Source organism: Castanea sativa, chromosome 3 (assembly GCF_040712315.1).
Source record: "Castanea sativa cultivar Marrone di Chiusa Pesio chromosome 3, ASM4071231v1".
In the NCBI taxonomy this organism is placed as follows: Eukaryota; Viridiplantae; Streptophyta; class Magnoliopsida; order Fagales; family Fagaceae; genus Castanea; species Castanea sativa.
Window position 1 is genome coordinate 21,277,686 of NC_134015.1, and position 72,089 is coordinate 21,349,774.

At 36.4% G+C, this 72,089-nt stretch overlaps 2 protein-coding genes and 1 non-coding gene across 4 annotated transcripts in view; all 3 read left to right on the forward strand.

Moving 5' to 3' along the window:
* The first annotated feature begins 21,824 nt into the window (after positions 1-21,824).
* Positions 21,825-37,370, forward strand: LOC142627579 (putative UDP-N-acetylglucosamine--peptide N-acetylglucosaminyltransferase SEC). 2 transcript variants are annotated; one of them, XM_075801452.1, is made up of 28 exons: positions 21,825-22,134; positions 22,938-23,086; positions 23,181-23,279; positions 23,392-23,442; positions 27,074-27,190; positions 27,369-27,425; positions 28,061-28,180; positions 28,553-28,615; positions 28,717-28,795; positions 29,186-29,295; positions 29,399-29,452; positions 29,565-29,632; positions 29,784-29,886; positions 30,733-30,935; positions 31,922-32,018; positions 33,299-33,370; positions 33,476-33,552; positions 33,647-33,763; positions 33,854-33,938; positions 34,027-34,194; positions 35,086-35,196; positions 35,285-35,371; positions 35,498-35,625; positions 35,721-35,803; positions 36,005-36,110; positions 36,216-36,362; positions 36,920-37,040; positions 37,127-37,370. In XM_075801452.1, exons 1-28 carry the CDS (start codon positions 22,035-22,037, stop codon positions 37,238-37,240), a joined length of 2,886 nt encoding a protein of 961 aa, XP_075657567.1. In that variant the 5' UTR covers positions 21,825-22,034; the 3' UTR covers positions 37,241-37,370. The 2 variants fall into 2 exon arrangements, with proteins under 2 accessions (XP_075657567.1, XP_075657568.1); XM_075801453.1 differs by lacking the exons at positions 21,825-22,134; positions 22,938-23,086; positions 23,181-23,279; positions 23,392-23,442; positions 27,074-27,190 and adding an exon at positions 27,948-27,996 and having other exon boundaries at positions 27,394-27,425.
* A 25,722-nt stretch (positions 37,371-63,092) lies between these two features.
* Positions 63,093-63,166, forward strand: TRNAI-AAU (transfer RNA isoleucine (anticodon AAU)). The gene has a single exon. It is a non-coding gene; the product is annotated as a tRNA-Ile (tRNA).
* A 2,944-nt stretch (positions 63,167-66,110) lies between these two features.
* LOC142627035 (uncharacterized) overlaps positions 66,111-72,089 on the forward strand; it is a 9,217-nt gene continuing 3,238 nt past the window's right edge. The window contains exons 1-5 of the mRNA XM_075800814.1: positions 66,111-66,684; positions 70,583-70,824; positions 70,930-71,052; positions 71,323-71,439; positions 71,539-71,721. Of these exons, the coding sequence (XP_075656929.1) occupies positions 66,321-66,684; positions 70,583-70,824; positions 70,930-71,052; positions 71,323-71,439; positions 71,539-71,721 (1,029 nt within the window). The 5' untranslated portion in view covers positions 66,111-66,320. The remainder of the gene's footprint in view (positions 66,685-70,582; positions 70,825-70,929; positions 71,053-71,322; positions 71,440-71,538; positions 71,722-72,089) is intronic.

The following is a 72,089-nucleotide window of genomic DNA, read 5'->3' on the forward strand; positions in this document are numbered from 1 at the left end:
CATCCATTAATTGTGTAACTCCATCCCATCAGATTTATGTCCAGCAATTAATCTTGTAACACCCACTACATCAAAATTATGGACGTAATTAATCAGATTAATTTAGCTAATAAATTTGTGAGACCCAATGAGCCTAAAACCCACTACATCAAATTTATGGACCTAATTAATCAGATTAATTTAGGTAATATATTTGTGAGACCCACTGAGCCTATAAATAGACTCATTCAAACCCAATCCAAGTTACTACAATATAACAACATTAAACACCAAAAAAATCCAGCAATTGCAAGCATTCTTATACACTAAAAAATAGAGAGGTTCTTGACAAAGAAGAGTGTTCTTTCTGGTGGAACTTTGGACTTGTACACTTTATGCAAAGGTTGTTCTAGCCATACAACATTTGTTGGGATGTTATATCCTGGGGAAGACAAGTTAGAGAAGATTTGCACCGGTTACAAAGTTTAGCTAATCAAGGATTTGAATCTCCTTAAAAAGAGAGAGTGTCGCGTCTCAATACAAATACTGTTGTGTATTTTTTATCTTCAAATTAATAATATTCAAAAGTATTATTCAATTTCTCTTTATGTTATCTTCATTATTATTGTGTTTGCACCAACATTTTTAAAATATTTTTTAAAAAATAAGTGTTGTTTTAGAATTATGACATTTTAGAATTATGACATTTTAGAAGTATGAGCATTTTAAGAACTAGTTTTCAGGAAAGTTTCACAATAATTTCTATCTCAACATGTAATTTGTCACAAAAGTTAGGTATACTCATAACAATACAATTACTTACAAAGAAACACGCGATAAGCTATGGTCCAATATTAATGGTATGACATTTTACTAAACATAGATTATTTAGATAGAGAGCTATTTAAAATAATACATTTTGAAATAGAAAGATTTATTTTAAGTGTTGTCCATGTCCATTTGTTAGGGTCTCGTGCTTACAATAGAGTTTATTATAATCTTTATAAGTTACTTACAATATAAATAAATAAATAAAACATCAAAACTCGTAAGAGTTCACATTGAATTTATACCAATACATAAAGAGTTGTGATTCATAATTACCAATGTCACGCCCCAAACCCAACTATAAAGATAGACACGTGATAACCGCCACACGCTTATAAAGTAAGCACCCTACAAGTGTGCAAGGCCTTCTTAGCAACTAAAATTTATCCTCAAAAATTATATTAATAAATAAATAATACCTCAACAATTTCTTTATGAATAGATCTCCAATAATTCAAAAGGATCAAAATTCAAACCTCATGTACATAATGCCAATTGACCAAAAGATATAAGACCATTACAAGACCATTTAATCCCAAACTTACTAAGCTTCTTTCATGCTCACAACACAACAACAAAACTCCCAAAACTTGTTATTCTTCACAATATGAAACTGGATGGGAAAAAGGGGGGTGAGTTGACAACTCAATAAGTAACCAAAGTCCTGATAAGGTCTATCAAGCAATAAATCCGTAAAGTATGAGATGTAATATGTGTTTTCAAAAGTTATAATATGCTATGTGTTTTAAAGATAACCGAAGAAGTTTCATAGTTTTAAAATAATAAGTTGCACATAGATCATATACTTTAATCTTACAAATATATCATAGATGGTTTAGAAAATAGTTAGTTTTCCATTTATCAAAAGCTATAATTTACAATAAGTTCCAAAAATACATAATCAATTTTAGTGACTCAAAATAGTTCAAATACTTAAACATTTCCAAAATCACATATGTAGTTTTAAGGACTCAAAATAGTCAAATATACAAACATAATTCATATTCTCAACAATCTTATGACTATGGTCACGCTATATCCCCGTGACTGGGCATCAGAGTACCAATGAATAACGTCCATTGGCTGGGTATCAGAGTACCAATGAATAACGTCCATTGACTAGGTATTAGAGTACCAATGAATATCCCACATTGGCTGAGTATCCGAGTACTAATGAATAACCCACATTGGCCTAGGTATCATAATCAATTCATAGTCATATTGTCCATAATCATTTATATAAAATCATAGTTCTAACAAAAATATATCTTATTCAAATACATATAGATAATCATATACTCAATATTCAAATATATTTGTAATATTTCTATATTCTTTACTTTAATCGATATAGCTAAAAGAACAATTAAATAAAATAAATCTTATATTCAATGCTCATATGTATTTGTGAAAATTCTTTATTCTTCACTTTGAATCAGTATAGCTAAAAACAATTAAGTAAAATACATAATATATTCAGTAATAAGATATATTTGTGATAATTCTTTACTTGAAATCAGTAATACAATAGAAATAAAATTGTAACAACTATATACAATTCTCAGGAGTTAAAATACTCAAAATAAAACCAATTAGGATAAGGTTGCTTACATTCCACGCTTACAATAACTGAGAACTTCCCTCTAAAATTTTATCTCCAATTGTACAATATTTCCACCCACACCTTAAAGTGGTAAAGCTTGACCAATCCGGTTTCTTCTTCTTAAACAAATAGAAAATCAAGCTTTTTTTTTTTTTCCAATAAACCCACGCATCCTTCTACCTAGCCTTTTCTAATCTATATGACTTCCACGTCTAATCTATAAGACCACAATGTGCTTTTGTTGTTGTTTTACGGTGGCTAGGGTTTTTTTTTTTTTACATAACTTCAATATCAAAATTACTAAGCTGCCCCTAAAAAAAAAAAAAACTCCTCTTCTTTTCTTTTTTTTTTTCTTTTTTTCGGGGTATTACAACCAAATACCCTATTTAGCATATATTCCATACTTCACATCATTGTTATGAATATCGTTACTTTTTTTTTTATTATGGGAATGGACAGAAAATCTCATATTGAAATGCTAACTAGAACAATAACTACCCATGTTCCACCTCAGATAAAATTTGAGCCCATTTCGGGCCATTTTAGTCAGTAATGGCAAAAGTTAATGATCTAGTCAGTGTGAACTTTGTATTGACATATATGAGGTTATGAACAGAGCAAGTGAAAAACAAAAACAAAAAAGAAGAAGGAGGTTGTTGGATTATAGACCCCCAGTATTTAATTTAGTTACCCAAGTTAATTAATTTGTCAAATTACATGCAAATTAGAGCCATCGTTTGGGAGGAGGGAATGGAATTAAAAGAATAATTTTAGAATATTCTTTTATTTCCTTATTTGAGAGTTTTAATGGAGGGTATAGAAAGCTCATTTCCTTGTTTGGGAGTTTAAGTGGGAGGGGATGGAATGGATATGAGGGAACGCTTATTCTTTTCTATTCCCTTAAAACCTCAAATTTTTATTCCCCCCAAAGTTGGGAGGAATTGGAGAGAATGAAATTAGATTTAATGAATTTTTTTAATAAAAGCTCAAAATACCACTATATATCCAGTCCTTTATTTTAAAATAGGAGTCTAATAGTAATATTGTGATAAAATGATTTCATTCATTTCCCTCTATGTTACTTTCAAATAAGGTTTTCAAATAAGGTTACTTACATTCCATTTATTTGCATTCCTTTCCACTCCATTCATTTCCCTCACTTAAATACATTCCACTACTTTATAATCATTTCATTCCATTCTCTTATAATTACCAAAATAAATTAAGTGCCACAGAAAATAAGGTTGACATGACAATTTGATTGTGATGAGGAGAACCCTCATAGGTAAAAACCCCCATCGGGTAAATGTCAAGTCACCACTCTCGAAGAATCCATTAACATGAAAAAGTGACTACAAGTACAAAGAATCTTACCCTACAACCATATCCCAAAGTATCTATCTACAAAAGAACCTACTGTGCTATACCAGTCTCTGCTCCAATCCTCAATTGGACGTGATCTTGTAGAAGACTTCTCATTTGCACAAATCTCCTTATCCATGACTGGCTCCACATCAACCTTTTTTATTGTTCTAACTTTGTAGAGTCCTCAATCCACGCTTGGATGAATTAGAAGTAGCTTGGAACAAAACCCTAGGCGCACAAACATCGCAGGAACTCTTGTTATGTGTGTGTCTCTCTGTTTATGTGATGACGACTATAAAATATGTTTTTTATATGCTTTGGAACCACCCTAGAACAAAAATCCCTAGGAAGCGAAGTCATCATGGATTGAAAACTAAACTTTAAATTCAATTTACCCAAGGCTTGATCCATCAAGAGGTATCAAGATTTATTAACTCTTGATAGATCGAGAGGAGTCGAGTAGATATTAGGATCTGCAATTTCAACTTTTTTTGGAAATCTTGTGTCATCAATAATACCACTTGTTAACCCTTTTTGTATTTCTTAAACACACTAGAAACTAATACTCAATTATATATAAAGTGTGTTTCGTCTATAAGATATGTCAATCACATAAATTATGACCCTTATAAAGGAGAAGAACAAGATGAAGTGAGCACATAAAATGACCCAAAAAAATGAAGAATTGGCCAATGAAGTAGAGGTAAACTGTCTAAGAGAAAAACAAATAAGAGGAATAAGAGATAGAAGAGAGCACCGACACAATGAGAAAGAAAAAATAATGAGAGGTAGGTTAGAATGAGATGACAAAAGTAAATAAATTGACTAGGGTGAAGTGAAATCACATTGGTGGGCTTAGGAAATGGGAAAATTTTACTAAGCGTTTCCAAGAAGGTTTACAAGGACCTTTGCTAGTTTTATTACCAAAAAAACATTAATGAATTTTAGTTAATAACAACATTCTCAATTTATTTGAATTTTTTTTATTTTTGAAATTATATTAAATTCATTATTATATATAAGACTTAAAGCCTTAAGTTACTCATGAAGAAGTGTCATAGGATCATTTGCTTTTGGCATATACACTTTCATAAGTTTCTTGCTTGCTAGCATGTAACTTGAAACAATTTTGGCAAGTACGCCCAACAACAACATTGTAGACACCTCATTTTGTACCCCTTATGAGTCGAGCCCCCATTCCCCAATGACAACATCACTCGAAGGCCCAGAGTTGATTTAGGGCCCAATCTTGTGAATTTTTAGCTTGAAGGATATTTTGGTGAAGAAAAACCTGCAGAAAAACCCTGTGTATGCATATGCATGTTTCATTCATGCGCACTCATGTTTGAATATGTGGACATCACAGCCAAAAAAAAACATAAAACAAAAACCAAAATACATAAAAGTTTTCAATTTCTTTCTACGATGTTTCATATTTCGAAATTGTTGCATGATATCTTCTTTACCAATCCTACGAGCTACATTTTTTTAATGTACACAACCAAGCAATCATTCATCCATTTATCTCTCATTTGATTAATTTATTTCAAATTTGTTATGATCTAAATGGGAATTTCTAAGAGCAATCACACTAGCACGTGTATAATACAAAAAGTGGTCAAATTTACACATTCCTCCCCCCCCCCCCCCAAAACTACCCACATCAATGGGATTATAAGTTTGTAAATATGCACATCTACTACAGTAACCATGTAAATATACACGATTACTGTAGCTCTATGTAAATATTTTTTTTCTCTCATCTCCTCATCATATCTCTCCTTTTCTCTCTTCCCCAAACTCTATTCTTTCTTCATCTTCATCTCCATCTCCATCTCTATCTTCATCTCCACCTCCATCTCCATCTTACTCACTCACTCACTCACTCTTCCCCTAAACAAGGCAAAGCCGGTCAACCACCCACCACTATCCAGCCACCATACCAAAGCCAAAAATCCCACCTTTCTCAAACCCAAGCCTAAATAAAAACACAAATCAAACTACACCCACAACTCTAAACACCAAAAACTAAACAAAATCACCAAGTCCCCAAACCCAAGAGAGAACCCAAAGTTAAAAGCCTTTTGTTTGCGGTGGTCAAATGGCAAAACCCATGGTGTTCAGCCATGTTGTTCTAGGCTAGGTGGAATTTGGGTTTAGAGAGCTAGAAAGATAATGAGTTTGATTTATGTGGTTTTCAACCTTTGTGGTGGTTATGTGAGGTCTAGCCATGGCCATGGAGCTCTGGCCATGGAGGTTTGGCTTTGTGATGGTGAAAAGAGGAGAGAGCTAAGAGATGAGAGAGAACTTGTTTTCTTTTTGGACGAAAAGATGAGAAGAACGTGAGGAGATAAGAGAATCAGTCATAATATAAAGTAAAAATAATAATAATAATAATAATAATAATAATTATTATTATTATTATTATTATTATTATTATTATTATTATTATTATTATTATCAAATGGAGTGTATAATATATAATCTGATGTGTGTGTTTTATAAAAGTGGCTCTTTAAGATTGAAAATGTGGGTTTTTATGCTAAAATAGACAGCATATTTTACAAAGACTGATGCAAATGCTCTAAGGTTTAAAATCAACAAATTTCTACTTTTCTAAATTTTAGATCGAATTGGTTTGTTATTGAGCTTTTTTTGTGTTTAAAAATGTCAAGATATTGTTAAGAATATCATATTCAAACTTATTTCAACTGGGCTTCAAAAAAATCTAGAGTGAGGTGTTCAAAATTTTATTTTAAGGGGTTAAAACAAAAAACAAAAAAATTAATAAATGCTATTTTTTTGGGGCCAATTCAAGGGGTTCATTTGAACCCCTTGGGCTCCAAGTGGAGCCGCCCTTGCTTGACCTTCGAGTTTTGAGTTTACTAACCTTCTTGGTTTTGTCTTGATTAGATTGACTAAGGGGAATGGTTAAATCAAAAGCTCAAAGGAGTTCTAGTATTTGAGGTAATGGTCTAATTTTGTCTCTTCCATTCTTGTTTTTTTTTTTTTGGTTGTTTTTCTTCGTGTTTTATTGCATTAATATATTTGTTCTTAGTTTAGGTTGTTTGGTTTTGTATTAGAAACATGATAGGGCTTGTTAATTTGCTGTTTTGATTGCTATTCTAGGACTAAGTTATGGGCGTTTATGCATGCGTACGCATACTTGAAGCATGCATATGCATACTTCATGTATGTGCACGCATGTTCGTGCCCAAAAACCTAGATTTAGGGTTCTTGCATGTTTTGACTGTTTTACTTGCTTCGCTTTTCTTTGCTTTTAATCACATGTTTACCCCCTTTTAGCTTGGTTTCATGTGTTTAGGTCATAGGATCAGTAAGATAACATTTATTATTTACTTTAATTATTAGATGAATGATTAAGGTTTATGTGCTTTGAAGAATAACATGAACATACATATGAACATGAATGTACATTGATGTATAAAGGTTGTGATGTAGTGAGGTAAGTTATGCATAAGCATATGGACATGCATTTGGTTGTTTGAATATGATGAATATACTAGATGAATGCCATGATACTTGGATGATTGAATATCAGCATGTGATGATTCTTGATGCTACTGTCTTGTGACTGTTATTGCATGTATAGCTTGCTGCCCTTGGATAAAAGCATGGATTTTTGAATGAATGTTAGGATATGTCATGATTGGGTGTTGGATGCATGATTAGTGTGTGTGTGTGTGTGTGTGTGTGTGTGCGCGCGCGCGCACGCGCATGCGGTGTGTGTGTGTGTAGAATAAACATGTTAGAGGACCTTTCGATGAGATTAGGATTTGGATTACAATGAGGCTAACCTACGATTTGGGTGGGGTTGGTTGCCTAACACCTACCTATCCCTATACCAAAACTCTAGATACGTGTTCAGGTAAAGATCAATCTTTCTACAAGGACACTATATATATGATTCCTAGACCTAATCTAGGTGGTCACTCCATTAACACCTTTCGTCTGGTCCACCCTAGATCGAAGCATACTTCCTACAAGGAAACCACTTCTGCCGCATCAGTGGTGGGGGGCGCTTGTGCACATAACCACAAAAGTGATAGAACCAAGGAGTACAAGGTTGATCTTGTTTCTTCAAAAGCAGATTAAGAGTAAGCTTAGGCTTAGATTCATTCAAAATCGTTTTACCTTTTTTATTTTCATATTTATCTTGATTAAGGATTAATTTTTCAGATTGAACAACAAAACCTACCTGAGGTCTAGTGGTCTTGACTGGAGATGTCTTAAAAGATGAAGAAACTCCCTCCTAATATGTCATTAAGCCTATGGCTAGAAGACCTTTTAAGTTGATCGCTGGCAAAGCTCAACTTAGACTCAAGGTCCTTGACATGTTCAAACTCATTAAATGTGTTCAAATAGATAAATTGATTAACTTGATCCATTAAGCCTAAACCCTAACCCATTAACTTCATGTCATATTAATGAATCATGTCAAATATTGCAATCCCTAAGGTGGAGGATTAGAAGTTCTCCTAATGGAAAAACCAAGTAATGCAAATTCAAATCCTCTAAAGATCCTAGGGTATTCTACTTTCTACCATATAGAGTTCTTTTAGTCTCAATGTTTTATTTTAAAATAAATGGTTCACATCATTCCATGTCTTTAATCCATTAACAAAGACCATAAAATGGAAACCTCATATTTTGAATTTATTTTAGTTTAAAAAAATTGAAAGGCTCATAGTTGAACCCAAATTTCATTTTGGTGTTAACACCCTTATAGCACCAATATCATTTGCTTAGTTCCATTTCCATATATATTCCAAAATTTGTAAAATTAGCAATAAAACATGAACCATGACTAAATTTACAAACAAAATAAGGGGCTCTCTTTTGGATACCCCTTTGAAAAAGCAGCACCACTGAGAGTCAACATTCTACCAATAAATCTTGATGTAACACTAAAATGGAGCAAATGCACTCTGATAAGAAGCATGACAAATGAATAGATAATAGTTTGAATTATATTTCGACTTAATGCTGCTACAAAGGCAAGCTTGGTGCCCTGGAGGAGTTTTGCAAATTTCCTTCAATAATTTTTTTTTTTTTTTTTTTTGAGAAAGAAATAGATGCTGCTTGTTATTCATGAAACTGAAAATCAAACAAAAAAAAATATAGAACGTCCTGTGGAACAGACTCCATCTAGATGGCTAAAGGAAAAGAATGTTTTGCTCTCTGAACTAAGGCATGTGCAATTGCATTACCTTGTTGAACAACATGTAAAAAGGAAATGCTCTGAAAAGAGTTTACAAAGGAAAAAATGTCTTTGATGAGATGACCACCCTGAGCTTTTTCCCAGCCACCATACTTTAAGGACTTGATCACGGACTAAGCATCCCTTTAAAAACAGATTTTGTAAAACCGTTTCGAGGGAGAAGCACATAGCTTGCTTGGCAGCAAGCAGATCCAGAATATCTACAATAGGAGGCTGTGTATATGAACATAAAAATCAATAGATAATTTAATTTTCCATTTCAGTTTTAAGCAATAGATATTATACAAGCTTTCAGTGGACAAACTTTTGTATCACTTGCACTTGTCTTACATTTTCTACTTCTGCGTCCCGAGAGAGGAATTTATATAGCGTTTAGTACGGGGTAATATTTTAGAATTCTCATGTTTGGTTGCAAATCATGCTAGAGAATCAGATGCCAGGGGAATCTGGATTCCCCCTTTAAGCCTCTCTCAGTAGGAATGTGGATTCCCTTTAAAACAGATGGGTATCCAGATTTCCAAACTTAAAGGGAATTATATTTTTTTTATAAATTGATAATTTTAACCATTTTTCCTTATCATTTAAGCAATTAAGATAAAAAAAATCATCAATATCTTTTCTCTTATCTTTATCTTTTCTTGCCAAAACAACATAAATAGGATAGACAACTCTATTAATATATTCTTTAACAAAGTTTTATTTAGGTTTCACGTGTGTAAAAAAAAAGTTTGAAGGGGACCTTCCATTATTTCCAAGTATGGATTCAGCTCTTTTAAAAATTATTATTAAGAATAAAGCATTTGAGAATTTAAATAGTTATTTTTGTATTGTACTTATCATTGTGAAATGTTAGATTACAGTTTTAATTAATTTGTCATAATTTATAGTTTATATTTTGTTTTTCATTATTTATTTAAAGGAAGATTTTTTTTAAGGACTTGGTAGTTCACTTTCAAATCTAATGCTCTGTTTGTTTTAAAGATGATATTTTCTAACAAATGAGTCATTCTTCAAAAAGCATTTTCTATAAAACTATCTCATTTTTCTTATATTTGGTAGCAACCTTAAATGAGTTGAAAAATAATCTCCTAACTTCTATTATTTAGCTTGCTCTGAGATTAAGTTGTTTTCCAAAAAAAAAATTACGCTCTGTTTGTTTCAATGAAAAACCTTGTGTAAAAATAATTTTTCGTGTTTTTCATTGTTTGATAGTATAAAAAAAGATGAGTCAAAAGAAAATTATTTTTGATCAATATAAAAAGTATGATTTATTTTTAGAGATTTTTTTTTCATTAAATTTTCTTGGAAAACAATTCTATCTCACAGCAAGCTAAATAAGGAAAGTTAGGAGATTGTTTTTCAACTCATTTAAAATTGCTACCAAACATTGGAAAATAAGATAGTTTTATAGAAAATGCTTTTTGAAAAATGACTCATTTTCTAGAAATCATTTTTTAGAAAATATCATTGCTGAAATAAACAGAGCGTTAGTGGAAAACAATCTCTAAAAATAAGTCATAATTTTTATATTGACCAAATATAGTTTTCCTTTTACTTTTTTTTTTTTTTTTTTTTGGCTACCAAATACTGAAAAGCTATCTTTACACAAGATTTTTCATTAAAACAAACGGAGCGTAAGGATAGAATGGGAAAAATAATTAATTCATTTAAGATTCCTGGAAATAAACCAAACATTATCATCTCACATTCCTAGTAATCTTAAAAGATTCTCAATGAAACCACACATAGGAATATCTACATTCCTAGGCATCCAAATTGCAAGGAATCACATTTCCAAAAATCTGGATGTCAAGAGTAATGTGGATTCTCCTGTACCAAATGCCACATTAATTTCTATTTATAACGCTAATAATTTTTTTAAAAAAACCAAAAAATTAATAGGCTGATTGGTAAGAGGATTTTTGTTTTTGTTTTCAAAATAGTATAAAAACTATTTTTAAAAATTTAAACTAGAAACTAGTTTTCAAATAATAATTTTTATATTTTATGTGTTTGGCTCCCACTTTTAAGAACAATTTTCAAAATACTAAAAACAAGAAATAATTGTTTAGGAGATCATTTCTATTTATGAGATTTTAAAAAAATATATTTACAAAAAGTAACGTGTAGAATATGTAGATTACCTTTTTTTGTGGATACTGATAAGGGAATAGAGCTCATCATTTTTGTTAGAATATATGTAATTCATGTTAGGAACTTATATCAACATTTTATGTACTCGCTAATCCTTTGATAAAACGCACTTTACTTGTATTTGGGTAGATATAGAATGTGTTTAATGCTTCAAAAAACAAGGTTTCAAATTCAAGTATTAAAGCCATGCAAATTTGTCCAAGATTCAAGTGAAGAAGTACAGTTCATTAAAACTCAACAGCTAGTATCTATCGAGGTTTAAAAGAGTTGTTTCAGCCCGAGGCTCGATAGCTACTTGATAGATAAGGTATCTATCGAGATTTATGAAGTTCAATTTTTTAAAGCTGATTTTCATCCAATCCGTGAATGTATGTTTGGGCTTTTTTTTCTCACAACCCTAAACATATATAAGGATTATTTTAAGGGCCATCACAGGTAGCACAGTTGCACAAAAGCACAATTCCACGAGTGTGAAGAAAAGTGTGACCGGAAACCTAGTTTGCCCTAGTTCATCTTGAAGAAGTTGCTATGTTTGTACACTGTAGGGTTTTGTGACCAAGCAACTTCATGATCTTTATCGTGTGATGAACAGAAGAACTTTGCAGCCAACATCCTTCTCAAGTTGGTGATCAAGTCGCGTACTGAGATCCGCGCATCTATTGGTCAGTCACGTACTAGGAGCCGTGTATTAAAAGGATAGATTGTCACTACAAAACAAGTCCAATTATGTATTGGGGTAAGAGTTCAACTGTAGGTTGGTATAAAGTACTGAGATTCCTTTACTTGTAACTCTTTGTTTTGATAATAGTGAATTCTCGGGAGTGGTGACCTTAAAATCACCTCGTGGGATTTTTGCCTTGAAGGTTTTCCCCATTTGTAAACAAATCACCGTGTCAATTTATTTTCCACTGCATATTTATTTAGTTGGTGATTTGTTTGTGTTGCCACATACATTGTATGTTAAATTGATTAATTAATTAAATTTGGTTAATTAATCAATTAATCCATCACAATGGATCAATATGTTTTTGGCCTATCAAGTGGTATCAGAGCAGACACACTTTGATTAGAGTTTAAGCTTTAATGTATGATCCATTGACCCCTGTTTGTCATAGATAGAGGATAGTCACTCATTATACCTCTTTTATTTGATGGTACTAACTATGCATACTAGAAAGTATGCATGAGAGCTTTCTTGCAGTCATTAGATAAGAAAGTGTGGCAAGTTATGAAGATAGGCTAGACCAAGCCGAAGGAAGCGCCAGCCGACTTGGATGATGCAAAGATCAAGGCGGTGTTGTGAAATTTTAAAGTACTCGTAAGTATACGAACCGTACCGAAGTATAGTTTGACAAGAACGAGGTCGAACCCACAGGGACTTGTATGAATGTAGGAAAACTAATCAAATCTTAACCAAATTAATCCTAATCTAGTTTAATAAAAATTGGTTGTTTTGAAATTAAATAAACTAAGCAAATGGTAAAATTAAGCAAATAGTTAAACTAAGTAAAAGATATAAAGTAATAAAAAGATGTAAACAATCAAGGGAAATGAATTAAGGTTTTGGAATCTACCTTATTAATTCATATTAGCACATATTTATGATCATTGATTTTTCCCAATCACTGCATGATAATCTAGAAATTAATATTGCTATCATGGAAAATATTCTCATTAAAATCCTTATTTTAAAAATCAAAATCATGTTCTTCTTCGCTTCTTAAGTATAAAATCAAATCATTAATTGTATCTGTAGCCAAACAAATCATAAGATATCTCCAATTCTAAAAATCAAATCATAAATTGTATCCATTAACAGACAAATCACAAGCGATATTCAATTTAATTATCAAAAATTAATAAACCAAGCATTCAACTAATTAAGATAAATCCTAAATCATGAGAAAAACATGATTGAACTCATATCTAGAATCTCATCTTAGTCAATTGATATGAAGCAAGAACAATTTAAATCATGAAAGAACAACTATTGTGGGAAAAATCAAATCACATAAATATTACTAATAATCCTTATCAAGGTTTCATCCTCAATCCTAATTATAAATTTAACTACTCATAGTAATTAAAATAAAACACAAGAATAAAATACTAAATATTAAACTAGACAAATAAAATAGAGAAAGAAATAGTCACAGTGCTAGAGAAAAGTCACAAGAAAGCCACATACGGCTGCCTGCACTTCAGTTCCAGCCCTAGCTCTAACTTTTTGTTTTGCATCTCAGCCCTAGCACTAGTCTCGTAGAATTTTACCCTAAAGAGCCTTTAAATAGGTCAAGAAATCCTATTACAAGTTGAATTCCCGTTTGGAGAAAATCCTAGATTTTTAAGCTTCACTTAACCGACGATTTTGGCCCATTTAACGTCATAATTTGGACTTTTGGTAAACTACAAAGTTATAGCTCTTTAAGTTAACTTTCCAGCCCGACTTGAATCATCTCGATTGGACATCTGACCCGAAAGTTATGCCAAAAATATTAACTGATGTGCAGGCTAGAATCCTAATCCGAATGGACTTGGATTTGGTGTAAATTTCCTTTGATTCTTTGCTCCAATTGGACTTAAATTTATTGACCTTCTTTAACTTCATTATGGCTCTTGTAAAAGTAAAGTCCATTAGCATTCTTATTTGCACAAATCCACTTATTTAATTTTATTCTCCTACAAAAGACAAATTCACACAATAAGATTCAATTAAGTACAAAATTAATTATTCACCATTATTCCAAAATCAAATATAAAATGCATGAATTAACTCAAAATGAGTATGATAATATTTTCTAACAATGATATAAATATGCAAAATTAAGCTATTAGCAATGCACATCAGCGGCAAACTTCAACAGCAAGGCATTAAATGCTCTATTCAGATTGGTCACAAATGAGGAGTTCAAGAAGATATCCTCCACTGAAACTACAAAGGAGGCATGGATCATTCTCTAAAAAACCTATGAAAGAACCAAGGTTGTCAAGGATTTGAAACTTCAAAGGCTCACTACTAGCTTCGAAGAAATCAAGATGAAGGAGAATGAGTCATTTGATAAGTTTTATGTCAGGCTCAAAGACATAGTGAACTCAGCATTTAATCTTGGGGAAACCATTCCCGAACTCAAGATTGTGAGAAAAGTGATCAAATCTTTGTCTAAGAGATTTCATGCCAAGATCACTGTTATAGAGGAATAAAAGGATATTGACAAGATTCCTTTGACAGAGTTGGGTTTGTCTAGGATCGGGAAGTCAAGCAAAAGCAAGAGCATGACACTGAAGGCCAAGAACAGTAACACGGATGAGTCTTCTGATGATGAAGATTCTAAAATGAAGTCCTATATTACCCAACAGTTCAAGAAATTCATGAAAAATGCCAATACAAAGGGCTTCGACAAGGACCGCAAGCAATCAAGTTCTTCTCAGTCTAAAAGCCAAGACAAAGGGAAGAAAGATGCTAGAAATGACGGTTAGCACACTGTTCCTTCAGGACCCAAGTGTTTCGAGTGTCAAGGATTTGGTCACATGAAACAAGAGTGCCATACTTATCTCAATTCCATTAGAAAAAGCAAGGCACTTGCTGCTACCTTGAGCGATACTGAACCTGAGGATGGTTCCGATAATGAAGATGACGGAATCCTAAATGCCTTTACCACCACTGTCAATTCTACTGAAAGGATTATAGAAGATGTGGATGAAGAAGGAAACTTAGTGGAATCAAAATTTGAGAAGATGGATGAAAAAGATGACATTCACACTGCCTATGCAAAGTTATATAAGGTCTCTGAAAAGTATGAGAAGTTGTATAGGTTGGCCACCAAGAAACTTAGTGATGTGGAGTTTGAACGAGAACAACTCTCCACCAAGTTTGATGAAGTCAATCAGACCATTGGAGCACTAAGGTTTGAAAACAATTTCTTGGCTGAGAAGACCAAGAAGATTGAGACAAAACTGTTCCAAGTTAGAGCTCAATTGGAGAGGAACTCAAGTGCAAAGCTTGATGAGATGTTCAACATACAAAAATTTGCCTCCGATCGAATCGGTTTAGAGTATGATTTTTTTTCTCCTAATATTATTTCTTCTAGTACTACTATTTTTGTTTCTCCTACTAATAATATTGAATCTGAGAATAATGATGCTAAAAATGTGATAGCTAATGAGAATATAGACAAGAGTAAATTTATCTTAGGAGCACCCCCAAAAACCCTAGGGCTAAGAAGAGTTATGCTCAAAAGTCCAAAGAGAAGAAGTAGCATCTCTGTCATCATTGTGGAGCAGCTGGACATACTTGACCAAATTGCTACAAGTGGCAAGCCACTCAACAGAGCAATAGCATGGTTTCAGTAGGAAACCTAAGTTAGTTTCCATCCTCTCTTGCTCCTCTTGGAGAGCTCCTTAAAGCCCTCATGCTCCTTACGAACTTGAATAGTTGCAATTCTTCCCCCTCTCCGCTGATTCAAGGGTTCGCCAAAAGGAAAGGCTCTTCCAAGGTGTGGAAGGAAAAAGGCTCTAAATGATTCAGTCACTTTTCTCTCTCTCTCCCACTTTTCTCTCTCTCTCTCTCTCTCTCTCTCCCTCTTTTTGTTGTGTTTGCATTACTTATGTGTTTTGCCTTCTTATTTTGAGACAGTCTAGCTTTTATGCATTATTTTATTTGACATGTTTTTTTTGGTGATTTTGCAGTTTTTTTTTCTTTCATTCATAAAAATAAATAAAAAATTGAAAAATAAAAAAAATACAAAAATAGTGTGTTTATGTACATTGGTACTTGTGTACCTTAAATGGCCAATGAAACAAAATTTTCTAAATTTTGTATCTCTTGCAGCTTAGATGAGCATCTCTATGCACAACTAAGCAAGTGAGTTTTGTGGCTCGTGTTTGTAATGACTAAGATTAATTTATCTCTTGTATTTAACACTCGTATCACTTTTTTTTTGCGAGAATAACTAAAAAATTCTAAGAGAAAGGCATAAATGATCATCTCACCACTATTGTCCGCCAATCATGAAATGGCATCGCTATGCTTTAGCATAGTAAAAGTGCAATGTCAAAAGGCTTAACATAATTGGGTATTTCTTTTATCTCTCTTGTATGCTCATGTATGATATGTTTAATAAAAGAAAAATATGCAAAGAAAAAGCAACAGAAACAAAAATGCTTTAAAACATTATTGCAAGCGTGTATTCTAGGAGAATGACATAAATGACCATCTCACCACTATTGTCCGCCAATCATGAAATGACATCGGTATGCTTCGGCATAACAAAAGTGCAATGTCAAAAGGCTTAACATAATTGGGTATTTCTTTTATCTCTCTTGTATGCTCATGTATGATATGCTTAATAAAAGAAAAATATGCAAAGAAAAAGCAACAGAAACAAAATGCTTTAAAATATTATTGCAAGCATGTATTCTAGGAGATGTGAGAGTTATAGGATGTACCTCGAAGGTGATAGTCCCTATCAAGCAATTATGATCATGTGTGAGTTAAATTGATTTACTCATATCTTAAATCATCATAACATAGAGACACTTATGCAATCTTGCGATTTTTTCACACACAACACGCAATATTCTTTGCTACTTTTGATACATGTGCAGGTACAATGTGATTTGACCATCACAAGGTTTACATGTGTTAATGTATGCTCACTAAACTGTCTTAACTTATTTTTGAAATATAAAATTGGTTAGACTTGTTTAATATGTGTGTGTGTGTTTGTGTTTGGATCTATGTGCTTACATTTTTCTTGATTGAGAAATGTTTTTGAGAGATTAAGATGTTGTTTGGATCCTTAGTTGAGTTGCATGTTTGATTGCATTCATATTTGTGTTTTTCTCTTATTGAAAACCTGTTTTTAAAGCAATCTCAACAGCTCCTCGACACCTCTAGACAATTAGGCTATCTATCGAGCTCTTGAACTTCTTTTTATCGCAATCTCGATAGTTTTTCGATAGCTCCTCGATCCATCAAGAAAGTTTCTGTCTCCTCGATATATGCTCGATAGCTCATCGATCCATCGAGCCCTTTTTGCTAGACACCTTTGGACAACTGCTCGATAGCTGGATCTCTTCAAGCCTTTAAAGCTCGACACCTCTCGATTTGTCGAGAATTAAGAGGTTCTATATATAGGATCTGTGTGACTTTTCTTCATTTCTCCTCGGTCTCTCTCGATTTTTTTCGGTCTTTTCATCTCCGAAACACACTCTTCTCACTCCAAACTTCATCCTCAAGGGTTTTTCGACCTAGATCAAGTATTTCTTCATTGGTAAGGGTCCTTAATCCTTCATTCTTTATGCATTTCATGCATTTAACCTAACTTTTTGGGTTTTTGAAAAAATTTTGGGGTTTTTCAAAATTGATGAAGTTCTGTGAAATTTTTGGGATGGGCTTTGTGAAAATGGCTTTAAATCATCATGCATTACATCACATTTGCATTATAACAATGTTTCATGCATTTTAGATGTGTGTTTTGCAATGATTGTGTACTGGTAGGTTTGGATTGGGTCTTGAGCCCATGATGTATTTACTGCTGCATATCACATGCTCATGCATTTTCATGCATACGTACCTTACATTCTCTATATTCTTATATATTGATTGTGATTGGTGCTTTTCTACATGTCTCTTTCTCTCTCCCTTTCTTCTTGTTTCGGTTAGTTGCTCTATGGCACCTAAAAGAAAATATACTCCATCCTGGAACCCTCTTCATTTCGAGGCATCTACCTCTTCTAATTCTACCCCTTTTCATATTCGGTTATGTGATGACAAAGTCCGCAAGGACTTTTCGGAGAATTTTTCTAGACGAGACATTCATTTGGAACGCCAAGTCATTTTGTCGAACTTCTTCGACATTAACCTACCCACTGTCATTCACAGTAGGGGTTGGGAGTCACTGTGTGACGTCCCGGTCACTTGTCCATCTATGCTTATACAGGAGTTCTTATCCAACATGCATGGATTTGATTATTTAGTACCTCATTTTTCTACTCACGTTCGGAGTACGCGCATCGTGGTCACTCCGAATATTGTTTCCAACGTGCTCCATGTCCTTAGGGTAACGCATCCTGACTACCCTGGCTATGATCGTCTTAAGACCGTGTGTAAAGACGAGCTTATGTTCTCTTTTTATGAGTGTCCCTCTAATTGGGGTGATTGTCAGTTCACTCCTTGTTCGACCTTTGCTAAAGGTCCTAGGTTTATTAACATGGTTATGACTTTTGTTTTGCATCCTTCATCTCTTTATAACTCCATTATAGAGTCTCGTGCTCGATTTTTGCTTTCCCTTTTAGAGCATCTTACCATAGATTTTCCCTCTCATTTCATTCTTTCACTCATAGATGTGCATAGGGATACGAGGACCCGTGGTAAACTCATCTTCCCTTCGGCTATCACAAAGAATTTACGCCATTTTTCTATTCCCTTTCCCGTTTCCAACCAATTCCATGTCATGTGTGTTATAGACACCGCTACCGTTAAATAGAGTAATGCGAACTACGTTCAAGGCGGTTCGGGACGGCAGTTTCTCCAGCTCCATCCACATCTGCTCCCTCTTCTTCTACGGGCGGTGTGACTCTCGAGGACATCATGGCACAGCTTGTGCACATGGATGCTCGCCTCGACACTCTTAGTGATAAGTTGTGTCAAGTGAACACCCGTGTTGGTCGAATTGCACAACGATAGGCTATCATAAGTAGCTTCATTGCTTCTCCTTCTCCTACTTTAGAGGCTTCTAAGGATGAGAACGATGATGGTGATGCTGATGCTGATGCATCTGATGCTAAAGATGATAGTGCTAGCTCTTCTAGAGCTGATGAGATGTCTACTTGTTATACTTACCCTTTGTCACTTGTGACAAAAAGGGGGAGTAGTTTTGGATATGAGAGTAGTTTTGGATATGAGAGTAGTCATACTCATAGGGGGAGAGTTAGTATAGGAGATTTTTGTTAGGGGGAGTGTTCATATCTCGAGGGATGTAGTAAGGATTTTTATGTATCTTTTTCTTTTCTCTCTATTTTAGATACATTGTTCATGTACCTTAGATCTTGTGATCATATTGTGATAGCAAACCTTGTACTTTTTGATGATGTATATACATTTGAGTTTGTTATTACAGTTCTTTCACCTATCTTTACATGTGTTGCTTCTTTTCTCTTTTTGTGCACATGCTTCTTATATATTGTATGCAATCTTTTATTTTTGTCTCACACTAAGATGTCTTGATGAGTTTTGTTTAAAGTGTTTCAGAAATACAGGTTGTCAAAGTCTTCTTGCGATGAACTTTTTTCTTGCAAAGTTTTTCAAGAGTTTGTGTTAGGATATACTTTATTTTATTCAACAAGCGAGTATGAGTTAAGTGATTAATGACTTTTCTCATATATTCATTTGCTTATTGTGGTTTTGTCACGAATTGCCAAAGGAGGAGATTGCTAGGCATATGTAATTCATATTAGAAACATATGTCAACATTTTATGTATTGGCTAATTCTTTGACAAAACACACTTTATTTGTATTTGGATAGATCTAAGATATACTTAATGCTTCAAGAAACAATATTTCAAGTTTAAGTGTTAAAACCATGCAAATCTGTCCAAGATTCAAGTGAAGAAGTGATGTTCATTAAAGCTCGACAGCTAGTATCTATCGAGATTTAAAAGAGTTGTTTTAGCTCGAGGCTCGACAACTACTTGATAGATAGGGTATCTATCGAGATTTATGAAGTTCAGTTTTTCAAAACTGATTTTCATCCGATTTGTGAATGTATGTTTAGGCTTTCTTTTCTCATAACCCTAAACATGTATAAGGATTATTTTAAGGACCGTCACAGGTAGTACAGTTGCACAAGAGCACGATTCTACAAGTGTGAAGAAAAGTGTGACAGAAAACCTAGTTTGCCCTAGTTCATCTTGAAGAAGCTGTTGTGTTTGTACACCGTAGAGTTTTGTGACCAAACAACTTCATGATCTTCATTGTGTGATAAATAGAAAAACTTTGCAGCCAATATCCTTCTCAAGTTAGTGATTAAGTCGCGTACTGGGATCTGCGCATCTATTAGTTAGTCAAATACTAGGAGCCATGCATTAAAAAAAGAGATTGTCACTACAGAACAAGTCCAATTGTGTATTGGAGTAAGGGTTCAACTATAGGTTGGTATAAGGTGCTGAGATTCCTTTACTTGTAACCACATGTTTTGATAATAGTGGATTCTCGGGAATGGTAACCTTAAAATCAACCGGTGGGGTTTTTGCCTCGGAGGTTTTCCTAATTTGTAAACAAATCGCCGTGTCAATTTATTTTCCGCTTCATATTTATTTAGTTGGAGATTTGTTTGTGCTGCCACATACATTTCATGTTGAATTGATTAATTAATTAAACTTGACTAATTAATCGACTAATCCATCACAAGGGGTCAATATGTTTCTCGCTTATCAAAATTTTTTTTTAATGATAAATTTCAAATTTAAAGTGTGTGGATTCTTTTTGTGATGAAGATAAGCCCCTTAATTTAAGAGATATAAAATTTTGGACAAATATCTGAGGTCCACTGTTGTCAATTTATTTACAACTCTGTCATTAAAAACATTTTCTGTATCCTGGAAACACCTTTTAGTCGTTCTCAAAATCCTATTCTAAATCAAGAAAATAAGATACAAGTTTTTGAAAACTATATTTAGAAAATATTAGTAAAACAATAAATTCAAGTGTGAAATCCACTATTTTTATGGATTGCAAAACAAAATTATGCTATTATGCTAAAGAACAAAAGTATGATTTTTCGTCACCAAAAAAAAAAGTATGATTTTCCTAATGATGTTTTTCACCAATAGGCATTACTATATGATAATTTTAGTAATCGAAATGACGTTTTTCATTAATATTATCATATAAATACAACCATAATAATGCCTATTAGTCTATTACTATAGTTATCAAATTTTATAATTAGAGAGAAAAAAAATCAATTTTTAAATAAATTAGCCAATAAAAATAAATTCACTTAAACACCAGTTCTTCTAATGTTAAATATCATTTGTTTTTAAATCACATTCTAGTTGTTTTCTCCTTACCCAAAAAAAGAGAGTAAATCATAAACATCTTATATTATTATTTTTATTTTTCTTCTTTAATTTTTGACAAGTTGACAATTTCAATAGCATGGGGATTTGAATTTGGATATAAGAGTAGTTCTTAAATATGTAGGGTAAATGATATCCCTATTTCTCACATTCACGTTAAGGATCATTCATATAATTTATGGTGGGTCTATCATGAATATAAGAAAAAGAAGTGCCTAAGTATTTTTTTCGGATATATATGCACCGATTAAGCTACAAAACTATCTAGAGATCATATATAAGTTAAGTTTTCTTTTCTTTTTATTGTAGGAATATATATGGGTAAGAATATAGTGAAATATCTTACCAAATATAGAGAACATGAAACTTGGAATACGATATGGAAATGAGTAGAAATAAGATACATACAGCTCAACACTAATAAAAGTACCATCTCTAGATACGTGTCAGCACTAACCGAATCTCCGACACACCTAACAGAAGCATCTCTACCGTTGATCTAAACGGCCCAGAAGCCTCCATCCCAGGCGCCCCACCTTATTTAAACTCTCACACTGCAACCAAAAACTCTCATTCTCTCAGAGTAGAATGAAACACACACTCTCTCTCTCTTTCGCACAAAAAAACACCCAAACCTTAAACAAGTTATAAACTTGTTTTATTAGGTTTTTTTTTTTTTTTTGTCCGAGCACCCCTCTTCTTCTTCTTCACTTTAATCCTCTGCTTCTCAGGCTTTTACAGTGTCGATTCTCCACCGTCTGATTCGATCTTGACTGATCGACATGATCTCGGTGCACACCGATCGAGACGAGCAGTTTAAGGTGAAGGCCGAGCCCTCCTCGCTCACCCTCGCCCCCTACAAGCCTCATGATTCTCACGAAGGTTCTTCTTTCTTCTTCTTTTTTTAATTTCCATTTTTATATTATACATTTTTAAAAATAATAATTTCACTGCTTAAAGAAACTGATCTCTCTACTTGTTTTTTTTTTTAATTCAAAATTTGTGGTACCTGATCGCACACTTGTTTGGGCAGTACACACAGTGGGTATTATGATTATAGAACTACTTTTAATATTTGGTTCATTGCAAAATGTTAATCTTGATGACCCAAAAAAATCAAAAATAAGATTTAGTTATAGTGGTCCCCACTTTTGGGCTGGGGCTACTGTTCCATCAATAAGAAAGAGAGGATTTTTTTTTTTTTTTTTTAAACGTAGGAGTTGATTGTTGTATTTGAGAAATGGCTGATTGATAAGCTGTTTGGATTGGGATTTATAATATTGCTTGCAATAAACTAATAATAAATCTGGTGACACATCCTATTTTACACCCAATTTCACAGCATGCTGAAGTGGTCGACTGTGAGTGGTGGACATTGTCTGCCCATTACCATTTTACACGGACCCAGCACTTTTTGCCCACCACTCACGGTCGACCACTGCAGCGGATTGTGAAATTGGTTATGATCGTAGTTTTGTTGATAAATTAATGACAAATTTTCACAACTGTTGTGGTCTGTTTTGATTGGTAGATAAAAAGAATGGTGGCCCGTGTGAAAATGGTGTTGCTTGAATCGAAACTTGCCACATTAGCAAGTTGTGAAAATTTTTGTGTCCTAAGATTGCTGATAATTTTGATAAAGCATTTGGTTGTGGCTAATGGATGCAATTATTTCGATTGTGTAGTTGTTGATGAGGACTCGCACTTTTTGCGTGCTCATCGTTTGTACAATGGTGGAAACTATAAGCAGGCACTAGAGCTTTGCTCTAGTGTTTATGAGAGGAATCCATTGCGCACCGATAATCTTCTACTCTTGGGTGCAATCTATTATCAGGTAATGTGGTTGTTGAAGCGGTTGATACCATGCTGTGTATGTCTTCAGTGACTGGCTAATGTTTAGGCATATGTTTCTGTTCTCTTTTTTGCAGTTGCATGATTATGATATGTGTATTGCAAAGAACGAAGAAGCTCTTCGAATTGAGCCGCATTTTGCTGAGTGTTATGGTAACATGGCAAATGCTTGGAAGGTGCATGATTTCTCCTAATGTTGAAGCTGATTTGCTGATGTAAATATCTTTTGCTGTTGTAATAAATTCAAGTACTCATTAGAGGGTTTTCTTGTCCTTCCTATGGATGCAGGAAAAGGGCAATTTTGAATTTGCAATTCGCTACTATTTGATTGCCATTGAGGTTTGTGTACACTCTGTCAACCCATTTTCTTATTTGGACATTATACTTCTCCTCAATATGGCCTTGAAGTTTCACATTTTTTTTTTTTTTTAACTAAACGTTTTGTGCTGGTTTTGTTATAACTTGATTGATTTCCGAAATGCATGCCTGAATTCCTGCAGTAGAACTTTCTTAGTATATGTTTACCACATGTTTGTTCAAGTGTTGTATAGTTTCTTATTTGGAATATATGCATAGAGCCTGGAAGTCACCTTTAGGCTTGCTATGTGTTTCATGTCATAATATCATTTCATCATTTTTGTCATTTAAGTGAGAAAAATCTTCCCCCCTCCCCCCAAACTAGGAAGCAGCAATATGGATATGGGTTACGTATGCTACATGATATGGACATGATGATGCATCAATTATTGAAAATTAGTATATGATGTGGTGTTTATAATTTAATTAATTGATCTATAAAGAAATATTTGAAATTCATATTGTTGCTAATTTTTGTTTAAAAGATAAAAAAAACATATGTTGGAAGGCATACAATATATCACAATAATAAAACTAATTTAGAAGCTATTAGTTTCATATAACTTATCAAAAAAAGAAAAAGAAAAAAGAAGCTATTAGTTTCATATGATGAGAAAACGTAAGGGGAGAGGGAAAAAAAAGGATAAAGAACTATTGGCCTATTGCCAATTAGCTCATAATGAAATTGACATACTTTTGAGGATGTGGGGTGCACATCATCTCAATTGCAAGCATTCTTTATTAGTTCTCTTTACAAGTGGTCTTTTGTATTGGGTCTTAGTAACTCTATTCCATCCGTTTTTTTATTTATTTATTTTTATCGGTAAATAAAAACTTCATTGAAAAAAAAAATGGTTACAACAAAGAAAGCAGTTACCCAGGTACACAGGGAGTGTACAAAGGGAAACAAGGCATTATACAAAACCTATGATGCACGGACATGGACACGGACACGGACACGGACATGACACGGATACTGATACGGCGATACGGCAATTTTTTAAAAATAAGGACACGACACGGCATGGACACGGCAATTAAATAATTAATTAAAATTTATATTTAGGCATATTTTTAGACATAAAATACGTTTATGTCTAGAATTTAAATTATCTAAAAACTACAAATAAGTAAACTAACACTCAAAGTAGTACAATAATACACATAAAATGTTTAAAGTACAAACCAAAAGTTTAAATAAGCTACATTCAAAAGCTATCATATTCATTTTCAATTTATACTTTCAGTATTCATTTTAGTAAAATCATTTACAATATTTAAGTTTAACTTTAATAAATTAATAAAACTATAGAAATAACAATATTATATTATAACAATTAACAACATTATATTTGACACATAATGACAATAACAACATTACATTATATCTTACTCTCACAAAGTAACAGTGAGAGTGGGATTAAAAAAAAAAAAAAACAAAAGCAAAAGCACGTTGTACTTATAAATAGTCACTTATAATAAGTGACTATTTATAAGTAACCCATTCACCCAATGACCCAAACGTTACCGGCCAAATATCTAAAAGAAAAAAAAAAAAAAAAAAAAACAGAGAGAGAGACGGGATGTTAATGGAGGTCGGAGCTGATGTCCACGCCGAGAGAGAGAGAGAGAGATCGGGAGGGACTGGGCACGGCGGCGACGTCTATGGAGCTCGCCGATCGGCCCGATCAAGCTCCGGCGATGGACAGAGGGCAACGGCAGCGGGCAGAGGTCAGAGGTCAGGTGGGTGGGTTGAGAAGTGAGAAATTGAGAATCTGAGATGTGGGTTTCGGTCTGACTTGAGAATCTGTGATTTTTTTCTCTTTTTTTTCTTTTTTTTTTCCACTGCTGGCATGTCGGCCGCGTCGGAGCCGCGTCGGTGCCGTGTCGGAGAAGCGAAAAAAAAAGAAAAAAAAGAGACACTGCTTGGACACCGGAGTCCGGCGAATCGTACCGGTTCCGGTGTCCGATACGTGTCGGACACCGACACAATGCCAAAAATGGTGTGTCGGTGCAACCCAGTACAAAACTACATAAATCTAAAAAATCGAACAAAGAAGATATAGAAAGACCACTCAACACAGTTATCCACTTAAACAAAGATAAGATGAAGATGCCCAACTCAATGATAGACTGCTCCTCCCCTTCAAAAATCCAACTGTTCTGCTCCCTCCATATAGTCCACACAATACAATGAGAGATAGCCCCCCAGATAGAAGCTGCAGTATGACACCAAACACCTCCATGCCAACAAGTGAACAATTCAATGAACCAATTAGGAATAACGCAGGATACACCAAACAAGCTGAATATGATCGTCCATAAGTTAATAGGCATAAGAACAATGAAGGAGTAGGTGACAAACTGATTCACCATCACTCTTACACATACAACACTTGTTGAAAATACTAATATTCCTCCTCTTCAGATTATCCAGTGTGAGAATCTTTCTGTTAGCAGCTGTCCAAGTGAAAAAAGAAGAAGAAGCAACTTTCAAAGAGCTTTCACCTTCTAGATCTCCAATGAAATAAATTGCTAGCACTACCTGTTCCATCCTTCATAGAGTTGCTTTATATGTAGATGTTTTTTCAATTGAAATTCTTTAGGCTATTTCATGTATTTTTCCACAAAAACTTTTTTGTGAGTTATGTGAGTAAGGAAAGCTGCCTCCATGTAGGTGGTTGGTTGTTTAAAAAACATTGGTGAGAAAAGAAATTGTCTCTTTCATTCATCCTTTTAGTCAAACATAGCCTAAATGTGGAGAGTGGAGACTATTATGTCAAAACTGAGGATTCTATCCTCCCAAAAGAACTGCACTAGTGTATGTCTTTTGAAAAGTGATTGCTATTAAGTTGCTTGATGTCAGGATAGTGTTCTCATGGCCATGAGAACACTACAATTTGCAATTATTCTTCAGTCTCTCATCAACAGGTTGTGTTGTAGATGGTTATTTTATGCATCATCCCCTAGTGTTAATTCCTTGAGTTTCTAGATACTTGCATTTGACTGTGATTTTGCATCATGTGGAAGTCTTGTATTTGTAATTTATTTATTTATTTTTTTTTTTTTTCAATGAAATTTCTTTTAATTATCCGAAAAAAAGGTCCACAAGCATACTTCAAGAAATATGATATGCCTCATAAAGAAAGAGCTCAATGTGATTTTTCAATTTGTCATATTATCTGTGTCACAACAGGTATAAGTAAAGGTCTTCAGTAGAATGTTTTAATTCATCAATGTTGCTGGATTTCTATTGTATTTATTATTCTTCTCTTGGATTAGAATTAGTAAGTTAACCCAAAATTTTTACATATCTTACAGCCTGTAAAAGTAATGCTTTTAATGCATTAATTTGGTTATAGAAATGTGAGATGATTCTTTAGTAAATTATCTTGCTCTCTTCCTCTTCTAAATGTATGGTGCTAAGATTTCAATTCTTTTAAGAAAGTCTTGATATAGACTATGCATTTTCCATAACTAGTTCTAATATGATATTTTTATATAATGCACATCTTTATATATCTTGCTCGTATTTTTGTACTGTCCTTGTCTTGTATGTTGGCACCCAGTTTTGGTGGTTAATTGATTTCTATTTGTGCTTACCTGTCTGCAGCTGCGACCTAATTTCTGTGATGCTTGGTCGAACTTGGGTAGTGCGTATATGCTAAAAGGAAGACTAAATGAGGCGGCACAATGTTGTCGCCAAGCACTTGCACTTAACCCTCTCCTGGTAATTTTTATCTTGTTTTGTTTTCACCCCCCTATAAATTTGAGCCCCTCTTTAGTTTTTGAAATATCAATTACCAATATTTTTATCATGCCTTGCCTTTTCAGCAACCAACTGGGGCATGACATTCTGGTTTGGGTGAAATTTGGATATTAACCTCAATGTGTCATTTGGCATGCAGGTAGATGCTCATAGCAATCTTGGGAATATAATGAAAGCACAGGGATTGGTGCAAGATGTAAGTCTGAAAAATGAAATGTAAATGCAGTGTATTGTTTTAGATCCTACTATACTTGCTAAAAAAACCTATGTTCAAGATCCTACCATCTCTTTATACAAAACCACCTGCCACCCATTCAAGGGGAAAGTGCACCTCTTTATGGCTTGTCCCTGATTAATATGAGAAAAGAAGTTTAGATTTTTGAGCTATGGGCTTTTGTACTTTGCAGCATCAGTCTAGGTTATGTCTTCTTCAACTGCCGTGCTATGTTAGATGAGATAAAGAATTTAGGATATTGATGAACTATCTGTTTTTTATGGTGTCACTGGAAGTGATTCATCCACTTACTCAGTTTGAGTTGATGCACACCTGGCCCAAACTTTCCTTGTCTTCCCTATGTGTTGTTTCAGTACTAATGGTTTCTTCTATAGTCTCCTGGAAGAACTTCTTCCATATTTAGATTTTTATACTGTCTCTCCTTTCTCCAGTAAAGTTACTGATGGAAATAATTCATGTATCGAACTGTATTGGAATTTACAGTTCAATACAGACATCAAGTTGTCATCTACAGGCCAGGGCTCAGATGATGGTTGGTCTTGTTGTAACTTCCATCTCCAAGACTGCAAATTGTCAGAATCTAACATTTTGTGCAGGCATACAGTTGCTACCTTGAGGCTCTGCAAATACAGCCAACATTTGCTATTGCGTGGTCAAATCTTGCTGCTCTTTTTATGGAGTCTGGTGATCTTAACAGGGCGCTTCAATATTATAAGGTATGCTTGATCTTGTTTCTGATTAGCATTGATATCTTTGCTTTGACTTGGAGTATGACATTAGTTGTCTACCTAAAATGTGTGATGCAGTGAGCATTAAAACCAAATTCATTTAAGATTTACAGGGAGCATTAGAACAAACTTCATTTAAGATTTTGGTTTTAATGCTCCCTGCATCAATGTGCCACCACCTTGTTTTGTTTTTGCTCGTCAGTTCTCTTAGTAGAAGATCCATACAAATGAGTTGGATAATTTTGAGATTACACGCGCGCGCGCGCGCACACACACACACACACACACATATATATATATATATATTAATTTTCCCCCCCTAACATTTCCCCCTTTTCTTTGGTTATAATTGAATTTCAGGAAGCTGTGAAACACAAACCGACCTTTCCAGATGCCTATCTAAACCTTGGGAATGTGTATAAGGTAAGCTGTGATGTCTTCTGCCAGTAAGGTTGGGTAGCTGCAAGTGCCTGCACTGGTATTGGAGAAAAACAAGATTTTTTTTTTGTTTGTGCCTTTTACAGGCTTTAGGAATGCCTCAAGAGGCAATTGTGTGTTATCAGCGTGCTCTTCAGACTCGACCTAATTTTGCAGTGGCTCTTGGTGAGTTCTTTTGTATTATGTACCTCAAGTTGTATAGTCGTATTCTTGCATATGTAAATTATTCTCATTACTTGAGCAACAGATTGTGTTATGATGGTGGTGTCATGTAGATGTTATTTTTTTTCTGCCTCTAGTTTTGTTAAATATGTGACTTCATACTTGCATCCATCCCTTTCTTATATCCCCATGTCTGGTTGTCATATTAGGTCTTGGATGTTGCTTGGTGCTCTGATAAGCATACATTAATGTGTGATAATATGGTTTTGCATTCTGATAAATGAACAGCCTGCCTCCTTCCCTCCTCTTTCCCTGCGCTGTAACCGCTGTTTATTTATTTTGTGTTTTAGTGAAATAGCTGGAGCAGATAATAAATTGTGTCATGTGATGCAGGTAATTTGGCAAGTATGTATTATGAGCAAGGCCAACTGGATTTGGCAATCCTCCATTATAAGCAAGCGATTTCGTGTGATCAAAGATTTTTGGAGGCTTATAATAATTTGGTTGGTTCTCATTTATGCTAAATTTTTAACGTGGACTCTGAATTTTTTCACAACTTTTGTTAAAATTTTGTTAACAGTCATTCAATTTATTTAACTCTTGAAGGGTAATGCTCTGAAAGACATTGGTCGAGTGGAAGAAGCAATCATATGCTACAATGTATGCTCGTATCTCATGTTGCCTTATGGGTTTTATCATGAACAGTTGATTTTTTTTTTTTTTTTGGGGTGTTGGTGCCATTTTCACTCAATTTTTTTGTCGCTCTGTTTAGCAATGCCTTGGATTACAGCCAAACCATCCAGAGGCACTTACCAACCTTGGGAATATTTATATGGAGTGGTATGTGATACTAATCTCTTCACAAATTTTTGTATTAGTGTCAATAAATTGGGTTCCTGGTAATGTATAAATGAATATCATAACAATTGATTTTAGGATTTTGTGGCGATGAACACTCAGGTTTTCTCAGTAGTCATTTTTGAATATGCAGGAACATGGTGGCTGCTGCTGCTTCGTATTACAAGGCAACGTTGAATGCAACAACTGGATTGTCAGCCCCTCTTAATAATCTGGCCATAATATATAAGCAACAGGTAGTTACGGCCAGAGTATGAAGCTTGATATGTAATTCTTACAGTGCTACAGAAATGAAATTTTTTCCCCTTTTTCTTGTTATTTTTAATGAGAAACTTCATTAGAAAAACCATAGAAAAGAGATTTAATCTTGCATGGATATATATAGGAATCATACGAGAGAAACACATAACCATCAAAGACTCAAGTTACTAACATTAAGAATAGAAATAAAATGCAAACAGATTAGGGTGGATAATATATGGTAGACTTGAAGTAGGGAAGTGCTTATTGCTTAACCTAAGGTTCTGATAGAGCCCAGTTTGAGTAAAGGTATGGGGTGTAATGAGGTTAAATTGTATAGGCCATTCCCATATGTGTTTGTGGAGACATGATCGTCTATACGATAGACTGCTTTGCATTGACTAGGGTACCAAATTATATCTGCAACCTCATGTTTATTGCCACAACTAGCCACTTGATCTCCCAAGTCTGAATCATTTTTTGTCAAGTAGGAGATGGATCTCTTGAAGATGGGTTGTAGTTTTAGAGTGACCTGCAAAGTGAGGGCATAAATTACTCAGCCCGTTAAGGGTGAATGCCCCTGTATTACCTGGAAACTGATTCTGGCAGGTGGGGTCAATTGCCTATAGGTTTTCCTAGCTAGAAGAGAGTTTATAGGGCTCTTCTTAGAAAGGTTCCCTATCTTATTATTAAAAAAAAAAAAAAAAACCAGGATGAATAGAAAGCCAAGTGAGAAGCTATTAGAGGAATGAGGATATCTGCACTACAGTCCATCTTGTCACTGCTGAATTTCTTTTCCTTTTTGCAATTCCAACTTGTTTATCATGCGTGTTCAATTGCAGGGAAATTGTGCAGACGCTATATCTTGCTACAATGAGGTTCTCCGCATTGATCCAATGGCAGCTGATGCACTTGTCAATAGGGGAAACACTTACAAGGAGATTGGTAGAGTAAATGAAGCAATACAAGACTATGTGCATGCAGTCTCAATCCGACCAACTATGGCTGAGGCCCATGCAAATTTGGCTTCGGCGTATAAAGACAGGTGTAGTTTCTCTGTTTTTTACTCTGTTCTCTACTTATGCATTTTCAGTATCCCAAGTAGTGTTTCCAATACCTCTTTGAGAATCTCAATGGAGATTTCGGCATATGGGGTTGGCAGTGAGAAGTAGGATTACTTAGTTATGTGGGGCTTGGTGGATACTTCCAATATAAAGTTCTGACCTTCTTGGAGGCGTACCTCCTTGACATTTTGTTTTTCAATGAATTTTTTTCCAAATGGTGGTGACGTGGTGTTAATGAAAACTTACATTCAATACATAGGAAAAGCTATTACACCATTTGGGTTTATTTTCTTCCTTTGCTGCATCAGTTACTTGGTTCTTACATTTTTTTTTTTTTTGAAAGATCTTTCAGTATTGTCACAGTGACATTGTAACCTGAACAATGAGCATCACAACATTGTTTACTTGAGTTTGTGAAGGCCTTATTTTTTTTCTTCAAACCCATATATATTTTTAAATACCTAAATTTTATTAATAAGTTTCTCTTCAGATACATACGATAGCATGAAGTGGTTTCTGAGGAATTCATATATGACTGAAGAGATAACATTCCTGAAGGACAGTTTCACTCTTGTGCATGAGAAATTATAGTCCTCTGGTGGACCACGTCATTTGTCCACTATTTCACTAAAAGTCTCCCACTTGTTTAAAATTGTTGGGTCAGTAATCAGTTTCTGTTTTAAAAAAAAAATTAATTCAGCAATTTTAAATAGGTGGAAGTCTTTTAGTGGAATGGTGGACTATGTCACTTGTCCACCATGAGAACCTTATAATTTCTCCTTGTGCAGTGTTTCATCCTTGTTTGTTCTTTTAACAAACCATTAGATATGCACTACCAGCTATTAAAATTTAATGCCTTTTTGGTTGGGAAAAGCAAGAATGGTGATATTCAGTTGCACTGACACTGTGAAATTGAATCAGTGTAGTTGTGATGTGACACTAATTATTTGATTTGTATATGATGCAGTGGACTTGTTGAGGCTGCTATAAAGAGCTATAGGCAAGCATTGCTTCTTCGACCTGACTTTCCTGAAGCTACTTGTAACCTTCTTCATTCATTACAGGTATTATCAAAATTGATAATCATGTTGCGTGATTGTTTTGATGACTTTTGTTTAGATTGCATAGAGTAAGTGCTGAAAGAAAATTAAACAGTTTGTATAAATGCGCTTAATCCCCTTGGGATGTTGCTTATGCTTATGCCGGATACAGTTGCAACTTGCAACTTTATTATTTGGTTGGAGAAATTGGTTTGGGAAACATGGGTCAAATGTTTGGAACTTGGTGCTGGCTTGGTTGATGTGGATTGTGTGGAAGGAATGGGTTTGGGGTTTAACACACTGTTTCCATTTTAGAGTTCCAAGATTGTCTTAGATCTTCCACTTGACATTTTTGTATCTTTTATGTTGCTTTGTGTTCATTGGGAACATAAAGTAATCTTCATTATCAATTAATTTTTCATTACTAAGCAAAAAATAAAAGAGATTACATGATCAAACTGTTAAAAACGGTCATTTCAAACTTTGGAAATTGCTTGGATGGTTTTATAACAGTTCTAAAAATATATTAACTTCGCTTTTTGTTTTTCTCACCAGGTGTAACTTGAACCCCAATCCTCTCTCTCTCTCTCTCTCTCTCTCTCTCTCTCTCTCTCTCTCTCTCTCTCTATATATATATATATATATATAGCCTTTTGAAACATTATAATTTGATCAAACTGTAAAAAACGGTCATTTCAAACTTTGGAAATTGCTTGGATGGTAATAGTTCTAAAAATATATTAACTTCGCCTTTTGTTTTTCTCACCAGATGTAACTTGAATCCCAATCCTATATATATGTATATATGTATATATATATATATCTATATATATATATATATATATATATATATATATATATAGCCTATTGAAACATTATAATTTGAACATGTGCACATTTGCATGTTTTCTTGGTTGATCAATGATTTGGTATCACTCTTAGTTATTAAAGGCTAATATGGTCTTACTGTTTGTTGGACTTACTAAAATGGTGTTTGTTTCTTCTATTCTTTCATGTTATTGGCAATAGTTTGGTGTCTTATGATCACAGATTTTCCTTCATGAGTTCGTGTTCCAATGTTTCATACATATTTTTATGCCATATGGAAGTGTTGTGTGTGTTACATTGACTAGATGTAAAAGATGCTCCAGTTCTTCAAACAGAACTATGTTTCCTGCTTTCTTTGTAATTTTGTGCCATGTTGGCTTATGAAAGCTAACCTAATCAATAAATTTGCCAAGGTTTAATTATAATCATATATTTGTAATACCAAAACTAAGGTAATTTAATTTTATTGGTTCCAGTGTGTATGCAGTTGGGAGGATCGTGATAGAATGTTTGCTGAAGTTGAAGGGATTATTAGGAGGCAGATCAATGTCCGAACCAATCTGTCCTGTGTACTTTTTGTTATTTATGGATTTTATTGTCTTTAGTTAATTTAGTTGATCCGAGTTAATGATTCAATGACATTCTTTTTTCAGATGTCTGTTCTTCCTAGTGTGCAGCCTTTTCATGCAATAGCATATCCCATCGACCCTCTGCTTGCACTTGAAATTAGGTATCACCAGTATCTTCCCAATGTTGTCGTTAACAGGAATGGACTGAAGAATTTCATTCATTTATTAATTATTATTTTGTATTCCCTCTTCCAGCCGTAAATATGCAGCGCACTGCTCCTTAATTGCATCTCGGTTTGCACTTCCTCCCTTCAACCATCCAGCCCCAAATCGTATTAAGCGTGATAGTGGAAATGAGAGACTACGGGTTGGGTATGTTTTTAGATTTTTATGTGTGCACAGCTGTGTGCAAATTCCATGTGTCATACATCTTTTTTTATCAGAATCTTTATTGGTGTCCAGATATGTGAGCAGTGACTTTGGTAATCACCCTCTGTCACACCTAATGGGATCTGTATTTGGCATGCACAACAGAAAAAATGTTGAGGTTTGTATATTTTTTTACTTCTCATTATGTAAGGCTGTCTGGGTTTTCTTTTTTTCATACCTTGCAGCAACTAACAAGTCCTTCATAGGTGTTTTGTTATGCCTTGAGTCCAAATGATGGTACTGAATGGAGACAGCGCACTCAGTCTGAAGCTGAGCACTTTGTTGATGTCTCAGCCATGACTTCGGATATGATTGCCAAGATGATAAATGAGGATAAGATTCATGTCCTTGTCAACCTTAATGGTTATACCAAGGTATATTTTTAAATTATCTTCTGAAGCATTCAATATTTTTTTCCCCTCCAGGTGTAGCAAAATAAATAAAAATAAATAAATTAAAAAAAATGTGGTTAACCTTAATGGCTGGTTATTGAAGCAACCAAGAGAAAAAAAGTTCCAAAGGATTTTGCTGGAAACAGATGGAAAAGTGAAATAGACCTAGGAATAAGTGCTTAGGTAAACTGAAATCAGCACCAAGCAAGCAAAGTTTTCTTATTCATCAATCTTAAAATATCCCATTGGAATCAGCATCAAGTGGGGATAGAAAACCTAGGAATCATCTCGTAGGTAACCTGGAATCAGCACTAAGTGATCATAGTGATCATAGGTGTTTTTTTTCATCAATCATAAGCTATCCCCATTGGATTACAATTATGCACTTGTATAGACTACTAAGACCCAACCCTAACATTAAGTTACTTGAATTACAAAAATAAAACACTAATAGCCTAATTAGCTAATAAGATTTAAAATAAATTTCAATGGACCAATAGTAAAAATACAATTTGACCTCTAAAGTTAAATAAAATTGCCTTTTTGCTCCTTGCATCTTATTATTTTCTCTTATTATTTATTTATTTATCCTTATTTGAGGCTTCATGGAAATATCAATCAAGATAGGTCAAAATAGTCTATATATATGGGAAATTCCATTCTTTTTATTTTCCTTAGGAAAAATTACATAGATGAGGTTTAAAACTTTAAATTCACGCCTGGTCTCAAGTAGATGTTTCTGCTTATGTCATTTTGCAATCCTGCTTGTATGATGATCAAATTATACTCTCTTTCCCTCGTAGGAAAAACTAAAAGTCATCTTTAAGTTTGAAATTCTGGCTTTAAAATACTGTGATGGTTGTCACTATGCAGGGAGCCAGAAATGAAATATTTGCTATGCAGCCTGCACCTATTCAAGTTTCATACATGGGGTTCCCTGGGACCACAGGGGCGACTTACATAGATTACTTGGTCACTGATGAGGTGGGAAATGGTCCACAATCTCAATATTAGATAATTTACTTAGTATTTTCTATGTTACATGTCTGATATGCTGTCTCTTTGCTTTCAGTTTGTTTCTCCTCTATGTTTATCGCATATTTATTCTGAAAAGCTTGTCCATCTTCCTCATTGCTACTTTGTAAATGACTATAAACAGGTCAGTCTCTCTGAGATTACAATATAGCAAACTTTCTATTATGTTCTTTGCTTTGTAGTATGTTTTACCTGTGCAGTGATGCAAGGAACCTGAGTCTCTTTTTTTCATTGATTGTTTTGTGCTCAGAAAAATCAGGATGTGCTGGATTCAAACTGCCCGCACAAGCGATCAGATTATGGTCTGCCTGAAAATAAATTTATATTTGCATGCTTCAATCAGTTGTATAAAATGGATCCTGAAATCGTAAACACTTGGTAATATCAGGATAAACCTTTTAGTTCATGTCTCAGTGTGTAGTTGTTTGCAGTTTGGTGTCTAACTATTCTTTTTGTTTTTTTTTCCCCTTTAGGTGCAATATCCTAAAACGTGTACCCAACAGTGCACTTTGGCTTCTCAAGTTCCCAGCTGCAGGCGAAATGAAATTTCGCACATGTATGTGGCACCTGAAATCTATTTTCGCATGCTTCTTGCATACTTCTGCTCTTCTGTGATTTATATCCTGCTACACAAATTTAGCGCACCCCTTATTGCTCTTTCATCTCATTTGTCACTATCTCTATGAAGTACTTCTGGTGTGTTCTGTTGAATGTCATCTGTTGGGGGTCCTTGCTAATGACTGATGATTTCATTCAGATGCTGTCGCACAGGGGGTGCAACCAGAACAAATTATTTTCACAGATGTTGCCATGAAAAGTGAACATATAAGACGAAGTGGTTTAGCTGATTTATTTCTAGACACGTAATGTTTTTCCCTTCTTTATTCCTTTTGATTCTGTTCTTAAAAGTTAAATTAGTTTTGTTTCTTTGTTCCTTGAATAATTTGAAGTTAAAAATTTCTGTTTAGGCCTTTATGCAATGCGCATACCACTGGTACTGATATCCTGTGGGCTGGTTTGCCAATGGTGACCTTGCCTCTTGAGAAAATGGCTACTAGGGTTGCTGGGTCACTTTGCCTTGCCACTGGACTTGGGGAGGAGATGATTGTCAGCAGGTACACATTAAATTATTTTTATAATAGCACATAGAAATCATGTATTAGGTGGGCGAAATCTATATTAAACACTTCACAATTGAGGTGGAATGTTTCGAAAGTCTTGTTGGAATGCCATGATGGTTAAAACTCCCCTGCTTCATTTCAAAAAGTTACATGGACATGACGTGGTTGATACTTGATAGTGTTGTGTCATGGAGCATCTCAGTTAACACTCCCCTGCTTCATTTTCAATGCTGAGAGTTAGGTGGAAGAATGCTGTGGTAAATAGTAATAAGTAAAATTTAGTCTTCCAGATTCCTTGTTATTTATTCTTCAATATATGACAAGCTAAAGTTGCATATGATTGATTCACCTTAGTGCTTGGTAAAATTCTGTCCCCTTGCTGTCTTGGTTGGCAGTTTGATCCCTTGCACTATGTGTATTATTGGCCATTTGCCTTGGTCACTTTCTGATCTGCTGGCTTGTTTGAATTTTCATTACACTGACCTTCTTTTTAAAGGAAAGTTAATGCATGGCAATTATCTTTCTTTTGATGTATGTGTCATGTGGTACAGCATGAAGGAGTATGAAGAGAAGGCAGTATCTTTGGCATTGAATCCTCTAAAGCTTCAGGCTCTTACTGACAAGCTCAAGGCAGTGCGAATGACTTGCCCACTTTTTGACACTATACGCTGGGTACACTTAAATAATTCAGTTTTAAATTATTTGTTTGTTGCCTATATGCATGGATGCTTAACAATGTGTTCTTAAAACTATTTTAGGTGAGGAATCTAGAAAGGGCGTATTTCAAAATGTGGAACTTGCATTGCTCAGGCCAGCGTCCTCAGCATTTCAAAGTTACTGAAAATGATAGGGAATTCCCTTATGATAGGTAGAAGAGGTTGAGAGATGGGATTGTAGATAGAAACCAGAGAACACAGGAAGTTATGGGATTTATGTGTTATACAAATGATCCCATTGTGATGGGTTTTCAGGCAATGGAAAGTAGGTAATTGCTTAACACCACTATGCTCTCTCTTTCTACAAATTTCATTTTTAGTTTGGAGCCAAGCAAATGAATGAGGAAAGAGGTGGAACAAGCCTATGTTTTTTCCAAGTAAAAAAGAAAAATAGTAGATGAAGGCCAGAGAGAGAGAGAGAGAGAGAGAGAGAGAGAGAGAGAGTATTAAAATTTTTCCAAGAGCCAAGTACCTCACTATTTGTTTAGGGTACCTCAATTATTTGTGGAGAGTATAGTCATGGTATGTTACATTCCCCTTTCCAACCTTGTATTTGGGATTATTATCTTTTGCTTGCTATTCCGTTCTGTCTCCGCCTCCGTCGAGTATTAATTATTATTCAAACCAAAATAATATTGCCACTGCTCAGAAGAAGGTAGGTTTTTTTCATTGTCAGAACTTAAAGGTTTTAATTTAGTTAACTTATTAAATGGAGAAACATAAGTTCAGTCCAAGCTGTAGGGCTGTAATGTTCTGTTGTGTTTAATTTACGAGAAAAGGGAAAAGCAATGGTAACTTATTAAGCTAAGATACTTTTATCATAAGTAGAAACTTTGGGGCAAAATTCTGCCTAGTGACACTAATCAACTTGGTATTATACAAATTCTAATCAACAAAATGCTGATATATCCACCACATTAATGCCTAAACTTTCATGGGCGGAGTAAAATTTCGCGTTTCATTGTTTGTTTAAAGTCAATATTATTTCAACAAGACGTTAGATAAGGACTGAGAAACTATTGACATCCCAATTTATCCCTTTGTATAAATAATAAGTTTGTTCTTTTTTTTCGAACTAGGAAATTTTCTTGCTTAAGAAAATTTAGGGAACAGGAAAAAAAGTGGATTTAAGGCTAGAAAGTTAACAGAAGGTGTTGAGTCATTTGCTTTTATTTGATGTAATATTGGCCAAATAAGGCAAGGTAAATCCCAGAATTTTCATACAAAAATATTTAGTTAGAATAAGTTTGACCATCATTTATCGAGTTCGACAAAAAAAGCTTTAGACTATCTAATCAAAATGTTAAGTTCAAATCTTTTATTTCACTCTTTCTACTTCACTATATACTTTACAAATAAAAACTTGCCACATATTTATCTAATTTATTAAATGTTAAATTTATGTCTTCTATTATTTCAATTACTTAAATATGATGAGTTATTTATTTATTTGTTTTAGGAAATTGAAATAATAGAAGGCATAAATTTAGCATTTAAAAAATTAGATGGATTTGTGGCATGCTTTTATTTGTGGAGTATATAGTAGAGTAGGAAGAGTGGGACAGAAAATTTGAACTCAATATTGAACTAGCACTATGTAGGTATTTAAAACCCGTTTAAGCAAGTACTATGCACTTGGCCAACAATAGAGCCTCAATTGAGAATGATATCAAGAAATTAAGAAAATTATATTAGTAAAACGCTGGCCACCCAAATATGTGAGTTGGGGTTTTTAAAACTAAGAGCTTCAATTAGAAGGGTCATAGGACCGAAAAATCCAAGAAATGAGCCTAAACTTGAGAAAGCAAGAAAACTTAGAAACATGTACATGTAATTTCCTAAAATCGATCATTTTGGGTATAAGAGCATTCACGATGCTCATGTAAAAATTTCTATTTATTTTAGTAAAAGAATTTATTTTTATTTTATTTCATACACTCATTTTTTTTTTTAACATTTCACATTAAATTATCTATTTCATAATACATTTTATTAAAATAATTGTTTATCTTCTTTCAAACACAACAACCATCATTTACTCTATTCATTCATTCTCAAGATATGTAAAGAAAAATAAAAAAATAAAATGTAAAATTAATAATGATAGTATAAATTTACATAATTATTGTAGTAATTATGTATCTTTACATAACTTTATGCACTGATGTAGGTGAATTTTGGACTTAGTTGAATAAAATGTAATATGTTTTTCTAGTGTGTGAGCGTGCACGTGCACATATATGTGTGTGGCAGCTACAAGAATTTGTTTTGGATGATTACTAAGAAACTTAAATTATATTAAATATAATATTAATTTTTTTTAATATATCAACATCACAAAATATGCATGCAAATACATAAAATTTTATAGTTTCATTCTATTAGTTTTCATATTTTGAATTCGTTATATAACAAATTCATTACCAATGCTATAAGTTACACCTCTTCTATATACATAACTAAGCAATCATATATTGTGTTTGTAGCATTACTCGATTAAGATGAAAATTCAACTCAAATTTAATTTTTGTTGTTGCATTATTTTTGTTGTATGCATATCATTACGAATTTTTGTTAATACTTTAATTTTGTTTGTGTAAGTAGTGTTACTCTATTAACAATTCAATGTATAAAAGATGTAAATACATTGCCTCACCCCAATGGCTTCAATAGTCTAATTTTATTTTTCTTTAATAATTACTACCGCACTCCAACACATGCCCCACTCAAGAGACAATAGACAATAAATCAATTATAAACATACTAAGAGCACTCACATAGCTAAATGCAAAATAGTATAAAAGATTTTTTTTATTTTTATATTTAACCCTAAAATTCACCTACATCAAATTAGCCAAATTTGTGTAAAATTAAAAATTAAAAAAAAAGAGCTACATTATTACTATTGCTATGCAAATTGATAAAGAAAAAAAAATGAATTGGGAGAATAATAAAAAATTGATAAAGAAATAATATTTAAAAAAAATATAGTATAAAATAAATAATCTGATATGAGATGTTTTAAAAAATAATTGTATAAAAAAAAAAAAAATATCCTTATATAAAAATAGACAAAAACTTTTGTCCAAGTTGATGCAAATATCACAATAGTTCAACAAGTAATATAACGTATAATTTAAAATTTAGGCTTTGAAGCCTCCTACACGAAGTCCAAGGTCCAGTACAAAGAGTGAAGTCAGTAACTTGTTTCGCCACTTTTTTTTTTTTTTTGATAAACTGTTTCGCCACTTTATTCTAATAGTGGTCTGCCATCTATTGAAATTTCAAACTCTAATAACTTCATTCACATGGGGGGAGGGCCGAACAATAGCAAGAGAGAAAAATAAAACAGAGAAGAAAGAACTGCAAGAAAGACGCCAATGAAGGACTGAAGAAGAAGCCGACCAAATGTTCGTCTAAAGGTTTTTCTCAGGGTGATCATTTTTTTAGGGTGGTCACTTTTTTTCTTTGAGGTATATACAAATTATAAAATTTTAAATATATTAGTGTTCATTTGTGAATAATTTATTTAATTGAAACTGAAATTTTTTTATTGAAAGTATTGAAAATTAGCTAAGGTATATATTTGAAAATTAGCAGTACTGCCGCATATGGTATATATTTGATTTAGAAATGACAGTTTCATCAAACTAGAACAAATTAGCTACGATTTGGCTGAATCTCTTTTTTCAAGACAACTATGGATCCTTAAAAGAAGATTGAATATAAGGTAATTCAAGGTACCCACTTTGCACGCGATTTGCTAATATACTTGCATGTAATTATAATTACAGGGTACGAAAACGTACCCTATGTTATTCTTCATTCTGTTAAACTATCAAACACGTGCAAGTGGTAGGAATGGGTGGCATGTGAAATGTGATTTCATGGTATACTATTGAAATCCCTTCTTTTAGAAGAATAAGGGTGACAAGTGATTTCTTCTCAAAAAAACAAAGGGTGACAAGTGATTTTTTTTTTTTTCTTTTTCAATAGAATTCTTAAATTAGTGCGCATTTGGTTTAGCTTTTTCTTAGAATTTATTTAGTTTATGTCTAATATTTTTAAAGTCTCACTTCTTTGTTTGACACAATTGTAATTTTTTTCCATTTTTAATAAATAAGCAAATTCACAAATAAGAGTATTTACAATGGTGAACATTAAATTTTTAGCTTTTAATATTTCAAAAACTCACTTTACCTATTTTAACACACTATTTTATTACTCGTTCTACATCAATTCTCTTTTTTTCTTACATCTAAGTCAAATATTGTTCATTTATTAATTAATTTCTTTCTCACTTCCTCTTTGTCACAAAAGCCCAACAAACCCACCCATACAATCGGCCACAAAAACCCAACACCATTAGTCACCGCCACCACTACCACTAGGCACAAAACGACATTAAACCCAACAACCCATAACTGACCGCAAAACTCATTACCACCACACCCACAACTAGTCACAAAACTCATCGCCATCACATGCACAACCGGCCACAAAATCCATCACAACCACACCCACAACCAGCCACAAAACCCTCACAACCACACCCACACCCACAACCACAACCGGCCACAAAACTCATCACCCCCACACCTAAAATTGGCCACAAAACCTATCACCACCACAATAGAGAGAGCAAAGAGAGAAAAAGATTTGAGGCTTAGGAGAAGAAGAGAGGAGGAGAAGAGAGAAAAAAAGATAAAAGAAAGAGAGAGAAAGGATTGGAGCTGAAAAGAGAAAGAAATAGAAGAAAGAGAGGGAATTGGGAAAAAAAAAATTATAACTTTGTAACTACAGTAAGCTATCGTTTTTTATAGTTTACTGTAACTTGAGTTCTAAAATTTTTAACTTTAGCACCATCAATATAGCATGCATTTTGTTGTTTGCGCCGCTAAAAATAGCTTTTTAGTGATTTAAGAGCATCACTGTGAATGCTCTAAGTCATCCAAAAGCACTTCTCTTACTTTTTATGCTAACATGCATTTCTAATTAATTTAAATACATAGTTTTATTGCTTTTTCAAATTCATGATGTAATTTATGAATCATTATGCAACACTATTCTCGCATGCATGTACGATCCATACATTTGGACCTAGGGGTGTCTAGACTTGATCAAAGACCGACAATCCAACGAAACCACCCAACACCAATCCATAGTTGGCCTGATTCGAAGCTCCAATCTATCAGCCATAGGTCTCTGCCACCAAGAACCTACACAAGCGAGCCAAGTGGCGGGTTTCCTTCTTCAAAACATGAGCCACCTAATCTGACCACTGATATAGGAACTCCAACCAAATTCACGAAGATCAAGATCAAATCTAGCAAGATCTCGACCATATTTGGTAAGTTCTTGACCAAATCCAACGAGATCCAGCCAAATTCGCTCCAATTTTAGTGACATTTTTCAGAATCTGGTGACCTCTAGTAGAATCCTGCAACCTCCACCACTGATTGAACCAGTTGACATTCATCTAAGCCCGAAACTAACTTGACAAGTTGATGTTGACAATCGGTTACAGGTCTCTCTGCCTTTGTTAGGATTACTATACTGTGACTAGCTAATATTGTTGCTGTTACTAGCTATTGTTATTGTAATTAGCTATTGTTGAATGCATTTTACAAGTTAAAGGAGTTAGTACAATTGTTGGTTAGTTGGTTGTTGCCAGCTGTATAGGAATTGGTTACAAAGGTTAGTTAGGTTGGGACATCTTGTATAAAGAGGCAGTAGCCATTGTATAAGGAACTCAGGCAATAAGAATACTCTTTCAATATATTGCATCTCTCTCTCTCTCTCTCTCTGTTCTTAGAAGGTCCCAGCTGATGATGCCGAAAAATCACCAATAAGCTGCAAGTACTCTTAAATCGAAACAACACCTACAAAACGAAAAGAGAAGACCTAACAGAGAGCACCGGTGTGGTGCCGGCCAAAAATCCTCCGAATGTCAAGTTAGAACTTTTCACAACCCTTGAGTCCCAGAGTTGAGTCAATAATGTGTACCCTGATTTATGAGGGTTTTGGAGTATTTATAGTGGTGTAGGGTTAGCATCCATGCCTTGACCATGAAGTCCTTTCCTTCTATAATTGGAACTCTTTCCTTTTGGATACCTTCTAGAGTTCTTTTCCTCATAGAAGTCTTTTGATCAAGGCTAAACGTGTGATGCAAGAATTCTTCTTACACACGTTCACGTGGAGATCAAGTAAGGCCACATAAGCCCTAATTATATAGCATGAATCCTATTTAAGGTTTCTTGGAAACAAACCTGGAAGGATGACCACTGCATCATACTCGTTCGTCCACTGTGGATCCGTCCTCCTTGGCCATGTTAAATATGAACACGTCATCCTTATGTCGTCACATCAACCATGTAGATCCGTCATGTTCATTTTTATTCCTCTTCAGTTGCCCCCTCATTCCATGACAACTTTCCTCTGTGGTCTGATGGAATGACGGTTAGTTTTGACCCTTGATAGGATTGTTTTGAGGGACACGTTGGAACAGTCATAAACATACTAGGGACACGTGGTGTTACAACACTGGTGGTTTGTTGGAATCGATGCGCCCCTTCGTTTACCGCGCCGTTCCCTCTATATATATTACCCATCCCTCTCATTTTTATACTTTGGAAAATTTATCGGTTGATCAAAGCACAACCGTCCACTTTATGTGATCCGTTGCCTCGAGAAGTTGAGATTCGTCTCCCTTTCAGCTCGTCTGTCGTCTTTTCGTATCGTCCACCTGTAAGTACCTCCTTCGCTTATTAATTTCTGTTCTTTATTTCACATGTTGGTTCGTCATCAGCATAGATCTAGAGTCTTAGGTTTCCTTTACCCGTCATATGTAGGTGTCAGATGTCTAGTGAAGCGTCAAGTGATCAGTCTTATGTCCGCGAGGGAGCAAGCTACAAAGAGGTGTTCCCGTCAGGTCAGACAGACCAAGACACCTCTAGCGAGGAGAGGGAACCATCAGCCAGCTCTCCTTCCAATGTGGAAGATGAAGGGCAGGATGAGGACGGGTCAGAGTATGACTCGAACAATGACTTAGATGGTGTAGATCCACCGATCCAGTCCATCATAGGCCTTAACAGTTTTAGGGAATTTGTCATGCTCCCTTTATGGATGGTGAATGATTTCATCTCTGGCATTAAGCAGCCACACTTCAATACGCTTAGGCAGAAATATTAGATACCTGATAACATTCCCATCCGTCTACCTTTTAAGTCTGAGAAGTGCTATTACAAGGGTCTTGGAGACGTTGGCGTATATGAGCAGATGCTCAAAGCAGGCCTTCGATTCCCATTAAGTGGTTTGCACCGTCGTCTCCTTCAGTACTTAGGTTTGGCCGTCAGTCAAATCTCACCAAACGCCTGAAGAGTTTTCCTAGGCGTTGAGGTCTTGTATGGTGTGATGTCTGACGGGGCGAGATGGTTGACAGTGGAAGAGTTCTTTCATTGTTACCGTCCGTCTGAGATTACAAAGTCGAAGGGTATGTATAGCTTCGTGCCGAGGAGTCTGGTGCTTAAGCTAGTGTCTGAGACCCCATACTCCAATCATAACTGGAAAGGTCAATACTTCTTCCTTCAGGGAGACGATTGGATGTGTCGTCTTGATGATTACGAATACATGCCGGTGGACAAGACTTGGGGAATAATGCCTCCGTCTGGTATGAGCCTGTCTTACTTTACAAGCTTTTACGAAGCATTGAAGTTATTCTAACCGTTCAATTTTGCAGCTAAGGACCGTCCACCTATTACCATAGAACAATTTGGCTTTTTGGAAAAAATCTTCCAGACTACCAGGTTGTCGGAGAGGACTTAGGCAAAGCTCGTCACCTTGGACACCCTGCATTGGTACTGTGACGGTCTAGAACCTACAGCTGCTGCCCGTCGATACGACTCAGGAATACGCAAGCGTAAGTCTTTTAACCCTCCACCGTTGCTTTGTCGCACAGCATTGTTTTTCACCCGTGTACTTTTTTTTTTTGCAGAAATGGATGCTACCAGGAGAAGGGCACTTATTAAGCAAGCTGCCCTTAAGAAGAAATAAGAAGGAAATCCCCCACCCAAGACGGGTTCATTCCATCCATCTTCTAAGAGGCAGCCGCCAGAGAATGCTGACCGTCACTCAAAGAAGCAGAAAATGGTGACGGGGTTGGCTGCCGTTCAAAGACCTGACGGGCTAAAATTGCCACCAAAATTGGGTTTAGGCAAAGGAAAAGGTTTAATGACCAATTCGGATCTTGCCAAGGAAAATCCACCCATCCTGTTGTGGGAGGACTCGCAATATGCTCTTAACCGAGTGACTTCCATCATCACAGATGAAGATTACGAGGATCTTGGTAATCATGCGACGGAACCATGGGGGAGACGGCTTTATATAGTCTTACTCAGGTTGGTACCGTCATTTTTGTGTGTGTGTATATATATATATATTTTAAAGTTGGTACAGTCATGTTTTGACATTGGTCCTTACCCTTAATACTGTAGGGGGTCGTTATGGTGAAAGGATTAATGGACTGTTGTCTCGCACAAGAGAAGGCGTTGGAGTGCGTCCGTGCAAAGTCCAAGGCAACGGCGAAGGAGCTTGACGAGTTGAAGCTATGGAAGCTTCGTCATGAACAAAAGTTGAAATTTTCTGAGCAGACTCGCGAAAACCTAGAAAAGGAGGTAGAGTTGTTAAGGGAGAACTTGAAGGCGAAAGAAGAAAGCATCCATCTGGCCAAGGAGGAGGCTATCCGAGAATATCAGGACTTTGACGCTCTTCTGGGTGAATTGGGTACTTCTTTTAATGAAGGATTCGATGATTGCCTCCATCAAGTCAAGGCCTCGTATCCCGATCTGAGCGTCACACATATTACCGTCGATACGGGAGGTCAGACTCCAGCCCGTCTTGCCGATACTGAAGATACAGTCGAGCTTTTTGGCGGTGAACAAAGTGACGGTGAGGCCCAGAAGGTTGACAAGGGGTCCGTTGCAGAAGATGTCTGTCAATCATCTGACAAAGGTCCTGATGACAAGGAGGATACCGTCGTATTTCAAGATTAACATGTACCTAGTTTTTTTTTTTTTTTCAAATGTATTGGAAAACAATTTTAATCCGTTGTTTTTTTTTGGTCTAGCACTGTATTCTAACCAAATTTTTGACGCACTTCCTTTGTGGGTTGTTATGATATTTATCCGTTCTATATGTAGTTTAAGCAAATATTGTTCTCAAGACTTCTGGAAACACTGAGTTTCATTCATTGAGGGCCGTCCACTTTGTGGGGTTCATAAACTTCACCCTTGTTGGACAACCCGTCTACTTTATGGACAATAAATTTCGACCTCGATAGGACCCGTTCACTTTACGGACCTGATAAATTTCACCCTTAATAGAATGATCCGTCCACTCTGTGGACTTGGTAGATTTTCGTCCTTCTTGAATGCTCCGTCCACTATTGGACTTGATAAACTTTCATCCTTCTTGGATGGTCCGTCCACTATGTGGACTTGACAAATTTTCACCCTTCTCGGATGGTACATCCACTATGTGGACTTGATAAACTTTCATCATTCTTGGATGATCCGTCCACTATGTGGACTTGATAAACTTTCATCCTTCTTGGATGATCCGTCCATTATGTAGACTTGATAAACTTTCATCCTTCTTGGATGATCCGTCCACTATGTGGACTTGATAAATTTTGATCCTTTTTGGATGATCCGTTCACTGTGTGGACTTGATAAGTTTTCATCATTCTTGGATGATCCGTCCATTGTGTGGTCTTGATAAGTTTTGAGCAAAATATATTCCATATGCTCTGAATAAACTCCTCTTATTATAATGGATTGGTAGACTATTGTTCATAAAAAATAAGAAAAACGCCTTTTGGCTCTAAAAGTACTTGTAGGAAATAAAAACTATCTAAAGATAAACTAGAAATGAGGAGGTAAATGTTGCTGTTGTCTTTGTCCTTCGCTTACTGGTAGTACTTTTTCAGGTGCTTCGTGTTCCATGGATGACTCAGCTTTTTTCCATCTAGTGTCTCTAAGTAGTACGTTCCCTTTCTATGCCATGAAATAATCATGTATTGTCCTTCCCAGTTAGGTCTTAGCTTCCCTTGGGAGGCATCTTTTGTAGCGCCGAGTACTCTTCTTAAGACCAGATCTCCCATCTAGAAGTCCTTGTGCCTGACCTTGGAGTTGTAATGCTTTGCCATCAGGTCCTGGTATCGCACAAGTCTCTGCTTTGCTGCGGCCCTAACTTCGTCCACAAGATCAAGCTGTAAACGCATCTGTTCATCATTTTTGCTTTTGTCGTAGTTCTCAACCCGGTAGCTTGTTAGACCTACTTCTGCTGGTATGACGGCCTCACTACCATATGCCAATCGAAACGGCATTTCTCCTGTCAGTGTTCTCGCCGTTGTCCTGTATGCCCATAAAACACTTGGTAATTCGTCCGACCATATGCCCTTTGCCCCCTTGAGCCGGGTCTTGATAATCTTAAGCAAGGATCGGTTCGTGACTTCAACCTGTCCATTGGCCTGCGGGTGGGCGGGTGAAGAGTAGTGATTCCTGATCCCAAGCTGAGAAAAAAAGTCTCTGAATGTGTCATTGTCGAATTGTTTCCCGTTGTCCAAAACCAACACCCTTGGAATTCCATACCTGTAAATAATACTTTTCCATACAAAACTACGGATATTCTTCTCTGTGATAGTGGCCAGAGCCTCTGCTTCCACCCATTTGGTGAAGTAGTCAATGCCAACCACTAAGAACTTTAGCTGCCTCACTGCTGTCAGGAACGGACCCATGATGTCTAATCCCCATTGTACAATTGGCCATGGGGCCATCATAGGGGTAAGTTCTTCCGTTGGTTGCCTTATAAAATTTCTAAATCGTTGGCACTTATTGCAAGCTCTGACGTATATGTGGGCATCCTTTTGCATTGTTGGCCAATAGTATCCTGCTCGGAGTACCTTGTGCACCAAAGACCTTGATCTAGAATGGTTTCCGCAAACTCCTTCATGGACCTCCCTCATCACATAGTCCACTTCTTCTTGGCCGAGGCATCTTAGGTATGGTCGAGAGAATCCTCTTTTGTATAGGACGTCTTTAATCAAAACGAACAGGGCAGCTTTAACCTTCAACTTCCTTGTGTCCTCTTTGTTGTCGGGTAGTTTGCCTTCTCTGAGATACGCCGCTATGGGTGCTGTCCAACAACACTCATTGCTTACCTCCTGCATGCTAATGTCATCTAATAATGATGAGAGCTGGACGAAGGACAATACCTGTTTAGGGATGATTATAGGTTTGGCTGAAGCTGCCTTTGCGAGTCGGTCGGCATCTTGGTTCTCCTCCCTTGGGATTTGAACCATCTTGATTTGGAGGTTATTCATTCGACCCTTCACTTCCTTAAGATACTTTTTCATCCTTTCATTCTTGCAGTCATAGCACCCATTAACTTGGCAGGTCACGATTTGAGAATCGGAGTATACGACCACATTCTTAGCTCCTGTAGCTATTGCAAGGTCCAGTCCTGCTACCAAGGCCTCATATTTCGCCTCGTTGTTGGTAGTAGAGAAGTCCAGACGAATCATGCATTCGATCTTATCTCCCTCCGGGGTGTGGAGTACAACTCCAACACCTCCAGCATGTTTATTGGAAGATCCGTCTATATGGACTCTCCATTTGGGTGTCTCTTCTTCTCCCTGGTCCTTTATAATAGTGAATTCAGCGATGAAGTCTGCCAATATCTGTCCTTTCACGGCTGCCCGTGGTTGGTATTGAATATCAAATTCACTCAGCTCGATCGCCCATAGTGCCATCCGTCCGGCAGCTTCGGGACTACTCGTTGTTCTTCGTAAGGGTTTATCTGTCAGGACATTTATGGTATGCTCTTGAAAGTATGGTTTGAGTTTCCGAGCTGTGGTCACTAGTGCAAATGCGAGTTTTTCCATCTAAGGGTACCTCTCTTCTGCTCCTCTCAGTGCCCGGCTTATAAAATTCACGGGCCTTTGTACCTTACCTTCTTCTCTAATAAGAGCTGCACTGACCGCCGCTGAGGAGACGGCAAGGTATAGGAATAATTCTTCCCTCAGCATAGATGGGCTAAGCAACGGCGGAGCGGAGAGATACACCTTTAACTCTTTAAATGCCTTTTGGAACTCGTCTATCCATTCAAACGGTCTTTTCAGTGTGCAGAAGAAAGGGAGGCATTTGTCCGTCGCTCTTGATATGAATCTGTTCAAGGCTGCTATCTTGCCGGTCAAACTTTGTACTTCCTTTATCGTCCTTGGAGGAGATAGTTCCATGATCGCCTTTACCTTCTCTAGGTTGACTTCAATGCCCCTCTGGGATGTCATAAATCTCAAGAATTTTCCTGCAGTTACCCCAAACGCGCACTTGCTCGGATTCAACTTCATTTTGTACGATCGTAGGGTATTGAAAGTCTCTTGGAGGTTGCTCATGTGATCGGACTCTCGAATGCTTTTCACCAAAATATCATCTACTTAAACCTGCACGTTTCTGCCAATTTGGTGCATGAACATCTTGTTCATCAATCTCTGATACGTGGCTCCGGCGTTTTTAAGCTTTAAAGGCATTACTTTGTAGTAGAAAAGCCCCTGACTTGTTACGAACAAGGTTTTTTCTTGATCAACCTCATCCAATTTAATTTGGTTGTAGCCGGAGAAGGCATCCATGAAGCTCAATAGTTCGTGTCTTGCGGTGGAATCCACCAAGGTGTCAATACGCGGGAGTGGGTAACTATCTTTAGGGCATGCCCTATTCAGATCCTTGAAGTCGACATACATTCTCCACTTTCCGTTGGCCTTCTTGACCATTACTACGTTTGCCAACCAATCCGGGTAGTACACTTCGCGTATGAAGTCAGCTTCTTGTAACTTCTGTATTTCCTCAGCTATGACTCGATCTCGTTCTGGGGCGAATACTCGCTTCTTTTGTCGAATAGGGGATAATGAGGGTGATACGTTCAACCTGTGGACCATGACCGACGGGTCGATTCCTGGCATGTCCTCATGACTCCATGCAAAAACATCTTGGTTTTCCTTGAGAAATACTGTAAGCGCTTGTCGGACTGTTTGGCTGGCCAAGGTGCCAATTCTTGTGGTCTGTTCGAGCCTAGAATCGTCGAGGTGTACCTCTTCTAACTCTTCCACCAATTCTGCTACCGTCCGCTGTTCCTCGATGTTCATTGCTTGCAAGTGGTCGTCCATTCCCATCATGATGACGTAGCATTCTCGTGCAGCCACCTAATTTCCGCGCAGCTCTCCAACCCCGTATTCAGTAGGGAATTTGACCATTAAATGGTAAGTTGAAGTTACAGCCTTCCATGCATTGAGAGAGGGCCGTCCGAGGATGGCATTATAAGTAGAAGAGCAGTCGACCACAAGAAAAGCTACATTCTTGGTTACTTGCTGGGGGTAGTCTCCGATTGTTATAGACAACGTGACGACGCCTAAAGGGTAAACCCTTGTTCCTCCGAAGCCAGCGAGTGGTGCATTTGTTGGGATAAATCGTTCTCTATCAATCCCCATTTGCTGGAATGCGGGGTAATAGAGGATATTCGCTGAGCTTCCGTTATCCACCAAAACTCGATGCATGTTGTAGTCCCCTGCCCGTATGCTGACGACAAGCGCGTCGTCATGTGGGTGGTGAAGGCGTCGTGCATCTTCTTCCGAAAACCCGATGTTGGGGTTATGAAGTTGCGCTATTTTTGGTGTGGAACTTGTCAACTGGACGCTTTGAACCATCCGTAAATAGGTTTTTTGGGCCTTTTTAGACAACCCTGTAGAAGTAGTGCCCCTTACAATCATCCGTATGTCTCCTATAGGTGGTCTGGGACGCTCGTTTTCCCGTCAGGGATTTTGTTCCTGGAGTTGATCCGTTCTTTCCTTCCTCACAAACCTCTGCAATCTTCCTTGCCTAGTGAGGGCTTCAATTTGCTGTTTTAAGTCATAACAATCCGTCGTGTCATGGCCATGATTGCCATGAAAACGGCAGTATCTGTCTTTTGGCCTCTTGTTCGGATCTCCCTTCAGCTTGCCAAGAAACGTCAGGCTTCCTTCATCTTTGATCTGCATTAACACTTGGTCGACTGGGGCTGTGAGAGGGGTGAAGTTCATGAATCTTCCTGCGGGTGGTTTGGGTCGTCGATCTTCCCGTCGCTCTCTGGTTCTAGCCATTTTCTGTCCCTTATACGATCGTGTATCTTCCTGCCTTTCCCTTTTTCTAGGCTTTTCCTCTTGGGCCAGCAAGACATCCTCTGCGTTCATGTACTTCGTTTCCCTGTAAAACACTTCGGACATAGCCTTTGGGTCATTCTTATATAGAGAAAATAGGAACTTACCCTTCCGTAGCCCGTTTGTGAACGCTGCTACAAGTATCTTGTCATCTGCCTCGTCTATTGAGAGGGCTTCCTTGTTAAAGCGAGCTATGTATGATCTTAGAGTCTCGTCTTCTTGTTGTCTAATGTTCATCAGACACGCGGTAGACTTCTTATGCCGGTGACTCTCGATAAAGTGTGATACAAACTGGGCGCCTAATTCCTTGAAAGTGTCGATGGAGTTAGGCGTCAGCCTATTATACCAGTCCCTCGCAGGTCCTTTCAATGTGGTGGGAAAAGCCCTACACATGATTTCATCCGGTACACCCTGAAGATGCATTAAGGTCTTGAAAGATTCCAAGTGATCCAATAGGTCCTTGGATCCGTCGTAATTCTCCACTTGAGGCATGCGAAATTTTGGGAGAAGGGGGCATGAACTTATGAGCGCTGTGAAAGGCGAATCAGTTCTATGGACTAGGTCATCCATGTCGCTGGAGATTCGACCTCTGAGGGCGTTCATCATCACATCCATTCGTTCCCTCATCTTCTGCATCTTAGCTACTATGTGAAGTGGTAGGGTGTCTGAGATGGATGGCCGATTAGTGTCCAGCCTCTCCGGTCTACTCGGAGCGTTGCTACCCTCAGGCCCTTCGAGGTTCCTCCCATCTGCGCTTGCACCTTCCTGGTCTTCCTCTGGTGTGCTTGGGTGTGCAGTCCTTTGCCGCAGTTGCTCTTCTAGATCATGATTCTGCTTGATTAGGTGCTTAACTGCCGCCGCAAGCGTTTGGACTTGCCTCTCCAGAGCTGTGACGTGCAGTTCGTCGCCTTGATTGTTGGTGTAGAGAGAGAAAATTTCCGACCTATCACAAGCTGACACATCATACTACCAAGTCCACAAAATACAACCAATTACAAAGTGCCACGTACTACTGCTAGGTTTTGCCATCACTATTCAGAAACCAATAGAAATTTGCCAAGTGTCATTGAAATAAAGGCATGAAACTGCATCAGCACGTGTAAGCGATGACACAAACAGCCCTGCACGTGTAAGCGATGACACAAACAGCCCTGCAAGTGTAAGCAATGACACAAGCAATCCTGCACGTGTAAGCGATGACATAAGCAGACCAATCAGGTTATGACATGTGTCACCAATCAGACTCCGCCACGTGTCGCTCACCCACTCCTAAACTCCTATAAATAGAAGCCTTCCTAAGACATTTAGGGGGACGGACAGACAGAAAAGACAGACGGAGAAAGATATCTTAAGTTCAGAAATCTAGAAGCTCTGCCGGAATCAAACCCCGAAGCCTCCAGGAATTTCAAGAACTTCAACCTCGAATAAGACAACATTCGAAGCAAAGTCATCCAAACTACTTGTCTAGATCTCAAAGGTCACTGGAATCAAGCTCAAAAGCCTCTAGAAATCTCAACAAACCACAAATTGGTGAAGCTCTACGGATTCAAGCCTCCAAAGCCCTGAAGAACTTCCACCACAAACCTTCAAATACGAAGAACAATCGAAGAGGAATCATCCAAATCATATTCCTAAATCTCAAAGTTCACTAGAATCAAGCTCAAAAGCCTCCAGGAACCTCAACATACCATAAATCAACGAAGCTCTACGGATTCAAGCCTCCAAAGCCCCCGAAGAACTTCCACCACAAACCTTCAAACACGAAGAACACACGAAGAACACGAAGAACAAAGAATTTCTAACAAGCTCATAGCCAGAGATTCGTTGTAATTCCGTTTCAAAGATCTTCGATCTATTCTTTAGCCAAATTGAAGGATATCTTGTGTTCAAATCAAAATCACATTACCACAATTCCAATCAACAAATCTTTCAAGGAGATCGAATTAGAGGATCACTCTTTTGTAATCACAGAGAATTGTACCACATATTCATCAATATAAATTCGCATTTGTGAAACTATTTTACTTGTTTGATTTATTTCGAACCAAGAATTTAGTCGTCTACAAATTCTGGCACGCCTAGTGGGACATCTCTGCCTCTCATCTCTTTCTCCTTCAAAAAAAAAAAATCTTCATCATCTTGCTACTAACTTCAATGGCCTCTAGCAAGAACATTCAAGCTTCAACAATAGCTACTTCAATTAAACTTGGTACGGCTACCACCAGCAGTTGCATTGGAGCAATCAATTGTAGCCAACCTAAAGCTCACAATCAACTTCAAACTCAATCAACCAAGGAAGCCAAGGTCCAGACAATCATCTCCTTAGACCCTCTTAAAAGAAACAAGGTCATCAACAAGGACATCTCCACCTTGGAACACCACAAGTATGGGGGCAAATCCCCTTCTTCCTTCACAAGAAGTTGGTTGCACGATTTCTCTCTCCTCAAAGGGAACCCAAAAGATGAGATTTCACGTGCTCATTTCAATTCACTTCCTTCTCCATCATTTGTGGAAGTTGTGTCAGTTATGATGACTAAGACCTCTACCATGGAAGAAAAGATGGCTGAAATGGAACAAAGGGTCGTCCTTCTCACAAAAGCACTTGAAGATAAGGACCTCCAAATTGCAACTTTAATGAACAAACTCGAAGTACAAGATCTTGGTGAATCAAGCCATGGTCATAAATTCACATCTGGAAAGGATGATGAAGGGAAAGAAATTGAAAACACTCCCCGACAAGAACAATCCACCTCAATGGCCTCAATATCTGTCCAACAACTGCAGGACATGATAACGAATACCATACGAGCACAATATGGAGATTCTTCTACAAATTCTCTCATATATTCAAAACCCTATACGAAACGCATTGACAATATGAGAATGCCAAATGGGTATCAACCCCCTAAGTTCTTGCAATTTGATGGAAAGGGAAACCCTAAGCAACACGTTGCTCACTTTGAAGAAACTTGCGAGAGCGCAGGGACTCAAGGAGGCCTATTTGTAAAGCAGTTCGTTCGTTCACTAAAAGGGAATGCCTTTGATTGGTATACAGACTTAGAACCCGAGTAAATCGATAGTTGGGAACAACTTGAAAGGGATTTCCTCAACCGGTTCTACAACACACGCCATACGGTAAGCATGATGGAGCTTACCAATACTAAGCAGTGGAAAGATGAGCCAGTTGTTGACTATATCAATCGATGGCGTTCTTTGAGTCTAGACTGTAAGGATAGACTTTCTGAAATATCTGCTGTAGAAATGTGCATCCAAGGCATGCACTGGGGACTTCTGTACATCCTGTAAGGGATAAAGTCTCGAACATTTGAAGAATTGGCAACTCGTGCGCACGACATGGAATTGAGTATCTCTAGTCACGGAAATACAAAACCACCCATACCTGAGGAAAGTAGAAAGGAAGTAAAGATGAATGACAGGAATGCAAAAGGCAATCTCAAAGACCCAATAACTGTTAACACTGCCATAGTTAAGGTTCCAAGGAGAGAAGCAAAGGCAAATGAAAAACAACTTGAAGGATGGCAAAAGAACGAAGTGCGTCGTCTGACCTTTAAGGAACGTGAGCAAAAAGCATATCCGTTCCCCGATGAAGATGTGCCAAACATCTTAGAACGACTATTGCAATTGAAACTGGTTGAATTGCCAGAATGCAAGCGACCAGAAGACATAGGGAAAGTTGATGACCCTAACTATTGCAAATATCATCGCATCATTGGCCACCCAATTCAAAAATGTTTCGTCTTCAAAGAACAAATCATGAAGCTTGCCAAAGAAAACAAGATTGATTTAGACCTTGATGAAGTTGTCGGGTCAAACCATGTGACCATTGCTTGTGATGTACTTCCAACTCTCAGGCAGGGGGCAAACACCAATAAGGCTTACAAGTTGATTGATCAGGAGGGTGTAAGGATTGGCCTCATCAATGGGAAGTTCCTCAAACGCTTTTATGCTTGAAAATCGAGAACTGCTCCTCGGTAAGAGTTTAAACTGCCTACTGTAGCACTACAAGGGTACATGATGTCTTCCCATTACCTTTGAAAGTGTACAAATAAGGAGAAATTAATCCCACTCTATGTCACCATTTGCGAGTGTGGCGTAGTGGCTGGATGCCCATGTCGCCCTTGAGGCCAAGGTCTCGGGTTCGATTAGAGGTGATACCCACTATTGCGCAATTGGTACCCATAAAATGCCGTGGGGTGTAGGGCGAGGATTACACATGTAAGCCTTCCCTTTTTGTAAAAAGAAACAACAAAAAAAAACCATGAAAAAAAAAATCATCAAAACCATAAAAACAAAAAAATCATCAAAACCATGAAAAAAAAATCATCAAAAAAAAAAATTTTGGTTGAACTACGTAATGACTTGATCCCTCTCCGGGGTACGTAGGCAGCTTAGTACTTTTCACTAAGTTCAGTCACATGAAAAAAGAAGGATTGCCAGTCTAGCTTGAGGAGTTTTTCAAAGATCGTTATAGTAGAAAATGAAGACTTTTGCATGGCATTCCCCATCTTCTATGGACATTCTCCAACGTGTATAAAGTATGCTTTGCATCACTTATCTTCTAGGGGCATCTTCTTGTACCTTGCAAGTCTAAGCTACATCATCTCTCTTCTAGGTTGTGCCACTTCATAGTTCTGAAATTTAAACCACATCATCTCCCTTCTGAGTGGTGTTGTTTCATATCATGTCTCTGAAATCTAGACAATGTCACCTTCCTCCAACATCTGAAGTTGGTGTTGCATCATCTCTTTTCTAAGGGCATGTTCGTGCAATGTCAAAATCATGGCGGCATTCTTCTCACATCTTCAAGGTTTTGTTGGCATCTCTTTGCATCCTCAAAGTCTTGATGGGAGCTTCTTGAAACTTCAACGTCTTGTTGGAATCTCTTTGCATCCTCAAAGTCTTGATGGGAGCTTCTTGAAACTTCAAGCTTTATTATAAAGGCCAATATTAGTGCAACTTCCGTGCGAATGAAGTGTTGACGTAGCTTCATGGCAAAGAAGAATGTTGGCATGGTTTCTGTGCAAATAAAGTGTTGACGTAACTTCATAGTAAAAATGAATGTCGGCACAGCTTCGATGCGAATGAAGTGTTGACGTAGCTTCATGGCTAAGATGAATGGCGGCAAAACTTTGATGCGAATGAAGTGTTGACGTAGCCTCATGGCAAAGATGAATGTCGGCACAGCTTCGATGCGAATGAAGTATTGACGTAGCTTCATGGCAAAGATGGATGTTGGCATGACTTCTGTCCAAATGGAGTGTTGACACGACTACATGACAAAGATGGATGTTGGCACGACTTCAATGCAGATGAACTGTTGACATAACTTCATGGCTAAAATGAGTGTTGGCATGGCAAAGATGAATGTTGGCACGACAAAGATGGATGTTGGCACGGTCTCAGTACAAATGTAGTGTTGTTGTGGCTTCATGGCAACGGTAAATATCAGCATGGCTTCAATGCGAATAAAGTGTCAAGGCAACTTTATGGCAAAAGAAGAGTGTCAATGCATCTTCATTACAAAGGCAAATGGTGATGCTTCAATGCAAATGCAAGTGTTGGTGTAACTTCTTGGCAAAGATAAGTGGTGATGCGATTTTGATGCAAAGAAAAATATGGATGTAGCTTCAATACAAGGACGAATGCTAGCGCGGCTTCATGGTAAAGACTCTTGATGTGGCTACATTGCAAAGATTCTTAATATGGCTGCGTTGCAAAGACAAGTGTTGATACGGCTTAAATTGCCAACACTAAAGCTAGTACGACTTCAAAGACGAGTACTGGCAATAGCATTATTGCTTAGCTGAATATCCTTATGGAAACGTCGTTGCAAAGACGAATATCACTAAAAGATTGTTGATGCAAGAAAAGAATGTAACAACATGAAGGCATACGTTCTTGCAACGTTGCTATCAATGAAATACAAAGTCACCAAATGAAGGCAAACACTTCTATAAGAACGTCAGCGTGAAGTTTGATGTCAAAACCCAAAAGAAACTGAGCTGCAAAGCAAAAACAAGCAACAACGAAAAAAAATGTCAGAAGAAAATCTCATTGCATGTCTAAACAAAGGACAAAAGAAAAAGAAAAATAAAAAAAAATTCTTAAAAGTTGGAGAAGAAGACTGAAGGCTAAGAATGCCCAAATGAACGAAGCCAATCTCACATCTTATATAGAGAACTTCTGCTAAACTAGCAAACATGAAAAATGAAGAAAGTCAGCAAACCATTAAATAGTTCTACCAACCGACCAATGGAAAAAAACTTATATTCACGTTTCAGAAATGTGAAAACAATTGGAACTCAAAGTCAGATTTTGTGAACTCAAAGTCAGATTTTGCAAACTCAAATGCACTTAAAATCAGAGAAGTCTGCGCTGAATTTTGAAATGAAAGAGCATATTCAGCCATGGAGACAGAAGATAATGGCTCATTACCCACCTGGCAAGTCTGAATCCTGGCACCATCCTGTCAGGGCGGCCACCACAAAATTAGACCAAAAGGCCATAAGTCCAACAAAGACCCGCGACTTTCTCATCCAAATTTGTGAAAATCCAGACCTTATTTCACAAAACTGACACCACAGTAGTCTTCTACGGCCCTCGATGTACAAAACCCAAAAAGATGATCAACACCGGGGAAAACACGCACCTCCACGCTTTGCCAAAAGCTTCAGAGGATCGCGGCCTCCTCATTCACTTCTATGCAAATCGGGCCACCAATTCAGAAAACAGAAACTACCACTCGATCCAGCTGGCCCCGATCTACAAAACCTGAAACTTTCAGGCCCAAACGATCGGTCACGCGCTGCCACGCGCCGTCAGAAGCTCCGACGAACGAACACGCGTTCCCACGCACCACGCTCGCCAGCCATGCGCCGGCTCGTCTCCCCACGCGCGCCACACGTGCCAGTACAAGCGAATGACGTCATTGATGATGTCATCCTCCACGAATCGGTTTGACCCGAACCGACCCGGATTCGGACCGCCTGAAAAAAAAAAAAAAAAATTTCAAAACGAGGCTGTCCCACTCAGTTTTTCGTGTACTTTCTAATTTTTGGATCTGTTTCTCCAACCAAGACTTAAAAATTGCACAAACAGTTCAATTTCTAAAAAGTTGACTTTTGCATAAATCTTGACCAAAAGTCAAAATTTTTGAAATGGACCTGTCCCACTCAGTTTTTCGCTTACTTTCCAATTTTGGGATCTGTTTCTTCAACTGAGATTTGAAAATTGCACAATATTCCAATTTCTAAAAAGTTGACTTTTCCACAAATCTTGACCAAAAGTCAAAATTTTTGAGATAGACCTGTCTTGCTCAATTTTTCACGCACGTTCCAATTTTGGGGTCTATTTATTCATTTGAGAATCCAAAATTGCTCAAATAGTGTGATTCTACAATTATTGGCTTTGATGTAAACTTTGACCGAAAATCAAAATGTTCGAGCAAAGCTTGTTCTATCAGGTTTTCACAAAGATTTTGATTTTGAAATCTACGTATTTGTTTTGGACTTAGAAACTACCAATCTGACCCACTTCTCCGAAGTACTAGCGGTGTCCAAAATTTAAAAGCTCTCAAGATCATAATTTGAGATCCATCCATTTGGTCTAGATTCCCTCAAGATTATTTTCCAGACTTGATCAAGGCTCCCCTTTCAAAGAACAGATGAACTCTCACAAGTATGTCTCAAAATTGAAATTACATTGGGTCACTACTTCAGCCTACCATTTCCGTCAGTGCCTACCAGTCTCCAACTTACCATTCTCATTCGGCGCCTACCGTTCTCGTCCACCATTCTCACCAAAAAGTCTCGTCCGCCGTTCTCAACTACCCAACTACCGTTCTTCATCTCTTCACTATAAATAGAAAGGCTGGATTCACTAAAGCCCATCAAGAAAAAAAAAAAAAAAACACACACACACACACACACATACATTGAATCATGAAATGAAAATTTGCTTCTTTCAAATTTTTAAATCCTTCTTCTCACAGCTAGTTCTCACTATGGCCTCGTCATTCTCAATACCTAGCAACCAAAATCGCTTCATAATCAATTTGAAATCAATCCCTTCATGGTTCAGCAGTAACCATTCTCACAACATCATCACTGTTTTAGGATTCAAACAAATTTTGTTTCCTTACATAATGACCACATTTGTTCATAAAGTTATTCATAACAAGGTCTGCATCGACCTTCCATGCTTCCTTGGACTTGGTTGGCTAGGAAATCCAAGTCCAGCAAAGACACCTGTTCCTAAAATCAGGGCTTCTGTACTCTCTCTCCAACTGTTTGGTCTCCCATCAGAAGCAGTGGTTCAGAACAAACAGCAACTTGGATGGTTTCTAAAACCAGGATCACAAGTTAGCTCCACCTTTCATTTGTTGTGCTTTCCCAACAAAGTTGCATTAGGTGAAGGTGGTAAAAAGTGTTGGGGTATCCTACAAATTGTCTCCCATCCAACACTTACAATGACCTCCAAGGTACCAGCTCATCAGAAATTAGCCTTTGGTGTCAGCAAGTGGTCGCAAAAAGCCTCATTCCATGTTTCCACCAACGCGGGGTCCAAAGGTCATTGTTGCTGGTACTACAAAACACACTTTCTAGAATTACTCCAACTTAAGATCAGCTTGAAGAATTTCATAAAATATACTTCTGAAATTACTTCAACTTAATGTCCGTTAGTATGGTCCAGTTACACATGCGCATTCAACGACTTGCCGTCAGACCTCATTCAGCATGCAGCCAGTCCCACATCTGAAGGTGTACTTCCCAGAGACATCTACGCCAGAGAGTCCCTAACATACAGGGTCAGTACCATGGTGTCATATGTTTCATCCATTCACTTTGCTTCATCACCATCTTCTTCACCACCACCACCACCACCAGCAAACCCAGAATCCCTTCTGAAATTACCTCAACTTCATCTGAGTGATGCGATAACACAAGCACATTCGACCACACTCCCACATGTTCTCTTTATGATCCAAAGTATACCCTTCAGATATAACTTCACTAGAAGTTCTTAAAAATTAGAGGTTAGCTCCAGAGCTCTGCATGCTGTACCTAGCCAACATTCTCACCTCTTCTCCATCTTCAACACCTTGTGATCGCCACCAATAATCCAAAATACTCTTCTGAAATTACCTCAGCTTAACCTCTACTAAGAAAGCTCGGTTACGCGAGTATATTCAAATACTCGCAAACCCCTTCTCGGTCTCATCAAAGCCTTTCATATGGGTGGGTTTACTCTTCTGCAATTACTTCATCCTGTTAAAAGCTCCACCACCTTCAACTATTTCACTAGAAGAGTCAAGTATAAAAATCCATTTTCTTTCAAGACTCATTCACTCACCACACTTTAAAACTGTGTGCATGAACGAGTCTCGAGGGGGCATTTGTAGAGAGGGAAAATTCCCGACCTATCACAAGTTGACACATCATACTACCAAGTCCACAAAATACAACCAATTACAAAGCGCCACGTATTGCTGCTAGGTTTTGCCATCACTATTCAGAAACCAATAGAAATTTGCCAAGTGTCATTGAAATAAAGGCATGAAACTGCATCAGCAAGTGTAAGCGATGACACAAACAGCCCTGCACGTGTAAGCGATGACACAAACAGCCTTGCTCGTGTAAGCAATGCCACAAGCAATCCTGCACGTGTAAGCGATGACATAAGCAGACCAATTAGGTTATGACATGTGTCACCAATCAGACTCCGCCACGTGTCGCTCACCCACCCCTAATCTCCTATAAATAAAAGCCTATCTAAGACATTTAGGACGACGTACAGATAGAAAAGACAGATGGAGAAAGATATCTTGAGTTCAGAAATCCAGAAGCTCTGCCGGAATCAAACCCCGAAGCCTCCAGGAATTTCAAGAACTTCAACCTCGAATACAGACAACATTCGAAGCAAAGTCATCCAAACTACTTGTCTAGATCTCAAAGGTCACTGAAATCAAGTTCAAAAGCCTCTAGAAACCTCAACAAACCACAAATTGGTGAAGCTCTACGGATTCAAGCCTCCAAAGCCCCAAAGAAATTCCACCACAAACCTTCAAATACAAAGAACAATCGAAGAGGAATCATCCAAATCATATTCCTAAATCTCAAAGTTCACTAGAATCAAGCTCAAAAGCCTCCAGGAACCTCAACACACTATAAATCAACGAAGCTCTATGGATTCAAGCCTCCAAAGCCCCCGAAGAACTTCCACCACAAACCTTCAAACACGAAGAACACACAAAGAACACGAAGAACAAAGAATTTCTAACAAGCTCATAGCCAGAGATTCGTTGTAATTCCGTTTCAAAGATCTTCGATCCATTCTTCAACCAAATTGAAGGATATCTTGTGTTCAAATCAAAATCACATTACCACAATTACAATCAACAAATATTTCAAGAAGATCGAATCAGAGGATCACTCTTTTGTAATCACAGAGAATTGTACCACATATTCATCAATACAAATTCGCATTTGTGAAACTATTTTACTTGTTTGATTTATTTCGAACTAAGAATTTAGTCGTCTATAGTTGGTTGTTGCCATCGATCGAGTGAGTACCATGCAACTTTTTGTTTCGGGGATAGAGCAAAGGCTGATTACTCTCTAGTGTTGATGTTTCTCACAGACGGCGCCAGCTAATAATGCCGAAAAATCACCAATAAGCTGCAAGTACTCTTAAATCGAAACAACACCTACAAAATGAAAAGAGAAGACCTAACAGAGAGCACCGGTGTGGTGCCGGCCAAAAATCCTCCGAATGTCAAGTTAGAACTTTTCACAACCCTTGAGTCCTAGAGTTGAGTCAATAATGCGTACCCTGATTTATGAGGGTTTTGGAGTATTTATAGTGGTGTAGGGTTAGCATCCATGCCTTGACCATGAAGTCCTTTCCTTCTAGAATCGGAACTCTTTCCTTTTGGATACCTTCTAGAGTTCTTTTCCTCATAGGAGTCCTTTGATCAAGGCTAAACGTGTGATGCAAGAATTCTTCTTATACACGTTCACGTGGAGATCAAGCAATGCCACATCAGCCCTAATTATATAGCGTGAATCCTATTTAAGGTTTCTTGGAAACAAACCTGGAAGGATGACCACTGCATCATACTTGTCCATCCACTGTGGATCCGTCCTCCTTGGCCATGTTAAATATGTACCCGTCATCCTTATGTCGTCACATCAATCATGTAGATCCGTCATGTTCATTTTTATTCCCTTTCACCAGCTGTCCTCTAATTCAGTTACAAACTCAAGGTTTTGTTCAAAACTGAACCGACACGACCCAATGTGAGTAAGTTGAGTCCAAAACTGAACCAATCCAACCCATGAAAATACTTATTTGGACCTAATATACATGCATAAGTAATGTTGCAAATACTCATTAGTCGATACAGGAAAGTAACCTTGAACATGGACCAAAGGTCCAAAGCAAAAATGCTAGAGTTCATTGTGATAATAAGTCATTAAACTACGATGAAGAAAAAGTAAAACCTTGTTAATAATGCATAGCTAAAAATTCTAAGATGCCTTCTAAATTTTTTGCCATTGAAAGTGTTGATAACTGACCAATTTGCAGCAGATTCAAGGAAACAAAAGAAAAAGAAGAATAGTAAACTGAGCTTATATTTTGTTTTCTAGAAAAATGCGAATCTTCAATCAATGGATGGCGTCGGATCAAAACTAGTGTTTCTTGAACCTATTAATATTATATTTTTGTTATAACTTACCAATCGGCCTATTAGCTCAGCTGGTTAGAGCGTCGTGCTAATAACGCGAAGGTCGCAGGTTCGAGACCTGCATGGGCCACTTTTGAGGATTTTTCTTATTTTTTCTATACCGGTCAGAACTAGGTCACTTTCTTTTTTAGCGAGAACTACTATCAAGCCCAAAATTATGACTCCTAATTTTTTACCCATATATGGGGCCCAACAGACTCTAAACAAAGTATAAGGCCCAGAGAATGGGGCTTAAACTTTTTTCCATTCATTAACAAGGTTCGTGAAAGAATTGGCTTTTTTTTTTTTTTTTTTTATTTATAGAGAAAATGGGTACTTTTTTTTAATAGAAAATGGGTAATTAAATTATGCATCAACGGCTTTGAATCCTTTCTAACCTTTTATTTTTTCATTTATTAACAAGGCTCATGAAATAATTGTCTTTTTTATTTATAGAGAAAATGGGTAATCAAATTATGCATCAAAGGCTTAAAGTGCATACTGCATTATTTAGACAATGAACAGTAAGTGGAAATAGTATATTAATTTTTAATTTTTTAACAAGGACCATCAAATAAATTGACTTTTTTAAAAAGAAATTTTTATTTATAGGAAAAATGGGTAATTGTTTTTTTGAATAGAGAATGGGTAATTAAATTATGCATCAAAGGCTTAAAGTGCATCAACGCCGGCCTTAGGCCTAGGCCATTTAGGCCATGGCCTGAGGCATCTAACATAGAAAGGCACCCAAATTAATATGTAGTAAGGTTTTTTTTTTCTTTAATTAAAAAAAAAAGAGTGACTTACTTGCACTATTTTTTATCTTATATGTTTTATAAATTGATATGTCACCTATCATAATAAGTAATTTAATACTCATTTATTTTTTTTCCTTCTAAAAAAATTTGTAAGTTTTTTATAATAAAATTTGTAGTAACTTTAGCATCTTTTCCATACACAAAAAAATTATGAATTAATAGAAATACAACACAATCACCACTGGAAAAAAAATTATATTTACCTTGGACCCACTAGAAAAAATTCCTTAAGAACTTTATTATATTTACCTTGGCCCCCCTAAAAAAAATTCACTTAAGAACTTTATTATATTTATCTTAGGTCCCCTTGAAAAAAATTTCTAACTCCGCCACTGATTGGTGCTACTTAAACAATATAATAAAGGAATCTTTTGAATAACTTTTTTTTATTGGTGATATATTAGTTTGTATAACCTACATAGTAAGTATCACTAGCTCACTCGGGGTGAATCAGTATTATTAATTAGTAAGAATTAATAATAGATTTGAAATAAGAAAATTATAATATAAAAAATAAACTAAATATTATTTAAGTGATATTTAGATATAAAAAGACCCCTTTAAAATTTTTTCTTAGGCCTCAAACTATCTTGAGCCAGCCCTGAAATGCATAATGCATTGTTTAGAAAATGAACTGTAAGTGGAAGAAAATATAGTTATTAAATTTGGATTGGACATCAACCTAGTCTAAGAGTCAGGTCATTAGATCACTGGTTCAATCAATGAGTTACTAGTCAAATTGCATAGTTATATGAAAAGGTAAAAAGTAAAAACATATATAAATAAGTTTGAGAGGTCATAAAATAAATATAAAAATTGATAAAAATAGACATGCCTAATTATTAATAAAAATTAAGTCTATAAAACAAGTCAACTAATATAATTAAAACTCTAGGTCTCACAACTACTGACATCACTAAAAATATATAAAATTAAGGGATGTCATATTGCAGTAAAATTTTATTGCATTATATTTCTTAAAATTCTAGGTATAAAGGTATATCTTGCCATTCAAAGTCACATTCTATGGATATTGCATATCTCATTATTTGCTCTAATCCCATGGACTACGATTTGAGCTATAACTTGAAATTCTATCTTTGATTGAAAAGATGGGCTATAGCATCATTATGAAATTTCTTGTTTTAATTATGGTTTAAATTCAAAAAAGGTTTCTCAAAAAAAAAAAAAAAAAAAAAAAGTATTGCAATGAACCCATAAAAGGTAATTTTATTAAAAAATTCAAAATAGAATGGGTCACAAAAATCCATTTAGGTTACAAGAAAACTGTTGGGTCTTACTAGGTTTTATTGATTCAATTGTATAAGTGGTCCAATTAAACAATCGGACTGACTTAGGCATTAGGTCACTAGGTTATTTGTCTGATTGGGCAGGCTAGTCAATTTTAATAACTAATACTTAAAATTGGTGTTTTCTGCGGTTTCTGAAAATTATTTTGTTAAAAAGCCTCCATCATAACTTTTTTTAGAGGAGTCTCTTCTGTAACTTAATTTAGTTATGTAATCTCTCTTTGGAACTCAACTTTCTCGAAAATAAGTTCAAAGTATAACTCAATTTTGCCAAGTTTTATGCAATTTAGGGTTCGTTTGGATACAGCTGAAAACTGAAAACATTGTAGCAAAATAATTTTTAAATGTGTAAATAATACTGTGAGACCCACTTTTAATTAAAAAAAATTACTGAAAAGTACGTGAACAGTGTGCGCATAGTACATGAACAGTGCGCACACTATGCACGCACAGTGACTTTTGTCTCCTAAAAGACAGATGCGGGCAGTTAAAAAAAAGAAAAAAGAAAAAAAGAAAAAAAGAAGGGGAAACACTGAATGCTGGACGCATTCATCGTTACCCAAACATTCGCTTAGTGAAATGTGGCAAATGTGAAACTTGATTTTCTTAAACTTGAGTTCCACATTCCACTTAATTGCTTAGAACTCACCTTTGACATAATTAAGTTCTACTTCTTTTTATTTATTTATTTATTTTTTATTTTTATTATGGAAAATTGAGTTATTTGATTTTGAAAAAATCAAGTTCTCAAAAAGAAGTTACATAACTGTTGTGTGGAATATCAAAATTTTTTTTTGAAATATTAAAATTGGAACTAGATCTTCTTTTTTTTTTTTTTTTTTTTCGAGAAAGTAGTACTAGATCTTTTGGTTCGCTATAAAAAGATCTACTCGTAGTATATAATCATAATCATAGGCCGCCAACAACCACTCTCCCTCCCCTCCTCTGAGCCTGAAAACAGGGGACTTTCTTCTGTTCAGTAATATCATCTTCCATGGCCCAACTCCCAAATGCAACCTGAAAAGTGAAAACTCAAATCGGTTTTTTTCTTCTCTCCCACAATCTAGCTAATCAGAAAATATCCACAATGCTTTCACGGTAGAGTTAGACTCATGTAATGGCTTCACTATCACAAGCGTGTAAATGGTCACGAACCACAGCCACCATTAAGCCCTCTTCTTCTTCTTCTTCTCTATTCAACCCATCCATTTTCTTTTCCTTCCACACCACTCCCCCAAAACGACCTCGTATCTTTTCTCTGCACCATTCTTCTTCTTCTTCGAAACCCAAACAGAGACTAACAAAGTCATTGGATTCGGATGATTCGACCTCGCAACCAAACACATTCTCAGTCTCAGCTAACCCAAATTCTCGAAGTTTCAAGTCCTTGTTTGGAAAGCGATCTCTCTGGCGAAGGATATTTTTCGCTTCCAAGAAACTCAGAAGCATCATTCTGCTCAATGTTATCACTCTTGTCTACGGTAATTTCGCTCCCTTCTTCCCTGTTTGGTTCCTGAGAAAATGAAAATAGTTTATTTTCTTAAAATTTTAATTCTTTTATGATATGGAACTTAGAATTAATCCTTTTTGTTTTAGTACTTGTAGTTGTGAATTTCATATTGTATATATAGGTTGCTTGGCTTTAAGCTTTATAGATTTTTATTTATTATTTTTTAATTTTTTAAGATTTCTTTAAGTTGATGCTGCTAAGAGAAAGAAAAACTGTTTTGATCCATTTATAATTAGTTAGGAAAAATGAAAGATTATTTGGTTGTGAAAATGTATTGTACATTGGTGCTCCATCTCCTCTATTTAAATATATGATGAACCTCATGAGAGCATTACATGTAAAAAACAAATAACTGTGATCAGTGCATGAGATTCAGTTTATGTTTAAGTATACTAAAATGTGTATGCGTTTAGAATGTGTGCATGTGTGCATGTGCCTGTATATATTATAATACATATATGTACATAAATTTTTTTTTTTTGTTAGGTCATATGAAATACATTAATAGTACATTTGGATGGCAGTATTTGGGCATGTGAATTTGGATTACGGTGATTAAAATCCAAATGCCTTGTTTGGATAGTTTAAAAAATGTCATGGATTTGGATTTGACAAATCACAAATCTACAAAAAGAATTTAAACCCTGAAATACTTGAATTTGAAATAACTTCTAAATTCATGAAATTTTAGAAATCCTTAAGACATTAGACATACTTTAATAGATTTAAAATTTTATAATTTCAAATCATCACAGGTATAAAGCACATAATTTTAGAACTTACAGATTTGGAATCAAAATCCGTTACTTTAAAATTAAAATCCAAATCCAAATTCAAATTTAAGTATCCAAGTGCAACTCAAAAGAGAAATTGCTAAAGGGGTGCGACCTAGTACACAACAAGTGTAAGAAGGAAAAGTCCTAAACCAAATAAAAATGAAAGTAAAAAAATAAAAAAACTTCGAGGTTAAGGAAAACTCAAGGTATCCAGGGACTGTAGAAAGTCCTCAATGGAATAAGCATGAGAAGTTGTTGTCCAATCATACAAAGTGTTCAAGAATAAAAACTTCAACTTAGTAGTGTGCATCTCTTCAGGCTTTCCCGGTAAAGCAATGCGCATTTCTTTCTCTACAAAGACATTACATTAAACACACAGGAACAACGTTCTTAATCTCTCCTTTGTTTCTCATACCAAAACCTCCCTTCCAACAAGATAATAATTACGACATGGAAGGCAGTGCCCCAGAAACACCAAACGAGCAAAAAGAGACCACAATTCCCAAGTCACTGCACTGAAGGAAAAGATGAGCCACACTCTCTCCTTTGTTGAGCACATAAAGTCCAGCTGCTGGTGATCAATCCCCCGAGTTGCTGATTTGGATAGAAATCTATTATGGTATATGTAATTAGAATCAGTTGGAAGAGATGATTGAGGAGAGAGGTTTAGATAAAAGAGCACCTATATCTTGGGGCTCAATGGTGGAGCATAACATGCTCACTTTGGAGCAATCAATTGACAGCAGGTGTTGAGATAGTGGAACCTTTTATACCAATTTGTTGTGTTTTGGCCTTAGACCTATGAGGAACAATCACACAAGGAACATGAAGATTTATGTTGTTTGGCCTTAGACCTATGTTTATGGGTGGTGTCTAGGAGAAAGTTCACTAAGAGAATAGGGAATTACAATAGTGGCACAATGGACTCTCACACAGCCAAAGTTAGTTGGAATTGTTGCTGTGGCAAATGCCTAAAACAATAAGGAGCAGTCCAAATACAAGTCAATATTGGTTAAGTGTAAACCAACATAACTCTGGAGACTAATCCTATGTGAGCAAATTGCAGTGCTACATGTATGCAACTCCTCCTAATTGAAGCACCTTTATAACAGCAGGTGTTGGTGTTGGCAGGGTGAAACTAGTAAATTCTGCAGATGTTATATTTATTTTCTCATTTTTAAGAATATTTGCTCATTTATATTGTATTGGGTAGTTGACCCAAGAATATATATTATGTAAGAGTTATTAGTTTTTTGAGGAACCACCAAACCAGGGGTTCACCTCTAACTCTGTGACTTATATTTGGAGTCACACTGTTTCTTTCTCTTGGAATTTATTGCTACAAAAGTTCTCTTAAGTTTATGCGACCTCTTGTGGATTACAACAAATATTCTTCTGGCTTTGCTGACTTTGAGAACAGACAGTTGAGGAGATATGGAAATAGGTGGAAGAGAAACTACATCTTAGAGCGTTGATCATGAGAAGATTTCGGAACACAAATAGCAGTTCCTCTTCCTATCTCTCATGTGGATATGCTTGAGTGTAGGGCATAATAACATTGCTTTCTCTTGTGGAATTTCTATCAGCTATTTAGTCAATTAAAAGCAATTAATCTCCGAATTTTCTGTCTTAGAAATAAAGACTAGCTTATGTAGAAATCACTAGTTAACAGCTATGATATGGGCAAGAGTAGTACTAGGATGGAAAAATTCACCTTCTTAAACTTATTTTCCCCCATTTTTTTGACTTTATTTACATGAGCAGCTTTAACTGCTTTGTATGGGTGCGGCCTTTGGAGAAGCATTAACGAAGGTTGGGAGAACTTTTCTAAGCATCTTTCATTTGTAGTGGGGGAAGGTACTCGTATCCGATTTTGGCATGACAGGTGGATTGGAGACGCTACTCTAAAAGTTCTCTATCCTGAGCTTTATGAGTGTTCAGCGGTCAAGGATGCCTGGATCTCAGAGGTTTTGTGGATTCCAGAAGGGGGTACTGTTAGAGTGTGGAATTTAACGTTTTATAGAGCTTTTGAGGATTGGGAGTTGGCGGCTTCGTATTCTCTTCTTCGGTTTATCCAAGCTCGTATTCCTCAGGGTAGTAGGAGAGATACCTTTTACTGGAGGCTTAAAGGGGATGGTATGTTTGATGCTCAGTCTTATTACCTCGCGATCCGGGGTATTTCGAATTCTTGGCTTCCTTGGAAGGGGGTTTGGAAACCTAAGATCCCTAAGCGGGTGGCGTTCTTTCTGTGGTCTGCTGCTCATGGCCGGATTCTCACCTTGGATAACCTTATGCTTAAGGGTCGGACTTTGGTTAATAGGTGTTGTTTGTGTTGCAAGGATGGGGAGTTGGTTAACCACCTTCTCCTGCATTGTCCTGTTACACACGCCCTATGGTCTTGTATGCTTCAGGCCTTTGGGATTCCTTGGGTTATGCCAGGATCGGTGGCGGATTTGATCTGTTGTTGGTATCAGTGGCATGGAAAGGATAAGTCGGACATATGGAACTTGGTTCCAGGGTGCTTAATGTGGATTGTGTGGTTGGAGCGGAATCGCCGTTCCTTTGAGGACAAAGAGAAGACCTTGATTGAGCTAATTCTTTTATGCCAGCGTAGTCTCTTAGAGTGGTCTCGTTGTTGGGGGTTTACTAATTGTTCTTCTCTCTCTGTGTTTTTGTCCTCTCTTAGCTTATCTCTCTAGTAGCTTTTCTCTTGTTGTTCATCATCATGAACTTCTTGTATGACTTACTTTCTTTCATTTATAAAAGCTTTCTGATTACTTATCAAAAAAAAAAACTGCTTTGTGTAATAGTTATAATTGTTACCTATGATAAAGGCGGATAGGTGAATTAGTAGTTAATATGTTAACAACTAAAACACCCCTCCATGTGTGTGTGTACACACATGCATGCACATACTTGTTGAGTACAGAATCTTTTTTGTAAAAAAAAGATTACCATTCTTCATTTTCTATATAGGATAATAGCACTTGAATTTTCATCCATTCCCTTTGCATTAGTAGTGACTCATTTGTTACTTCTAAATTGACAGAGCATGGGTTGCTGTCTTAATGTTTTTGTTCTTTTATGTTGTAGCTAGTAACATTCCGGTTGTGAAAGAGGTTGAAGCGATTATGGACCCAGCAGCCTTCACTGTTGTGCGCTTTGCAATGTCTGCCATTCCATTCATCCCATTTGTATGGCAAGCACGAGGAGATGTTCGTACCCGTAATGCAGGGATAGAGTTGGGTTTCTGGGTCAGTTTGGGATACCTTATGCAGGCCCTTGGGTTGCTAACATCTGATGCTGGGCGTGCATCATTTATATCCATGTTCACTGTTAGTTTCTTAGCTGAGCCACTTTTATGTTCAGAAAAAAATGTTGTTATGCGAGAAGTCCTGAAACTACAATTTTGGCATAATTTTTGGGTCAATTCTTTTCAGGTTATTGTGGTTCCCTTGCTTGATGGTATGTTAGGAGCAGAAGTTCCCTCACTTACCTGGTTTGGAGCTGTTGTGTCTATATTAGGAGTTGCAATGCTGGAATCCAGTGGATCACCCCCATGTGTAGGTGTTGTCTCTCTTTTCTCACTTTTTTTTACTATTCTGTTGTATACTTCCCATCAATGAGAACAGTGCTTTGATGAATTTTTCACTACCTATAAATTAAGTGTAGGTGTTGTCCCTCGGTTATCAGTTGTTTTTCTTTTTATACAGTGATTGTAATACATTGATGATAAAGGCATGCGAGAAAATAATCTTCATAATCTACGTGTCACAGCAAATAGTTGGTTAAAGTTTACTGTTTACATCTATTCTCTCCTTAGACTATTTCAGGTTGGAGATCTTTTGAACTTCTTAAGTGCAGTTTTTTTTGGTGTCCATATGCTAAGGACTGAACATATATCAAGAAGCACAAAGAGAGAGAACTTTTTACCTCTTCTTGGATATGAGGTTAGCCTATTGTTCTATTCTCATGCATATAATGGGAACAAAAAAGAGGCCTTTGAGTCTTATTGCATGGTTTGATCAGTTGCAATATTTTCCATTCAGGTATGTGTTGTTGCTCTATCATCAATCCTATGGTATTTTATAGGAGGCAGCTTTGGTGGCATGCAAGAGTTCAGGCCATCATCGTGGACATGGACAATGCTTTGGAATTGGATGGTTACATTTCCATGGATACCTGCGCTTTACACAGGCATATTTTCAACTGGGTTATGTTTATGGATAGAGGTATACTTCTTTGTTTCTTAACTCTGACAATATGGAATATATAATGTTGAAAGGTTTTTCTTTGTACTTCTCACTTCGTGCTTCCCTCTTTTAAGGTGGTATCATTCAATGAATTCTACTTTATAAAGCCTTTATATCAGAATGATGACAGCTGTCCCATTTTTATCTAGGCAATATATTTGTTTACTGATGAGTGATGGGCATATCAAAAATTTAAACCACTCAACACATGTTCATTTGGCCATTTTCCATTTTCTTGTACTGACCAAAGAATCTACTATCTTTTGGTTCATCAATAGCTGGTTTTTTCTTCAAGAATTTGTGAATTAATTTGTTAATTATATCCTCAATCCATTCATTCAGATGCT

What these genes read in the sequence shown, in the direction of transcription:
- LOC142627579 (XM_075801452.1), top strand. Translation starts at nt 22,035, where the DNA reads ATGATCTCGGTGCACACCGATCGAGACGAGCAGTTTAAGGTGAAGGCC. An exon ending in TGGAGGCTTATAATAATTTG is followed by an intron (nt 29,296 to 29,398) that starts GTTGGTTCTCAT and finishes TAACTCTTGAAG; the next exon opens with GGTAATGCTCTGAAAGACAT. An exon ending in ACAACAGAAAAAATGTTGAG is followed by an intron (nt 33,939 to 34,026) that starts GTTTGTATATTT and finishes AGTCCTTCATAG; the next exon opens with GTGTTTTGTTATGCCTTGAG.